Below are 68,499 nucleotides of genomic sequence, written 5' to 3' on the forward strand. Positions count from 1 at the left end.
CATAATCCTGCATAATCACTTTCTTCCTGGCTAAAAGGTTCCTTTGAATTAACATGGATATTTAAGGCCTGGCAAATCCAGTCTTCAAAGGATCCAAAAACAGGCCGAAAGACATGTGGTCTTAAAGGCTCCTTTGGCCATTCTGTCACACAATACTGGACCATTTTTAATTTACTTTTTCCTTTTCTGGGGCCCCTATCATTCCAATTTCTAATCGTTATTCCTAATGGACTTTATGGTGGTATGACTGGTAATTTGCTCCCTTTCTTCTGGTCCCTGGTCTTCGATTTTGTCTGACCCATCTCGGAATTTTACTATGGCAATTCCCACAGCCCTTGGTTACCTTAGTAAGAGTGTCTTGCAGGGGGTTTAGGACCTATCACCCACCCACAAATGCTATAGGAATCGCTTCAGTCCTTCACCGGCCAAGTCCCTCACGGGAGATTGGAACTGCAGTTAGAAGACCTCCACAATCGCTTTGGATCTAAGTTTCGTCTCTGTCACACTCTTACACACACAGGCAACCAAATCCTACCCAGCCAAACAGTATACGCTTTAAATGCTTACGACTCTGTCATCTTCGTTCAGATCTTCACATGCAGAATTACGGGCAAAATATAGTGCTGCAGCTGGCAAGGGAGCTGAAAAAAAAAAAAATCAAAAACTTTGCTTACTTTTATTCAGGTTCAAGATGCCATTAGTCCTGACCTGACTCGAACAACAGCCACCAAATGGTGTGGCGCCTTTCCTAGAACAAATCAGAATTCAGGAACCAAAGCCCTCCCGAACGAGCCTGCAATTGTAATAAATGACTGGGTCCCAAATAGGATTGCAATTGAAGTTTACAATTTATTAAATGAATAGAGGTAAGCAAGTAGCACTGGGTGCGCCGGGAGTCTGCTCCACCAAGACACGCACAAGTTACATCAGGCAGCTGTTTTTTTTGCTCCTAAGCTAATACATATTCATTACTACTTCTACAAAAGGCAGGGTTATTCTAATTAGCTCCCACTGGTGCAGGCGTTATCAGTCTCTGGTGGTCCCTCTGGGGGTCCCTCATGCTGAAAGCTTGTAGTCTTCCTCCCAGGCTTTTCCCTTGTCCTTCTCCTTTGTCCATCTTGGCTGGATGTCAGACACTTGCATAGTGTCCCATGAAGCAGTTGTAATAGTTAGTAGTTATTCTGAAACCCCTTTGTTCTCTTATCCCCTATTGACCCGAATTGCTGGACTATTCCTTTGCAAGATACAAGAACTATACACACTAACAACTCTGGTTTTCTTAGTCTTGTGGTTATACAAGGGTATGTAAGACAGAAGGTCACATTTCATCATATCATGCGGCCCTAGCGTTGTTCCATATTGACACGAATCAGATGAACACATTTCACACTGTTAAGCTCTCTTATCACTGCAAGCATATCTCAATACCACCTTCCTTCCCTCTACAGGATGTAACTGCGCAAAAACAACATTTTTATTCCTACAACCTTGATCCCCTTACTCTGAAATCCTTATTCTCCTTAAACCTAACAACTCTAACCACTACCCTAACCCTTATTAACAACCCCCCAATGCTAATGACACTGACCTTAATTCAAACCCCAAACTGCCCCTAACCCCAGACAACCAACAATGAAACACACACACACAAAGATGGAAACTACAAAAAAGGCAAAACCCTGGATACAGGCCCCAAATCACAAACACGCGACCAAAATGCTACAGAAAAGCCCCAGACGCAGGCTCCAAATGCTACAGCTAGGCCTCAAAAGCTCAAGATGCATCCCAAAGAAAAAATGCAGATCCCAAACGTTACAGAAAAGCCCCCAAACCCAGGCTGCACAAGTCTACAAGCAGACCCCAAACTGCCAACAGAAGCAGGCAGAGACCAAGGCCGCTAAAGTGTACAAGCAGCTCCCAACCCCCCTCAAATACAGGCCCAAAAAGTGCACAAGTAGCTCCCTCCACAGAGACAGGACCCAAAGGTGTACAACCAGTTCCCAACACCCCTGAGACACAGGCCCCAACCCCCCCCCCCCAGACACAGGGCCCTAAATTCTACAAGCAGCTCCCAACCCCTGCAAAAGGCAGGCCCCCTATCCTATACAAGCAGCTCCCAACCCCCCCCCCCCCGAGGGAGGCCCCCAAGTCCCTCCAAACACAGGCCCCTACAGTGTACAGGCAGCTCCCAGCCACCCCCAGATGCTGGCCCCAAAGTTGTACAAACAGCTCCCAAACCTCACAGAAACAGATTCCTACATTGTACAAGCAGTTCCCAACCCCCTAGACACAGGCCCTGACCCCCCACAGACACAGGCCCCAAAGGTGTACAGCCTCCTCAAAATCCCCCCCCAACGCAGGCCCTTACAGTGCACCAGCAACTCCAAACCCCCCACCCAGAGGCAGGCTCCAACCCCCCATGGACGCAAGCCCCAAAGGTGTACAACCAGCTCACAAACCCCCGAGACACAGGCCCCAAGCCCCCCCCCCCAGACACAGGCCCTTACAGTATACAAGCAGCTCCCAACAACCCCCAGATGCAGGCCCCAAAGTTGTACAAACAGCTCCCACCCCTCCCCCAGACGGAGGCCCCAAGCACCCCCCCCAAACACAGGCCCCTACAGTATACAACCTGCACCCAACCCTCTACCCCCGAGGCCAGCCCCAAAGGTGCAGAAGCAGCTCCAAGCCTCCCTCCCAACCCAGGCTCCAACAGTGTACAAGCAGCTCCCCCCCACACCTCAGACCCTCAGCAGATTCTGAGCAGCGCCTACCACAGCACCAGTAAAACAGAGGGGAAGCACTTCAGAGACTTGCCTTAGGGGGACCCTTGCTTAGGGACACTGACTGGGATGACGACCCTCCCGCCTTTCCTCAGCACTCCGGAGAGGATTCAACCCTCTGGGACTGCAAGAAGCAGCCATAAAAGAAAAAAAAAAAGGCAGATCCTCAGGCACCTCACAGGCACAGCCTACCTGCTGCAATACCTCTCTTTCACGAGCTCTTCTTCAGCTCCTCACAGCTTCAATGCGGCCGGGACAGGGCGGACCGGCACCACTCGGCGGCGGCGGGGGAAGTGGGAGGCGCGGGCGGGGGGGCTGGCACCACGCGGCGGCGGCAGGGGGAGGGGGGCGGCGCAGGGCGGGGCAGCCAGAGCAATGCAGGGAGCCATCCCTCCCACCAAACCAGAAACAGTAGTCAAAAACTACACAACCGGGACCCCAAACCACATGGAGCCAGGCTCCCGAACCGTACATGAGCACGAACACACACAAGCCAGAGACTGAGGTCCATGATGGCTACCATCAAGAAAAGCAGACAACATCAAGCTCGAGAGAGATCAGCCTTTCCAAATCCCAGTGAAAGACAAAAACTGCTTCATTACTATACCCTTGCCAACAATACATTTAAGACGCATGATATGGTGCTCAGCAAGCACTGCAGAAGCCAACAACTATGGGAACAAGACCTGGTAATGGATACTATAGTACACAGAAACAACCATACACCATAGAACACATACTGGAACTGCCCTGACTACCACACGCTAGGCTGAAAAGGATGAATCCATGGCCTCTTTACCCAGTTGTTACTGGATCCCTTTCCCATGCTGCCCTGACTTAAAAGCCATCCCCATGCACATACCACGCACATGCCAAGGTACAACCCCACCCAACACACAGACAGGACATTTCAAGACAAACAGCTTTAGGGATGGCTGGAAAGCAGGATTCCTCCTCAAGGCACACGCAGACTGCATGAGATGGAGCTCCAGGCACCTCTTCACCTGAGGCAACACACTGCCATCAGGAACCACCGTGCCAGACAAGCTTTTTCTGCTAGAACACCCTTCTCAGATGCACTGTGGCATTCAAGTGAACTGCTTTCATGCAAATATAAAGACTGATGTTACAACTGATTCAAAGATCGAAGCCGTAATTCCTTTAAGTGGTATATTCCTTATTGCAGCGCTGGATGCACGGGGGATCTCTCCGCCTATCGTGCATACCTAAAGCGGAAAGCAGTCTAGAATTTATACAATCAATCAATATTCTACAAGCACCTATACATATGCATTACCTATCCCCGCCTTCCCTCGCTTCTCATGCTAATTAGCCTTTTGGCACCTTGCGCCTGCGCAGAGCCTTCCAAGAATTGTGGGCAGGGGTCTTTGGGACGTGGGCAGGGGTCTTTGGGAGGAAGACCCCGAGTCTTCCTCACAGTGTACTTTTCACCTTTGGTCAGGAATCTGCTGAATTGGCAGGTTTCTTAATTGCAAGAGCTGGTTGTTGCTAATTCTTCCGTTTGTTGTATCTTTATAATGAATTCCAATGTCCAGTTTCGAGATTTATAGTCCTTACATTCGTTTCTCTGTCTGTCTGCCGCTTCCTTATCATGAGTTCCAGTGTCTTGTTTCGAGATATACCGTCCATGTCTGGGGATTGCCCTTGCCTCCCCAATACCTCCCCAATACCTCCTTAATCAATCCCCCCTTTTCTTTTCCCATGCAAATTCTTTTGCATCAGATACTTTCATTATTTACAGTAACACAACAAAGCAGGCATCTAAACAACATGCACACAAATATTCCTAACACTACTAATGCGATTACAGCAATGAACACTTGTTTCAACCATTGGAAATTGGGCAACCAGGAGGTCAACTTATTCCATATTTCACTAAAACTCCACGAAAGATCATCTTTACTGATCTCATGTAGGACCCTTGTCTGCTTCCATATTTCTTCCAGGTCGGTAGAGATCCTTCCACTCTGATCTACATACACACAACAACTTGTGTTTATTACTGTACAGACTCCCCCTTGAGCGGCCAGTAACAAGTCTAGGGCCATCCGATTTTGTAATACTACCTGTGATAAACTAGATATCTCTTCTTGTTGAGCCTTTATAGCATCCAGAGTTTTGTTTTCTAACTTCTCTATAATTGCAGAAATATTAACTATCGCCTTTTCCAATTCACTCACTCCTAACCATGGGATAAACCATCGAACGAAACTATGAAAAGGGGTGTGTCTCTCTACCAATGGATTGTTAATTTTTCGTCTGATTCTCCGCATATGAGTTCTCAAGTAACCTCGAGGCACTACATCATGTACTGTCATATTGGGGACTACCGCTCCAAGAGTGCAAGTTCCCTTCCAATTCTCAGGCAAGACCTTACGGGCTGTACCGTTGCATAGCCAATACCACCCTTTTCCTTCTGGAACCGGCCAGCTGGTTGAATTTGCCCAGCCGCTAGTCGTACTAATATCAATTGTTCGATTACAAGATGTCTGATTCCCCACATAAGTAGTACCTGTATTTATACAATCCTGTTTTCCCATACCTTTAGGCGGGTTACACCTTTGTACACATACATAGTAAGATTCCAACGGCACGAAGCTACTAACTTCTAGTTCCAAAACTTCTTCATATTTTCGACCCCAAGATGTGTTTTCCCACAAATTAGTCCAAGATAAGTTTGCAGGCAAGGGAATCCCGATTAACGATACACCCTTATTCCCATGCTGTGGCAGATGGGTGCATACCCAACAGTTCGTCTTATGAGTTACTTGAGAAATTGTTTGTATTAAGGTCAGGTGTAAGTTCTCATCCCAAGTTGCCCACCCCGAATCCGAGAACTGCACCCCTGCAATCATTAGGATGTGGAAAACCGTAATTTTGTTGGTCCAATTGGAGTGGTGGTCTATATCCTCACCGGGACCTTCTGCACCCTTGAATTGTGGATCCGAGCTGCTTGCTTCTTAATCTTAATGGCGGTGTGTGTTGTCAGTAATACTTGGTATGGTCCCATCCACTTTCCTTCCATTTTTCCTGTAGGGGTTGTCCTGAAAAAGTCTTTATATATATATAATTCCCGAGCTTAAAGGGGTGGATTGGTTGATCCAACCCTCTAGCCCTGGTCCCTAAAACAAATTTATGTACTTTATTTAATTGTTTCTGAAGTTCAGTTATATAAGCATATAAATATTCTGATCCTAACTGCGTTAGGTCCTCTCCACTAAATAGAAATTGCTATGGCCTTCCATATAAGATTTTGAAGGGACTCAAATTCCCTTTTATTCTAGGTTTAACTCTAATTCCAAGTAATGCTAAAGGGAGGGATTGAGGCCATGACAAATTAGCTTCTTATCCAATTTTAGCTATTTATTGTTTAATTAAATGGTTCATTTTTTCTACCTGTCCACTTGCCTGTGGTCTATAAGGAGTATGCAGTTGCCAATCTATCTTTAGAATCTTACTTATCTGTTCTACCACTTGTGCACAAGAATGTGAAACTCTATCAGAAGACATTGCTACTAGAATCCCAAAGCATGGTATTATTTCATTTAACAAGACTTTAACCACTTCTCTTGCTTTGTTTGTTCGACAGGGAAAGGCTTCAGGCCTTCTTGAAAACGTGTCAGTCAGAACCAGTAAATAATGATACCCCCCTTTTCTAGGGAGTTCTGAAAAATCAATTTGCCACTGTTGCCCCGAATAATTTCCTTTACCGATTATTCCAAATTTTATTCTATTCTTGGTATTGGGGTTATTGTGTAAACAAATGCTACATTGTTGAGTTACTTGTTTTATCATATCGTCCCACTAATGTCTGACTCAGGCTCTTATGCAGTGTGCCAGCTCCCCAGTGCGTTTTATTGTGTTCTGTAAGAACTATGGGCCATGTCAAACTAGAGGGTATTACTATGTGGTTATCTTTTAAATATACTCATCCATCTGGCTTCATTTTACCTTTCAAATCTTCAATTAATTTTAAGTCTTCTTTTGTATAATTTGGATATAGTTTGGATTTTACCATCTGGTATCAAAGACAATGCCTTCACCTCAGTTATTTCAGCTGCCTGCTTAGCCTCTGCCAATCGATTTCCAATTTCAAAATCGGTGTTCCCCTTTTGGTGTCCCTGACAATGCATGATAGCTACCTTTTCTGGTTGTTTTACAGCCTCTAACAATTTTAAAATTTCTTCAGCATACTTTATGTGTTTTCACTGAGCGGTCAGCAATCCATGGTCTTTCCAAATTGCTCCATGAGCATGTACCACGCCGAATGCATATTTAGAATCTGTCCACATATTTACCCTTTTTCCCGCTGCCAGTTCCAATGCTCTCGTGAGAGCAACTATCTCCGCCTTTTGAGCTGATGTTCCAGGGGGTAAAGGCTTAGACTCGATTACCTGCTGAGTAGTTGTTATAGCATATCCAGCTTTACGTTGTCTTTGCGTAACAAAACTGCTCCCATCCGTGAACCAAGTTTCTTCCGCATCTTCCATGGGCTCCTCCTTAAGGTCTGGTCGGCTGGAATACACAGTCTCCATAGTTTCTAAACAATCGTGAATCACAGGTTGTGCCGGAGCATCACTAAGAAAAGAGGCTAGATTCACAATATTAGTTATCACAATTTCCACGTTGTCCTGTTCTACCAATATTGCTTGATATTTCAAAATCATCAATTCTTGTTTAAGTTGTTTAAAGACTTTTTTTGTGCTTCTCCAGTCCAGACTAACTTTGACTGGTTAATCTTTATCAATTCACATAGAGGCTTTACCAATAGTCCATAATTATAAATCCAAAGGCGACACCAACCTGTCATTCCTAAAAAGGTTTGTAGCTCCTTTACCATTTGAGGTTCTGGAGTCTGGCAAATGACTTCCTTATGTTCAGTTCCTAGTTCTCGTTGTCCTTCCGAAATGTCAAATCCCAGATAGGTCACACTTTGTTGAGCCAGCTGGACTTTCTGTCAAGAGACTTGATATCCATTTAAACCCAGAAAATTAAGACGACTTATAGTCCATTGAATATAACTGCCTTTAGTCTCAGTAGCTATTAAGAGATCATGTACATATTGTAACAAAGCACCTTCAGTGTCCGGAGATATCCATGTTTCGAGTTTCCTTGCTAATTGGTTTCCAAAAATAGTGGGGCTATTCTTGAATCCTTGAGGTAGTAATGTCTACATAAGCTGCGTCTTTCTGCCTGAATCGGGATTTTCCCATTCAAAGGCGAATAGGTTTTGGCTTTCTGTGGCTAAGCCTAGGCAGAAGAAGGCGTCTTTTAAATCCAGTACGGTAAACCAGACTTGACTATTCTTTAATTTAGTCAGCAAAGTATAAGGGTTTGCCACTACTGGATGGATATCCTCAGTGATTTTATTTATGGCCCTCAAATCCTGAACTAGCCTATAGCTTTTTCATCTGCCTTTTTAATTGGCAATATGGGTGCATTGTATTCTGATTCGCATTCAATCAATAATCCATACTGTAAAAAATTATTAATTATCTCTTTAATTCCTTTCCTATCTTCTATCTTCAAAGGATATTACTTAACCTTAACGGGTTTCTCTCCTGGCTTTAATTTAATAATTATTAAGGTCACATTTTTAGCTCTTTCAGGGGTTTCAGTAGCCTAAACTCCTGGACATACTTGATCTGTGATCTCTAAAGGTATTTCACTTTTAGGGTCAGTTTGTATTAGTGCCAAGCTTAACACATTTGTTAGTTGTTCTTCTCTTATTCTTAATTCCATTTCCCTTTTTCAAAGACAATTTCTGCTCCTACTTGCTCTAATAAATCTCTACCTAAGAGTGCCCGTGAGGAGTTAGGCATATATAAAAATCTGTGTATGCCCCATTGTTTCCCTAACTTGTACTTCAAAGGTTCACAAAAATAAGCCTTTTCAGATACACCTTGTCCTGGTTTCAGTTAGAACAGAGGTAATTTTCTTCCTAGTAGCTGGTAGAATGCTATGTTTTGGCTTAGGATGAGAAGAGTGTTGATAACACCCTGATGTTTTAATAGTTGCAGAGCAGTGCTTATACCAAGCCAAGGACATCTCAGCTTCTTGCTCTGTCCTGCCAACAGGCAGGCTGGGGGTGCAGTAAGAGCTGGCAAGGGACAGACCCAGGACAGGTGACCCAAACTAGCCAAAGGGGTATTCCATGCCATCTGACGTCATGCTAAACAATATATAGGGGTGGCTAGCCGGGGGAGGGGGCTGGACTGCTCGGGGTTAGGCTGGGCATCGGTCAGCGGGTGGTGAGCAATTGCATTGTGCATCACTTGTTTGTACATATTATTAGTAGTGGTACTATTATCATCATTGTATTATTATTATTATTATTATTATTATTATTATTATTATTATTATTATTATTATTTTGTCTTATTAAACTGTCTTTATCTCAACTCACGGGCTTCACTTTCCATTTCTCTCCCTCGTCCCAGAGAGGGAGGGGGAGGGTGAGCAAACCGCTGTGTGGTGTTTAGCTGCCGGCCGGGTTAAACCACGACACACCTTTTACCCTAACATAATAATTCTGTGAAGGCATTAATGCTTGATTTAGAACTGAATACGTTGCCCCATATCAATAAGAAATTTCACTTCCATTCCTCCCCTAGCTTCATTATAACCAGTGGAGGATCCGCTAGGGTAGATTCCCCAGGTCCCTGTTATTCCTGTTGAAATCAGGGGTCGATTACCCTAGGAAAAGGCTAGTCAATTTGTCCTCCGAAGCCAGGTCCAAACCGTTTTGTTTTATTTATTTATTTATTTATTTTCATTACATTTCAGAGTTGGTCCAAAAATTCCATAGGGCTTTCTTTTAGACCTTGTTGGAAGCATATTCTCAATTCCCAATTCATCCAGGTTTTAGTATTTACTTAACCGTTCATAATTTTCAGGATGATTCGGGTCTTAGTGGGGGTCGGTCAGGGGAATGCAATTGTCCACAGTTCCCTGAGCGGTCCCATCGGCAATCTGAGCTCGCACATGAACTCAGGTTGTTTTAAGAGTTAACTGCTTTTCTGTTTCTGTGACAACTCTCTCGGACCCATCCTGGTACCTTTGCCCTAAAGGGCTAACACCCGTGATTTTAAGATCTCTGCCTCGGGCAGAGGCAGAACTATTAACATTCCTACATCCTCTTTCCCTGCTCATTCAACTTCAAACACCTTTAACACTTTCAACAACCCTTTTAACACTTCCTTTATCTTTCTCCAGCCTGTACTTCTCTAATGCCATCATCAAAGGCTCAGTCAGGGGCCAACTTAATTCCGTACCTTTTCCTACCAAGATGCTGAAACATCAGTATACAACATTTCATCCTGTTCTGCTTCTCAAAAATCAACATTAACTGTAGCAAAATATTATAGTTTAAAGTTCCATTTAGGGGCCACTTTTCTCCACATTCCAGCTTATAAAGCGGCCACCACTGATTACGATATTTTATCAATGTTTTCCTGTTCACACTTCCACCGGCAGATCCTCCAATATCCTTCCAGTGACTTCAAACACATCCTAACACACTTTTCTTTAAAATTTCACTGCTTGTTTGCCCCCCCGTTTTCCAGTTTACACTTTCAGAATACACATGTTACTTACAAAAGCGTATCACAAAACGTATCACTCACAAAAATACGGGCACGCAATATCTTTCAGTAGCGATGTCACAAAACTACTATTACCAGCAATATTGCCAAAATCACAGTAACAATAGTCAGAGTCAAATTCCACATGCGATAAGTCAGAAAAACGAACTGTGTAACACCGTAACGATATCTTTCTTATAACAATGCCACGAACCTACTATTACCACCAGGAAAATAGCCAAAATCGCAGTAACAATAACCAGAGTTAAATACCATACTCCATGAGTCAGAAAACCGAAATAGACAACACAATTCCAGATGGACCTTAAAGCGAGCTCCTTCCTTAAGGTCCCCAAACATATACTTATGGTGCTAACCACAAAGTATATACCAAACACTGCCTCGCAGAAGATCACCTTCTGACTTACAGACAGTTCCAGATGACCGGTCTACCAGAAAACCAAACCAGAATAAAGAATATACTCACTTACAATGATGGGGTCCTTGTCTGCCTCCGCAGTGATCCGGTGAGTCGAGGAGTCCCTCCGGGAAATCCCGGGGGTACCCTAGGGAGTCCTGTTCCCAGCAGGTCCTGCAGTCCGGCAGAGAGGTTGTCCCATCTGGGTCGCCAAATTGATTCAAAGATCGAAGCCGAAATTCCTTTAAGTGGTATATTCTTTATTGCAGCGCTGGATGCACGGGGGATCTCTCCACCTATCGTGCATACCCAAAGCAGAAAGCAGTCTTGAATTTATACAATCAATCTATCAATATTCTACAAGCACCTATACATATGCATTACCTATCCCCGCCTTCCCTCGCTTCTCATGCTAATTAGCCTTTTGGCACCTTGCGCCTGCGCAGAGCCTTCCAAGAATTGTGGGCAGGGGTCTTTGGGACGTGGGCAGGGGTCTTTGGGAGGAAGACCCCGAGTCTTCCTCACAGTGTACTTTTCACCTTTGGTCAGGAATCTGCTGAATTGGCATGTTTCTTAATTGCAAGAGCTGGTTGTTGCTAATTCTTCCGTTTGTTGTATCTTTATAATGAATTCCAATGTCCAGTTTCGGGATTTATAGTCCTTACATTCGTTTCTCTGTCCGCCTGCCGCTTCCTTATCATGAGTTCCAGTGTCTTGTTTCGAGATATACAGTCCTTGTCTGCGGATTGTCCTTGCCTCCCCAATACCTCCCCAATACCTCCTTAATCACAACCCACCTTGCCTGTGGCACCTGATGAACAGAAGAGTAAGCCACCGCAGCGCTTCAAAACCATCCCTGCACGTGCTGCTCCTTGTCGCTCTCTGGCCTTATCTCATATCCTCAGTCGCTTCTGTGGAGAGCCTGCCACGGCACCTGCAAAGCAAGACGGACACCTTTCATAGTCACCTTGTGCTACTTGGTCGTTCTGCTCCAACCCAGCTCATGACCAGCCCCTCTTCTTACACAGCTCTTCAGAGTGCAGTTTGCTCCCTTGAGCCTGTGCGAGACACCTGTGAAAGAAAAAGAAACGCATAGGCCAATGCAGCATCCAAAGACACAGCACAACTAGGTAAGTTACTCTCATCTGCTCCCTTACCTCTGCCGCTTACCAGCCCCCGAGGCAGATGCTTCAATCTACCCTCTTCAAACAGCTACAACACCTCTAAAAGACAAAGAGGGGATGCTTAGAGGAACAGTGAGACCTACAACACAACAACTGCTACATCTGTTCCTCACTCACCTTGCCAGAGGCAGTTCTGGGTGTGACGTCCCAGGTTGTACACTGCATTACCTAACCCTTACCGTAACACTTACTCTAACCCTTCTTACCCTTAACATTACCCAAATCCTTCCCCTTCCCCTTTCCTTTAAACTTACCCTTAATGTTACACTTACCCTTACGCCTACCTTAACACTTACTCTTACCCTTACCCTATCCCTTACCCTTACCCTAACCCTAACACTTACATTTACACTTATCCTTACCCTTACCCTTACTCTTACACTAAACTTAACTCTTACCCTTACACTAACCATAACCCTTACACTTACCCTAACCCTTACCGTTATCTTTAAAATAACCTGTACCCTAACACTTACTCGTACCCTTACCCTAACCATTACACTTACCATTACCCTAACACTTAACGTTACCCATACCCTAACGATATCCTTACCCTTACCCTTATCCTAACCCTTACGCTTACACTTACCCTAACCCTTACTCTAACCCTAACACTTACAATAACCCAAACCCTTACCCTAACATTTACCCGTACCCTTATCCTTACCCTAACCCTAACCATTACCCTTACCCTTATCTTATCCCTTACCCTAACCCATACCCTAACACTTATCCTTACCCTAACCTCTACATTTACCCTTACCCTGAACTTACCCATACCCTAACTCTTACCCTTACCCTAACCCGTACCCTTACCCTTACTATTACACTTATCCGTAACCTTATCCTTACCCTTACCGTTAACCTAAACCTTACTATTACCCTTACCCTAACACTTACACTTACCCTTATCCTAACCCTTATGCTACCCATACTCTAAAACTTATCCTTACCCTAATATTTACCCTAACACTTACCCTTACCCTAATGCTTAACCTAATCCTTACCCTAACCCTTACCCTATCCCTTCTTACCCTTACCCTTAACCTTATCCTTACCCTAACACTTACTCTTATCCTTACCCTAACCCATACGTAACACTTACCGTTACCCTAACAATTGCCCTAACACTTACTCTTATCCTTACCCTAATCATTGCCATAACCCTAACTCTTACCCTTACCATTACCCTATCCCTTAACCTAACCCTTACCTTTACCCTTACCCTAAACCTAAAGCTTACCCTTACCCTAACCCTTTCCCTTACCATTACACTTACCCTTACACTTACCGTTACCAATAACCTTACCCATACCCTTACACTTACCCTTACCATTACCCTTACCCTAACCTTACCCTTACCCTATCCCTTCCCTATCCCTTACCCTAACCCTTAACATTACCCTTACCCTAACTCTTAACCTTACCCATACCCTTCCCCTTCCCCTTATTCTTATCCTTACTCTTACCCTTATTCTTAACCTTACCCTTACCCTTCACCTAAGGGTAATGGTAAGTGTATGGATAAGTGTAATGGTAAGGGTCCTTACCATTACCGTTAGGGTCCTTACCATTACCATAAGGGTCCTTACCCTTACCATTACACTTATCCATACACTTACCATTACCCTTACCCTAACCCTAACACTTACCTTATCCTAATGCTTAAGCAAACCCTTACCGTAACCCTTACCCTAACCCTTCTTATCCTTATCCTTACTCTTACCCTTACTGTAACCCTTACATTTACCCTTACCCATAACCATACACTTATGCTAACCCATACTCTTACCTTTATTCTTACCCTAACCCTAAACAATAAAAGTTAATCTTACCCTTACCCTTTCCTTTACCCTTACCCAAACCTTTACTCTTACCCTTACCCTAAACCTTGCCCTTATCCTCACCTTACCCTTAACCTGACCCTTACTGTAAACATTACACCTACCCTTACCCTAACCCTTATCCTTACTCTTACCGTAACACTTACCTTAACCCTTACCCATAACCATACACTTATTATAATCCATAACCTTACCTTTACCCTTACCCTAACCATAACAGTTACACTAAACCATACCCTAACCCTTACCCTTACCCATACCTTTATCCTTACCCTTATGAATATCCTTACCCTTAATCTTAACCTTACCCTAACCCTTAGCATTACCTTTACCCTTTGCCTTACCCTTACCCTAACCCTTAAACTAACAATTACACTAACCCTTTTTCTAACACTTCCACTTTCCCATACGCATACCCTTACCCTTTCCCTTACCTTTACCCTAAACATTGCTATTACCCTTACCCTAACCCTTCCCCTAACACTTACCATTACCTAAACCCTTACCCATACCCTTACCCTAACGCTTACACTTACACTTATCCTAACCCTTACGCTAATACACACTCTAAAACTTACCCTTACCCTAACCATTACCCTACCACTTACCCTTTTCCTTACCCTTACCCTTGCCCTAACCCTTACCTTACGCTAACACTTAACCTAATCCTTACCATAACCCTTACTCTTAACCTTATCCGTACCCTAACCCTTACATTTACCCTTACCCTAACCCTTACATTTACCCTTACCATAACCCTTACCCTAATGCTTAACCTAATCCTTACCGTAACCTTTACCCTATCCCTTCTTACCCTTACCCTAACCCTTACCCTAATCCTTAACCTTCCATTAGCCTTACCCTTACCCCTACCCTTAAGGTTACCCTACTGTTGCTCTTACCCTTACCCTTAAACTTACCCTAACCCTTACACGTACCCTTACCCTAACCCTTACTCTAACCCATACCCTAATACTTACAATAACCCGAACCCTTACCCTAACATTTACCCTTATCCTTACCCTAACACTTGCCCTAACCCTAACCATTACCTTACCCATACCCTAACACCCTTACCCTAACTCTTACCCTTACTCTTACCTTAAACCTTAACCTCACCCTTACCCTTACCGAAACCTTAACCCTAATCCTTACCCTTACCCATACCCTAATCCTTACCCTTACCCATACCCTAATCCTTACCCTTACCCATACCGTTACCTATACCCTTACCCTTATCATTACCCGAACCCTTACACTTACCGTTACCCTAACCCTTACCCTAAAATTTGCCCTAACACTTAATCTGATCCTTACCCTAATCCTTGCCCTAACCCTAACACTTAACCCTTACCCTTATCCTTACCCTTACCTTATCACTTTCCCTAACCCTTACCTTTACCCTTTACCGTAACCATACCCTTATGCTAACCCATACCCTTATATTTACCCTTACCCTTACTCTTATACTTACCCTAACTTTTACTATTACCCTAACCCTTACCCTTACAATAACGCTTAAAGTAACCCTTACCGTAACCCTTACCCTAAACCTTACACTTACCCTTACCCTAACCCTTACACTTACCCTTACCCTAACCCTTACACTTACCCTTACCCTAACCCTTACACTTACCCTTACCCATACACTTAACGATATCCTTACCCTTTCCCTTACCCTAACCCTTACTATAACCCATACCCTAACACTTACCCTTACCCGAACTTTTACCCTAACACTTACCCTTACCCTAACCCTTACACTTAGCCTTACACTAACCGTTGCCCTTACTCATACCCTTACCCTAAACCTTACCCTTACCCTAACTCTTACCCTTACCCGTACCCTTACACTTAACGTTACACTTACCCTTCCCCTAACACTTAACCTTACACATACACTTAACGATATGCTTACCCTTACTCTAACCCATACCCTAACACTTACCCTTACCCTAACCCTTAACCTAACACTTATCCTTATACTTAACCTAACTCTTGCCCTAACCCAAACCATTACCATTATCCTATCCCTTACCCTAACCCATACCCTAACACTTACATTACCCAAACACTTACCCTAACTCTTACCCTTATCCTTACCCTTGCCAAAACCCTAACCCTTACACTTACCCTTACCAGTACCGTTACCCTTAATGTTACTCTTACCCTTACCCTAAACCTTACTCTTTCCCTTACCGTAACCCTTACTCGTAACCATACACTTATGCTAACCCATACCCTTACCTTTATCCTTACCCTAACCCTTACAATAAAAGTTAGTCTTACCCTTAGCCTTACTCTTTCCCTTACCCTTACCTTACAGTTATCCTAACCCTTACCGTAAACCTTACACTTACCCTTACCCTAAACCTTACCCTTACAATTACCCTTACCGTAACACTTACCTTTACCCTTATCCATAACCATACACTTATGGTAATCCATAACCTTACCTTTACCCTTACACTAACCATAACCCTTACCCTTAACCTTACCCATACCCTTATCCTTACCCTGAATCTTAAGCTTACCCTAACCCTTACCCTTACCGTTACCCTTACCCTAACCCTTACACTTACAATAACGCTTAACCTAACCGTTACCCTAACCCTTACACTAACCGTTGTTACCTTAACCTTAACCTAGCCCCTACCCTTACACTTACCAGAATCCTTAAACTAACCCTTTCCCTTACCCTAACACTTCCATTTACACTTATCCTTACCCTTACCCTTTACCCTTACGCTTACCCTTACAGTAAACCTTACCCTAACTGTTACCCTAACCCTTACCCTTATGCTTGCCCTTACCCTAACACTTACCCTAACCTTTAACCTTATCCTTACCCTATCCCTTACCCTTTCTGCTACACTTACCCCTTACCCTTAATCTAAACCTTACGCTTACCCTTACCCTAACCTTACCCTTACCCTCACCCTAACCCTTACGCTTACCCTAACTGTTAAACTTACACTTAGCCTTACGCTTACCGTTAATGTTACCCTTACCCTTACCCTAACCATTACCCTTACCAATAAGCTTATGCTAATCCATACCATAAGCTAAACCCTTACCCTAAACTTACTCTTACCCGTACTCTTACCTTTACCCTTACCCTAACCTTACTCTTACCCTTACCATTACACTTACCATTATCCTTACCCTAACCCTTATACTAATGCTTAACCAAACCCTTACCCTAACCATTAACCCAACCCTTACCCTAACCTGTACCCATACACTTATGCTAACCCATACCGTTACCTTTACACTTACTCTAACCTTAACCCTTACACTAAACCTTACCCTTACCTTTACCCTTAACCTTACAATTACACTTACTCTTACCTTTACCCTTACCCTTACTCTTACCCTAACCCTAACCTTACTGTAACACTTACCTTTACCCTTACCCTTAGCATAACACTTACACTTACCCTAACCCTTACACTTACCCTTACCCTAACCATTACCCTTACCCTTAACCTAACCCTAACGCTTACACTAATCCTTACCCTTATTGGTACCCTAACCCTTATTCTAAACCTTACCCTTATCCTAACCCTTGCCTTTACCCTTATCCTAACAATTAGCCTTACACTTACCCTTACCCTAACCCTTACTCTTACAATAAACCTTACCCTTAACCTTACCCTTACTCTTATGATTACCATAACCCTAACAATTACCCTTACCCTTAACCTTACCCTAACCCTTACCCTTATCCTTACCTTAACCCTTTCCCTTTCCCTAACACTTACCCTTATCTGGACCCATACCCTTAGGCTAACCCGTATTCTTACCTTTACCCTTAATCTAACCCTTACACTAACCCTTACCCTTATCGCAACCCTAACACTTACTCTAACCCTTACCCTTACCCTAAAAATTAGCCTTACCCTTACCCTAACACTAACTCTTACCCTTACCTTTACTCTAAACCTTACCCTAACACTTACATTTACACTTACCCTAAGCCTTACACTTACCCTTAATCTTACTCTTACTGTAAACTGTACACTTACCCTTACCTGTACTCCTACCAATACCCTTTTGCTAACCCGTACCCTTCCATTTAGCTTTAACCTAACCCTAACCCTTACACTAACCCTTACCCTTTCTGGTACCCTAACCCTAAACCATACCTTTAACCTAACCCTTACCCTTACCCTAACACTTACCCTAACACTAGCCCTTACTCCAAACCTTACCCTAACACTTACATTTACACTTACCATAACCCTTACACTTACACATACCCTTACCCTAACCCTTTCCATTACCATTACACTTACTCTTACCCATACCCTAACACTAACCCTTACCGTTACCCTTACCTTTACCACAAACCTTACCCTAAAACTTATATTTACACTTACCCTAACCCTTACACTTACACATACCCTTACCTGTACCCATACCATTATGCTAACCCATATCCTTACCTTCACCCCTACCGTAAGCCTGTTACACTAACCCTTACCCTTATCCATACTCTTACCCTTACTCTAACCCTGACCCTTACCCTAAACCTTACCCTAACCCTAAACCTTATCCTTAACCTTACCCTTACCCTAACCCTTCCATTTAGCCTACCTCTTACCCATGCCCTAAAGCTTACCCTTACCTTACACTTACCCTTACCCTAACCCATAACCCCTGCAGAGCTTGAACTATGAGTTCAAATGGAAATAGGTAAAAAGTGATAAATTCCAGAACAGAACACTGGAACTTATTTACTTCCTACAAAATTAACAAACCTCATGAGCTCACAGGTTTCAAAGCAAATTAAATAAATGTCTTTCCCTTTTAATAACTAGGTAATTACAGGAAGTGCAATTGACTTCATGCTTGTTTTTACCTTTAAGTCGACACAGGTACCAATCTGGTGAAATAATGAAGAGAAATGGCAAGACAAACCCATATCAAAATGAGGTCAACATTAAATGAAGGAGTTGGAAGAGGTCAGGGAATACTGTTTATCTTCCTAACTTCCCTGGTTGATTTCTCACAGATGCACTGAATGTACATATGCTGTTTTAGAGCATCTAGACAACTATTCTAGCACTGGTCTGGGGTGAAAACAAAGCACTACCCTCATATGGCTAAGTGAGGGAAGAACTGCGTGTGAAGTGGGTTAATGTTAATGAAACTGCTTTCACTCCAGCCAGGCCTTATTTGACTTGATCAGCTTGTCACGAGGGAAACACAGGACAGATTAGCCTTGATGTCTACCTCACAAGTGAGGAAAGGCTAAGGATGCTCTTCCTGAGCAGTCCATCCTGTCAGCTGATCCAAAATTCACATCTGTCCGCTGCTGCGGTCAGCAAACTGCAGGTCTACAGCAGTGCCTGGAAAAGGTCTTGAGAGCACAGAAATGCTCACAGCTGGAAAAGGCGGAGGTGAGGAGGGGAAGGCAAGAAGGAGGGACAAAATCTGAGTGCAGGGCAGTCCCCTATCAAAATGCACTTTCTCAGGCTCATTCCAGATGACAGGACTCTCTCACTGAGGGCATAACTTTAACTATCTCTTATTGAGGACAGCCTCCCTTCTCATACCATTCGCTCTACAGCAGTACTTTTCCACTAAATATTCATTGGTCAAACAACTTTGCCCACCAACCACTAACACCCGGAAACTTCCGTGTCTTAATGACTGAAGAAAAAGCAGTCCCAGATGGCAAAGCGTCTCCTGAATAGTCCCTTCTTTGTTCCTTCTAAACACTTTACATTCCTCCTGGCCTCATGATTAAGAGTCCAATGTTATCGCCAGCCATGGGGCTTGTCTACCCCCATTGCCACAGTCCAACACAACACATAACAGGACTCTTTGCTTTCTCTCTTTCCAAACAAAACTAAATGTAACCCTAAACGAAATACTAAGCCTAGCCGTAATTAGGATCCTAAAGAAAACATGTGTCGCCAGTTTCTCCCATCAAAAAGTGCTCCCAGTGGAAACCTTTGAGTGGACCTGAACTACCTTTGGTAGCCTTTATGCAACCTGACACACAACAGCACTCTGCGTTTTCTCTCTTTCCAAACAACTCTAAATGTAACCCTAACACTAAATATGACCCTAAAAAACATGTATGTCGTCAGTTTCTCCCATCAAAAAGTGCTCCCAATGGAAGCCTTTGTGTGGACCTGAACCCCCTTTGGGAGCCTCTATGCAACCCCTCACACACCACAATTTGCAAATCTAATTGGAGCTTGTCATCACATCTTTTTGTGCAAGCAGCCACTGAGGCATTAAACAAATTGCTGTTTACAAGCAGACGTGCTCACTTAGAAGCATGTGGATTACACAGTACCTCTTTGATTATATGGATAGATTAATTGGGCTATATGGATATATTAATTAATAGATTAATTTGCTAGTTATTGCATGGTGCCAAAGGTGGTTGGCCTAGAACACCAGAGTTTTCAAATATTTCTATTTGAACAACAAGCAATTTGTTAAAATAACAAATACTAGTTGCTGTTTTCAAAACTTAATGAATATATGAAATGTCCAGCAGCTTGAAAAACTGATGTTACTTTTTAATCAAAACATCAACTTTCCTTCAATCCAGAAAATTGCAACAGTTTGCAACCAGCAAGTGGTTTGATTCCAAAGACAATCCAATACCTAATGCTTTGTGAGCACATCTGTTAACTTTGATGACCATTACTGAAGTCCTGAATACAAGTAATTGGAATCTCAGCCATTTTCATATTCCCCACAGGCATAGCAACACCACACTACAAATATTGGACAAGTCATCAAGACTTCATTTAGACCTCAGTCTATACTTGCATTGCTAACCAAGATGAACCGACCTTAAGTAATATACTTTACATAACTGATGTCAAACAGTTCAGTTAAATACAGACTTCACAAAAGTATAGCGAAAACTTAAGCTAATGACCCAGATTCTCTTTTCTCTCAATCAATAAAAAAAATATTGCAACCATGGAATTAAAGTGGGTGCATGGCTGATGCAAGGGAAACCTTTGATTAAGTATGAAAAGCATACCTCCAGCATCCCAGGTTGTAGAGATTATTGAAAAGTTGTGGATAGCTGAGATCAGCATTTCCACCTAGCACGGCCCTGACTTTGTAGAATTCCATACATCCACAACAACTTATGTAACGTCAAGAAAATGTCTTTCAGAGGAATTTTAATCTTAACAAGCCATGAAAATCTTGCAGAATACATGAGCTAATACATAGGGCTTCACACTAATGGAAAATTCCACTGTGAAGGCAGACCAGAAGGTAGTGGTCATGCAAGTCATCCTGGCTCATTGCTGATCCTACCTTACATCTTAAAAGCCTGAGTAGTTTTGGAGATAGTTATGCCTTCTCCTCATTTGGTAGTGGCTTTCTACAAGCACTGAAGTTCTTTTGATGCAGTTACATGTAGAAAAATTGTTACAACAATGGGCAATTGATGGTGTAAGCACATTCTAACTCCTCAGAACTGCATGACTTCTTTAAACAAAACATCGCTTTTAAAAATTAAAAATAATAGGAAAGAACCAGAGGGGGGAAAAAAAAATACGTATTTTACACTGCAATTCAACTTCCTTGCTGCAGTAGGTACCTTTTTTACTGGTATGACTGGCCAGGTTTTTCAGCTGAAAAGAGTATTTTAACACTCAAATTGGTCAGATCAGGCCTATAGGGACCATCGCTTGGTCATATTAAAATATAATTTTCACAGCAATTTGATTGACTAATCACTAGGCAATGTTCTTCTGCTCCTCACAAATGCACTACTACTGCCACTGCCTAGGTCCTTTCAGAGCCAGAGGTAACACTCTCATTGACCTTAATGGAAAGATAACGGACTATTCCTCGAGCTGTTTTACACAAGTGCTTATTTCATCTTCATTTTTGTTCTCTCCAGTGCTACATTCAAGGACATGCTTGACATTCAGTACATGTATATGGTGACTCATTTTCCCTATCATTCCTTCTAATACAGACCAACAGTGCCAGAAGCATGCGAGTAACTTTTGTATTTCCCAAGAACATACAGGTATGGTCAAAGTCTCACTTGGATAAATAGGCAGTACAAGAATCAAGCTAAGTATCAGCTACTTTGTAATCTGTTCACCAGTCATAATCTAATACGCTTCACCAAATGTTGCTTTCAATGACATTTGTACTTTGGAAGTGCTTTACAATGTAGTCCATCAGAACTGCTCTTTTGACAGCTACACCATGAACATGGGAAGATCTACAAGAAAGGAAAAAAAAAACACCAGGTAAACTTTGCAAACACCAAAGTCTGTCAGTCAACTCCTCGAAGTGGACTCACCTGTCATCAAGCGTCATTTCACACCTCCCTACCTCCCCCAACCCTTAGAAATGAGGCAGCAAAGCAGCAATAATAAAAAGCACTGTTCTTCAGGAGGGGAAATGCGGTGAAGAGGAATAACAATACATCCTGAAGTAGTAAGATTTTCAGAACTGACTATTGATTTAGATTCACCAGCTTCTGGGCACTCAGCTAGTTGTATTTTAAGCAGCCTAGATTTCAGAAAGTGCTAGACGCCCAAGTATAAAAGTGGCATCCTGGAAAAGGCCTCAAAGAGAGCCACTAGCAACAGCAAAAGGATTAATTTAATCAGTTTTTGCTTGCTTGCTTTCATACATACCACTAGTATTAACACTCTGCTTGATCCAGTCCACAAAAAACGCGATATTTGTGTATACTCCTGGGTAGCTCTTCCTTCCACAGCCCAAGCCCCAACTAGTGATTCCATGAAGGGTATAAAATCCTGAGTCATCTTCTGAAGGACAAACTAATGGGCCACCAGAATCACCCTGCGCAAGGACAAAGGAATCCTGTTACAATCCAAAAGCACTCCTTATGTTTTTAAAAGATAACTTCAGCTACACAATAGGCTCAAGGTTGCTCATGTGTTTGGGTGTCCCTGTTTTTAAGGGCAGTGAGAGAAATAACCGTTTGTCAAGGGATGTACCTTTTTATACAATATGAATAATTGAAATCCTACTGTTAAGGTGTGTTCCACTGTAAATCACCTACAGCCTGTTTGCAAGAGAACAGCTCCTAGGGAGGTTTCAACATTCCCGTCTTTTCAGAACACATCTGGACATACCCCAGGTATTAGAAAGCAAAGATGATGTGTGCAACTTACTGTGCATGAGTCCTTGCCTTCTTCCAGAGGGAATCCAGCACAGATCATCCTCTGAGTCACTTTACTGGGCAGATTTATGTAATAGGTCTGACATCTGTCAAGCACCAGGATAGGGACTTCCAGCTGACGTAGTTTTTTACTCTTTTCTCTGTCTTTAAAAAAAGAAGAAGAAAAAAAAACATTTTAGAAACCAGCAGAGGTATTAATTAATGATACGATACCTGCCTCACCTGACATCACAAAAAGTGAGAAATATCTCTGGGTCCCTTCAGTTTTTTCTTCCTCCAGAGCAGGACTGCTCTCCACAGTATCTCTCTAGTGCTTTAGACAGCCTGCTTATTTAGGGCTTCCAGAAAGCAGCTTTACTCTTCTCTTTTTCAAATAGCCTAAATCTCTATTATCTGATTGCTTTACTCCTACTCAGATCCACGCATGTCTAGCTGAGCTTACACAAGCAAAAACTTCTTAGCAAATCAGTTCTCCAGGAGACTAAGTATAGATAGAATTAACATTACAACACAGAACGAACCATAAGAGACAGCCACAGCCTGATCAGCCCTCAAAAGGGCAAAGACTACATACCTTCTTCATGTGTCCCCCATCCTGTGACGATGCACACCGTTGAAGGCTGAATCACTTCGTCCTTCGCAGGGAGGCACACTGGCCGCACATAGTGGTTGAATTCTAAGGGCTTGGCCAGTTGCAGTAAAGCAATATCTGAGTCCATCGTGGTTTTGTTAAAGCTTGGATGTATAATATACTGCTTCACTGATCTTTTCTAGGAAAGCAAGGACATTGACATTTGCTGAGTGACTTGAGAATCTGAGTCTTTGGTTTTATAAATCTTCTTTTAAAGCTCTTTTAAAATCTCTTATAAATTTGCACAATGTCTGAGGAGGAAGAAATATTTATAAGAAAGCAGGTAACTTCAGCAGCTGCTTTTATTAAGAAGTCAGGGTTATGCTTCTTGGACATGGATCAGGAAATGTGCAGGAAGCTTCATCCACCAAATGTAGGAAAAGGGTCTTGGAAAAACATTTGTCCAGTCTGAGCAAAGTGGAAAGCTGTGTCCTCATTATTTCTGGGAACTATTACCAAGCCAACTATTACCAAAATTTAGAAACAATACACTCCTCAGACATATTCCAGGATACTGAGCTTTACACTTCATTAATGGTGAAGACAGGTCTATATTGATGCAAGTTCTCTGTCAGTCAAATAAAAAACGTTGTACAAATGCAGATTAAAACCAGCATTCAGGCTGTTAAATTGCTGCATCATGAACAACTTGAAAGATACATTTACATTAAAAATGTATTTTGTAAGATTGATATGCTTTCTGTTATTAAGCAGAACTTATAGTACCTGTCTGTATTCTTGCTCTGTAAGATCATGAAGTCCTGTGACCACCATCCATAGGTCTCTGTACAATTCCCTGCCAAAAAAATATAAATACAATATAAGCCCATTCTCAGGCTGCTATAACAACATTCATAAAACGTGAGAATCTTATAACCTCCCTCACCCAAAACAAATACTAAAGCCCTACATATTCCTGGACCAACACCACCTGAGGACCACACTACCATACAAATCTATGGAAATCTCATGATGAGGCCATAGCATATCTCAAACACATAGTGAACTAACAGAAAGATAAGATTTATAAAGACTTAGAGTGTCTGCTGCAGGACTCAAGGCCTGCATGGTCAATACCATCCAGGGATGGCGCTGGTCCCTATCTTAATGAAAAAAATGGGTAACCTATACATCATAACTACTCATCAAATGATATGAAGAAATGTAACAGGTACATTTCATTTCATTCTCTGTTATCTTAACCAAATCCTTTCAGCTTCTTGAAAACATGTCATAATTCCCGGATAAAATCACATTAAGCCATGTACACAAATTCTGATGCATTGGCAATGTGTGACAGAAAAATCCTCCTTATTGTGGCTCTTAGAGCAGTACTTTCAACACAGTACAACAATGCTCCAGACATAAAATTTTGCAAACTAATATTTAGAAACTTAAAAGACAAAGTCAAAAATTCAAAACAGCATTTCCATTTCAGAGTTCAATAGAAAATATACATGTACATATCTAAATATCTTTGTCATTCTTAGCTTTTGAATGCTTCCTCTCATTTTCAAGTAATTACTACTTTATTTAAAAATTGGTCCAGAATATCTCATTATCAGGGAGGATTTTTATAAAAGATTTTAATGACTCAAGATGTGTCATTTTTAATGACTCAAGATGTATGTGAAGTTTAATTTATGTGAAGTATGTGAAGATTAATTTAAAATCTAAGTGTGATTCATTTGAAATTGGTAGTTCAGTCTATGAGATGAATAATTAAAGTACATTTTATAAAGTGTTTATAAAAAGAGTCTGAAAGTCTCACAGACTGCCCTCTTGGCTTCTGTGCACAAAACCTTCCTTTATGTCCTCTTAAAGTCTATATAAATTTAGTAATTTTAAGACTTTTTGATAGGTTGATTCTACCTAGAGGAAATCATGCTCTGTAAATGACCCGGAGAGAAACTGCCTGAGAATAAGCAATGGATGACAAGATGACAGTGTCTTGTCATCTCTTCTGTAGACTGATCTGAAAGGAAACCAATCCTACAGAATGAGGCTGCTTCCTAAGTAGCCACTGTAAGGCTAATATTTGTGTGTAGAGAAAGAGTCCTGACTGAGTTGCAAGTAGGTAGTAACCGAAACCATGCCAGCCTCCCTAGGCAGGACCACCACACTGCAGAGATGCACTGTGCAATCGCAGATATTCACAGCAAAGGGTTCATCCCAGTGTACTTACTTAGAATTAAAGCAATGAGCAGCTGTGACAACCCATTCTTTGGCAAGGACAGCTCCTCCACAGATATGCTCATTTGAAATTTGTATGCTGACCTGCCAAGGCCATGAGTATGGTACTGCTTCTTCACCTCCAATTATCCTACTGAAGATGAACCTGGGCTGATTTGAAGGCACTCCACAAGTATCATCTGAAACAGAAAAGACCCTATACTCTTTGCAATTATTTTCCAAGATGCAGGGTGTAAAACTGACTGACAGGCTGTAAAACTGACTGACAGGCTGTAAAACTGACAGTGTATTGCGCTAAGTGACTTAAGAAGGAAACAAGCAAAAAATGTCTTCTATTATTCAAAAGCTAAAACATAGAAATGTTACTATTCATCTTTTATTTCCTCAACACATCCTAAGGAAAAAATCTTAGGACAACTCAGAATGCAGCCATTAAATATTTGGAGAAAACACCATTTCAGTCCTAGAGGTACTCCACATTCCCATGAAGAAAACATACCTCAGGTTGACATACCTGTTGTAACCTGTATTTCTTCTACAGTCGTATCCATATCTTCAAAAACTTCTTCACTAGTTGAATTCAGAGTATCTAAATCTAGCAAATGAAAATAACAAATGTGTTAGTGGGTTGTCTTGAATGATACTTTTATTTCAAAATTATTTTTATTTCCCTATTATCATTTTTGTAGAAGGAATAGATTTCTACAGCAGGGGCCTGTGTTATTACATATTCACATGGTACTAAAGTACCATTTAAAATGTACCAAAATACTTTTACACAAAACAAAACCCTGAGGTTTGGGGGAGATCCATTGTTTCTCTTTACCTGCTCAATAAGTCATTTGTTCAATGTCTCAATAGGTTCGTATTATTTTTCACTGAAACTATGTATTATGTGAAAATCTCCTAGAACAAAATCATTCTGAATATCCAGATTCAGTGCAGAGCCCTTTGTGCTGCCCCAGTGAGGCAGTCTCCCAAGTTACTTCTATTACCTGTTACACGAACAAAAGAGATTGTAGCTTTGAATCCTTCAAAGGTCTTTGTTTCATCAGAGTGAAAGACAACAAGCATCAGAGCAGAGGAGCTTAAAACAGGTGCTGGTAGGTCAAATCCACAAGACTTAGCTAAAGATCAGAAAGCAGATGTTCACAGCAGATTAGAAGGTAGTTTTTCATCCTTATCTCTTTCAACAGTCTGTGCATTCCAGCTGCCACATAGGAAGGTTAAAAAATAATAATAAAAAAAGAACTATACACAAGAGAGAAATAGATAACCAGACTGAGGCTGAAGGACAATTCTATTATTCTTGTCAGTCTGTTTAGTAATTATCTCGTAAGAGCAAGGAGAATCATGTATCATTGTGCAAGATACTATCGCAGCACTCACGCTCTTAGGTTGCCATTACATATAGAACACACTGGAAAATTGGTTTCCTTACTGCTGTTTCAGCACTAACATCTGCCAGTGCTAATCTAAGCAACAGCATTAATTAGTGTTGAAAAGATTCGATTGGCACAGGTCTTCCTTTCTTTTGATATAAGCCAGGGGAATCTCTATCAGGGTGGTAAGAATAACATGAATGCACATCTGGAGTGAAGAAAAACTGGACTCTGAAACCCATGGGTTGCTTTCTGTTCCTGATCTGACCAACATAATTACTATAAAAACAAATTATTGTCCTAAATTCTTCTCTTCATTTACATGAATTCAGATTTCATTCCATATAGAACTTAAATACACCAAATAGTTATTAGATGTCTTTTTGCCTCAACAAGTGGAACAGAAGAACCAATACATGTATTTTCATGGTACTCAAACTGGTACCTTCAACATCACCCAAGATTCTAATGTTGAACTTGGTTTTACACTGTAAAACAGAGCTACTGAAAATCATAGGACTGATAGTTCATCCCCAAAATATGTTGAAAATCAAAAGTCAAACCAATTTCCTCCTCTTTTCCCACATCTTCATATACAGTCACAGCATCGTAAGAGCAATCTTCACTCTCTTCTACTTCAAAAGATTTGTATGTAAGCTTTACATTAAAGAAAAAAAATATTGTTAAATTCACAAATTAAAATTCAATTATCTACAAAAACATCTTTAATAATCTCAAAGATTATTTTAGGGTCATTCAGACCTCTAACAAGTGACACGTCATATTAAATTTCATAGAAAAATGTGTCAAAATAAGATGACACATGATAAACCAGAAAATCCTATTTTACTATTAACCTAAAGGAGAAATCAAAACCTATCTGGCTTTTGGGATGGAAAGCAATTTCTCTTAACTGTATCCAGCAGCATTATTCAAGGTTATGTTGCTAGATCTTGTTTGTCCTTAGCAGCACGCTTTCGTGTCTACTAAATGTTACCCGCTTCCATTCTGTAGACACAAGAAGCACTCATATTATACCTTGATTACATGGTCCTCTGGTGCACAAATAATCCATTGACAGTCTGCCAGATTACTGTACTGTTCTGGATAGTGCATGCTTTGTAACACTCCTTCTTCAAAAAGGACGGCTATGGACTCACAGCCAGAATCTGGAAATCCAGAGAAAAAAAAAAAAAAAAAAAAAAGGGAGGCACCTCTTAAATCATTTGGAAAAAAAATAAAAATAAAATCCAGAAAACCTCTCATGGTGCTTTCACACAATTGAGAAAGAAAACAAAAAGAGCAGCAAGCTAACTTCTTCTGTGTTCTCCTCCAGTTTATTTTTTCAGGCAACCGCCCAAGAGCACAGACAGGTATATTACTAGACTTAGACTTACTAGGAAGTATATGTGGTGTAAGAGCTTTATACATCATGGAAAAACCAGTTCCATAATCCTTGCTGTCAGAAACAAATTTCAGCCTTATACTATTGGAGCCAATCAAAATAGGTAATGGAAGATCTCCTCCACAGAATTTTCCTGTAACAAGATATCAGATAGTAATCATAGTTCAAAATATTTAGTCACTCGAGAAAACTTTGAGGTACTATTTTTTGTACCTGGCTATAAAAAAACAAAGATGAAAAGGAAATTGCCTACCCAATCCCCTCTATTCACTACTAATCCATTAGTCCAAATAAAAGAAAATAAAAATATTAAAAGTAGAATTAAAATATTAAAAATTGAAAATCCTTGACACCATCAATTCACATGCTGACACAGCTCCCTAACAGGTTTTCTTCCATTCTTTTCCCCTCATAACCTCTCATCATTTAGTTCAGATCACATGTCACAATGTGTTCATTATGAAAACATGAGTAAAACATCATCAACTGCAATGTCCTCTCTAGGTTTGGTTACCTTTAGAACAAAAGGTTATGCTAACAGATTATTTCAAAGAACAAGAGGACAGTAACTCACCAAGAAGTCTGTTGTCTTTTGAATATACTGATAAAGAATCAAAGTCACAAAATGTTTCTGGTTCTATATCAAAGTGGGAAAAATGAAGCAATATATAATTTCCTTCCGGTACAAGTAGAGTCCATACACACAATCTGGAATGATAGATTTGTTCCTGTTGTCAAAACTACAATGAAAAACAACCACACAGGTACCAGGAAGAGTTTCTGGGCAAGGTTTCCATTTGTCTACTCACTGGTGGTTTTGATAGAACTGTTTGAGACTTCCAGGAAAATGTAATTCTCCTTCACTGTCTGGGAGTTTGCCATCTTGAACACCACAAAATGCTGCATTGCAGATTAAAAACAAAATAGGAAGAATACATTTGCAATTATCTGAGACTATTGTGAGACTCAAGACTGCTCAGCAGTAACTTGTAACTGATGTTGTAACTGTAACTGATGTTGTAACTTGTAACTGATGGCAGAATGATGCTGGGTCTTTCCTGTCTTCCTTCTTTTATTTAAAATTACAGCAAGCCATTTTTAAAGCACAGAATTTGAAGGCAAAAACCAAGCACTGCCAGTGCCCTATCATATTTTACTGTAAAAATGACAGTGCTTGCTTTTTACCTTGAATAAACTATTTGCTAAATTAAGATTTTGGTTGAAGTATTTTTCAGGGACAAAAAATGCATATCACAAGACATAAGTATTCATTGCTGTCCATTTATAATAATGTTCCTAGCTATATTACAGCAGGAAACTTCTGTAACAGTACAACATGGTATTGGAAGAAGCAAAAGATTTTCTGTCGAGATAGCTACTGCTGCAAACTATAACTACTTACAAAAATTGTCTCCTCTTGCCTTTCTTTCTCCTTGCCAAGGTAAGCTAGTAAGACATTTATCAACACTTCATAAAAAAAAAAAAAAAAAAAAAAAAAAAAAGAGTTATGTACTTTAACGATTATCTCACCTAAATTGTCCTAGGAAGACCAGTAAAAAATTTTAAAAAGACAAACACCCAATGCTCATTGGTATAAACAAGTCTATGCAAACTGACTGTGTCATTTGTCATCTGAGAAATTTCTAGATAGTAAAAACTGAAATTCTATGATCTAGTTCACAGGAGTTACTATTATCCTTATGTGAAATTGTATGTAGTTGAACCGTGCCCAAAAAAAACCATAAACATACCAAAATCAAAATAAAACTTCAGTTGTAAAACAAATTATATCATATTTCCTTTTTTAGTTATTTTTGCTTTTGATTTTGTTTTTTATATTTTATTCACAGAAATGGACATCAGACAAGTAGATTCATCATAAACTGCTCAGAAATACTATCAATTTATCTCATACTTCCTGCTTAGAATCTATATTATTATACAGAATCAACCTCACTAACTGGATTTCTTGCATTACTTGAGGCTCTGTTCTATATTTTTCCCATTAATCCTATTTACATTTCAAAAAAAGGTATTGCTTTTCATACGTAGCTGTCTTAAGGGAAATTCCTTTCTGAAGTCACCAGCACATAAGTAGTATCCTACATAAGTTGTTTTTTGTTTGTTTGTTTGTTTTTAATTGAGTCAGAAGATAAAAGTGTATTTTTAAAGTATACATTTTAAAGTGCATTGATGAGTCATGCTATAAATATGTTTCTTCCTTCATGGATTATATATCAGACTATTCAGGGAGCAGGTTGGTTATGCTCTAACACAGATAAAAGATTCTGAAAAAATACTGTACTCACGTGTAGAACTTTTCATTTTCAGGTCTCATAAGGGAGGAAGGGGGTGAAAAAAAGAAGAATATATTAGTGTAGTTTTGTATTCACAACATACATTCTATTTTTAACAGTGTGAAATAGTAAATTTATACAGCTAGCACTGACACAAATTTGAATGCTTCCTGGGGACATATTGCCTACAGTAAATTAGACTTGGAACTAAAACAAAATTGCAAGTTCATGCAATGCTAATTTCAGAATAAACAATTCTAGAGCAACCACTGCTAGAATTAACCACACATTGATAGGCCACTGCTCAATCTGAGCAGCACTCTCTCTCTGTTTTGAGTAGATATGATACATTTCAGGGAAGCAGAATCCAACTGCTTCCACCACATCAGGGACACAGAGACATTGAGCCTGACAGCAGTTACACTCCAGATTCTTTGCACCAGTGCAACAGTGTAAAAGAGTGGCAAGTGAAGCTAGGAAATTTTTATTTTTTTTCCTCATCATTTTTTTTTAAAGCATTGACTAACAAAACCTCTCAAACACACCTCCTCAGTTTTCCAATTCTCCACATACATTTTATTACAATCACCTTTATCTTTTAAAGAACATAGCTCAAACTGGAAGAAAATATTAATTCAGACTCTTAATGCTCTGAGTGACATTAACACCTAGACATGATGTTATTTATATCTCCATCTGCATGACTTTGGAAGTGGTTGATAATTTTCATGCTGCTCCATTGTACAGAGGACATGTAGCCTTTTGGGCAGAGTAAGCAGAAATGCTTCTGAGACCATGACTTTTTCCCATCCAGTCAAATGCCCAATAAACACATTTTAGCTGAGAAAAATGATAAGCAACTTCAAAGAGGTGCATATGGAATTTCAGAGACTTTCAACTGGTTAAATTTCCACTTAAAACCAAAAATACCAGGCTAACTGGCTAGCTGGATAAAAGGATCCTCCTTAAAGGTAATATATGAATAAGTAATACTAAATAAATATATATATATAATCCAGGTAAAAGACAAAGTGGAAGAGAAACAATTGTTTACAATAATCTCAGTTTGGTTTTGGCAATTACCAATCAGTACCATCTACTTAAAGGCATTGTGAAAAGCTATAATACTTTGACAGGAATAATGGGATATTAGTACTCTATCTTGAAAAAGATAAATGAAATGTTGTTATGAGACAGAAAAGTTTTCACAAAGAGAAATTACTGTGGAGACTTAATACCAGCACTCATATTTTCTTGAATCCACGAAAGTACTGCACTGAGGTCTGTGAATATTCCTGGTGATCCTCTTTCATAATATTTCTTCTTCTCATTACCTATCCAGCCACGAGCACATCCCATCCCCCAGGAGACCACACCAGCGAGAATCCACACACCGTGCTTACGTTGGCACAAAAGAGGGCCCCCTGAGTCTCCCTGTAAGAACCCCCAGAACCCATAGCTTAAAGTGCATGCACACCAACCACTGAGCAAGCCTCCAAGAATTTGAGTTGCCTTTTTTTAATCATACTAATAAACCTGCCACAAAACAAAATAGTAGTTTCCATAAAAAAAAAAAAAAAGGCAAAAAAAGAAAAAAAAAAAGACATAGTAGGTAGGATTTTGAAGATGGGGAGAGATTAATTCACTCTGAAGCGCACATCTGCTGTGCTCCAGCATGAAAAAGAGAGTGAAGAACTTTTTTTTTTTTTTTTTTTTACATAAGCAACAATCAATTTTATCTCACTTTCTTCCAAGGCAAAACTTTCTAACTTCCTCCATACTATGTTAGCTGCATTCACTAATCAATGTTTATCAAGTTTTCTAAAGTTAGAAAGCTCTATGCATTACTGCACTGGGATACACTGTGAAATTGCTGTCAGACACTTATCATGCAATTCACACAATAATTAAAATAGAATCATGCAATTAATAGCATTCCTCCATACAGAACTTTTCCAAGAATTCCCACATCAAAAGAAATACACTCCAAATATCACTATGTGCAGTGTATTTATTCATTTATGTGCACAGAGCCTTGAGCATCAGAGAAATACTTGTAAGTAGACAATGCCCTCTGTTCAGCTGACCTGACAGGCATCTTTTCCTCCATCTGGAAATCCAGCACACATTATAGTGTCACCTTGGATGGGCTTCTTTAAAGATGACAATGCTCTTGAACATTCCTTCCTATTCAGAATTGGTAGATTGACTTCATATAAAACTTGAGGGAGTACTCCATCTGAAACACAAAAAAACTGTTCATAAGAAATGTTGAGAGATGAACTTAATGTCACTGCTAATACACAAACAAAAACAATTGGAAACTTGCCCTGGGCCATTTTATGTTTACAAGCATATTTTGATAAACATCCAGTTTTGCATACATAGGCAATTTTACTTGAATAAACTTCAAAGTGTCTCCAACATGAAATACGGGTCCATGTACTCTAGTGATCCATCGAGGTAATTCACAGGTAGACATAAAAGCTAGCAAAGATCCCATTTTGAGATTACAGTTCTTATGACCACATTATCATTTCTTCTGGGCTATCTATAGCCTATGCAAAGAAGCTCTTAGCTTCAGAAATAAGCTAACACTGCATGTTGGGACAGACATAATTTTCAAGTAAATATCTGAAACCAAACAATATGGTAAGAGAATGTTTGCTCATCTGAAAATAACTACCTGCTACACAGATACAAAGTTGCTATACAAGTCCTTGCCCATTGGCAAGAGAAGGATGAGCAAAGGAAGTAAAGACTGACACAGCCAGTGTCAATAAAACTAGAATGTTTAAGAACAATTCCAGTGACTTACTCTCATTTAAACGTCCCCAGCCACAAGTAGTACAGATATATCCTGCTTCAAACTTCTCACCTGGATCAGGAAGACATGCTGGCAAAACTGATGAACCTGCCACACATGGACATGAAGTTTCTTGATAAGTATTTGAAAAAGCATTAACAAAAAAGTACTTTATTTTTTGTCTAGTTCTCTAATTATTTTTGTGGTGTCTGAAATATTAATTAGGTATTTGACAATTTATTCTTGCTTTTTCATCTTCACATTTTCCATATTTAACTATGGTCTTACTGAAGTTGAAGGCTCCATCTAGCTTCAGAAGGGCAATGTCGTAGTTCATCGGCCTTCTGGGGTCAAAGTTTGGGTGCTTAATGACATATTTAACAGGGAGTGTCTGCTCTCCATTCTCCCTGATCCTCAAATCATGCTCTCCTGCAGTGACATTCAAATACTCGAGTATGTTCCTGCAAAAGAGTAAAATAAAAATTCAACTACAGAATATTCAAAATGAAAGTAAAAATGTAGTTGTTTACAAACAGAGAAGTTATTACTACTGATACTTAATACCTTTCATCTTCAGATTTTAAAGCATTTACATTGACATCTACAGTCAATATGCATGCCCAACAGTAGAAATTGAGAAATAAAAGGACCGAGAGAAATACATTTTGCTACACCCCTGACTGTGCTTAAGTGGTTCGCTAAAGAACCAGCTCCTATTCTTGTGTTTAAAAATGTTTGATCACACTGAATTTTCAGAGAATGGAAAATTTAAGTATAGGGAAGTACAAAAAAAAAAAAAAAAAAACACTTCTTTAGCATTCCCTGTAGTGAATCCTGCTTTGGGGTTCCTAGTACTGAATCAAAATGTACAGCAAGGAAACAAAAACAAACAAAAAAAAAAAAACAATCATGATGAACTTGCTATTCTGCTTCAGATTTATTCACCAACTTGATGTATTACTTTTGTGTCAGAAGGCTTTGTGCTGATTCAGGTACTGCCAGTTCTTCTTTAGTTAGTTATAGCTAATTTAACCAAGATGTGGTCACATACTATTTCAGATCAAATGTAAAATTCTAAGTGATCCTTTAGTACAAAGATTCAGTATTAACTGCCAGGGAATTAGAATGTAGAATCTCAAAATCTCTTTGAAGCCACAACAGAATCAGGACTGAAACCTTGTGTTTTGTTTTTGTTTTTTAACTAAGGCTGAATGTCATTAATGTCATCAGCATGCAATAAGTAAGTACTGTGTCCATTCACCATTTAATTTCACCTCTGGTGCTAGATACTACTTCTGGAAAAAAAAATATTGCAATCACCTGATAATTATAATTAGGTTATATCCATAACAGATTTTTACCTACTCTTTACCTACTTGAAAGTCAGTCTTCATCTCACTTTGTATGGCTATTTTATTCTTAGTTTTGAAACGTTCAAAGGTTTTGTTTGTCTTTTTTTTTTTTTCCCTCTCCCTTCTTGTTAAAAGATAGAAAATATTGGTGGAAGAGCAGTACCTGGAAGTAATCTCCAAAGAAAGATGCCACAGCACACACAATGTTTTTCTGCACCTGCAAAATGCTCCTGAAATATCACATCCATACCTTTCTAAGATACAGTGAGCTGCTGTGACCACCCACTGAGCAGAAACAATGGTGCCTCCACAGAAATGCTTCTGCCTTCGTTTCAAGGAAACCTGTATCACATAAAGAAGACTTTGCAGATTCAGATAGCTAAGGTACATGCTGCACTTCAAGCAAAGATGCTTTCACAGTATTCCTACTTTCCTTGAGACTAAGAGATGTTAAACCTTGCTGTTTTCGTTGTCTATGACTTGATACCTCGATAAAAGCATCTTACATATAAAAAATGCCAATTCACTGACTTATTCAGCATGCTGTAAAAGCTACTGGCTAGTCAAGAATTTTTCCTTTGTAGGTCACTGGGAGCACCGCAGAGCCCTTGACATCTATTTCCATAACCTTTATTCAGTTTGTAAGCTTAAATCACCACAAGCATCATGAGGTACCCTATCTTCCAAAGTGCAAATCCATGATGCCTGACAATGTTTATGGGTTTTGGGGTAATCCTATTTCTAAGCAGTTTCACCCATGCATCTTTACATAGACTAATCTAAAGATGCTCTTTCAGAATTAATGATAAACAATACGCAAAGGTTTCTTAGAGAGCAGGACAGATTCATGTCCTCTCAGCCTGCTTCACCGCTTTTCATAAATGCAAGGTGGAGCTCAACAATATGTCATTAATTGTCAGTAAGCACAAAGTATACCAGTCTTCTTTTGTCATTTCTATGAATATGAAGAAAGAAAGGACTTTGTTCTGAAGATAAAACAACATATGCTTGTGCAAACCTGCCATGGATGTGAGCCTCGTTTCACCTGGCTTCCCCCAACAATCCGAGTGAAAAGGTTAAGGTAACTCCATGGATTTGTCTCATGAACTTTCTGCCCACACTTAGGATCTGAGAAATAGAAGGGGAAAAAGAAGGAATGATTTATTTTGGGTTAATGTTTTTCTACTTTTTAGCAGATTGAAATTGGAAGGCATGGCCTGGCACAGAGGCACTAATGTACAACGTGTACATTTTGTACACAAATGTACAATTGTACACTAATGTACATTTGTGTACAATTACACAAATTAGTAAATCTTAATGAAGGAAATGGAACAATTACAATCATTAATTGTGCCAAAAAGAAGTGTGCTCTGGATTGTAAGATACAAGAATGTAAGAGAAGACTCACTGTATTTTGTTTGCAGCTCAAGGGTAACATGCTAAACCAGGACCTTCATTAACTCGCTGCTACTTTGAGAGTACTTAATTTTATTTACTTAGTTATAAATCGCATTTATTTAATTTTATTCATACTGAATCATTAAGGAATCTGACAAAAGCTGCATAAGAATAAAAACTTCTTTGCTTTTCACTGGGTATGAACAAAAGCTTTAGTATTTAGAAAACTCTTAAAGTTAGATGTGAAATTTTGATCCTACCTTTCTGAAGAACGAATGGTACAGCATGAAATTCTGTAATACAAACTATCCCCATCAGGAGTACTGGCAGCTTACCAGGGAGAATGTGCATCTTGGGGTGCTAAGTGATGAAATGAAAACAAGGAGAGTTTTTATAGAGAAAAAGAAGCCCAACTATTACACTATTAGAACAACTAATTGAAGTAGAAGTTACTCATTAATCCAGACATAGAGCACTTAACTGTACAAATATGTTTTCCAAATTTACCAGAGCATGATTCTTTTATAATTCAATACTGGCATTTGCTGTAAAATAGTAGCTGAAATCCCCCCAGAACTTTTTTTTTTTTTAAAGCAAAATGACAGAACCAGAAGTTACCATTGCACACTCTTCTATCAACACTTACCCAGGCTAATTTGCACATAGAACACACCTGAATAAAATATCAGTTGCTATTTGCACTGACAATTTCTACATCTCTTGAACAGGCAATACTTTATACTTCCTGTATATTTTATATTTAGCCAGTTTCAAAGACCTCAGAAACATACCAAGAGATTATCACTTTGTTGACAGTATGCTGTGTTGTATGTGACAAAGATAGCTCCCTGCGTCAAAGCATCATTCTTCCAAAGAACTGGTGTTGTCAACCCATTTTTAAAAGCAATTAAGGAAGACAGGGCTCAGCTTTTTAAAAATAATTTCAGCTTTTTTGCAGTCAGCAGCACCAGTCACTTCGATGGCTAAGCTCCATTTTTAAAAACAATTTAAGTGTGAGTCTCTTAGAAGGATATTTGAATCCTAAATAAAGAACACAGCAGCTAAATTAAGAAATTTCACAAAACAGAAACCGTAAGTTAAATTACCCTGTGAATTCACCACTTAAAACTTTTATCTCATCATTTTTAGAAGGTACTGCCTTAGAAATGACTGAATGAAGTGGTAATTACAATCAAAATATTATCCAAACAATCTTAAATCCATATGAAAAATATAAGCACCAAGAAAGACATTAAAAACATCGAGAGAATCAGCAGAACTAACTCTAGATGACAGAAGCAATAAGTTTCACTTATGCCAGAAAGGGAAAAGGATATTTATACCTGGGAATAAATAAAAATTTATACAAGACAGGGAAAAGGATAGTTGTTGTTCCCCCCCCCCCCCCGCGGCTTAACTGATTGAGATCCTCAGCTTTCCCTGTCTTTGAAAAAAATGATTCAATATTTTCACCTTAAACTATCCCACAAGAAACATATTTTTTACATGAGAGATGCATTAAACTTTGAAGACAGAGAGATACAAGGTGAACAATACATGCATGCTAATATGCATTTCAATTCTGAACAGTTTCATAGACATAACCTATTAAAAAAACTATTTTTTCAAGATGCCAACAGGAAAAAGCAAGATATATCTGCTTTTAACATAATTTACAACAGTAATGAAACAGCTTCTCTTTTTGTAGTTATCATCCGAACGGAGAAGACTTACATTTTTTGACTCTGCTCTGTCTCCCAAAGAAAACTATCTTATACCCAGCCCCAGTCTACTGTGTTCTATTATTTGACCAAAGATTTCACAATGCCTCCTACCCCCAAATCCTGCACCAATAAACATCCCAAAAATCGTTTATGTATTTATTCAGTTCTAGGTTTTCGTTGTTCTTCTCCTCTGTCAGTCAAATGAAGATTTTACCCTGACTGTGCAATTTCATAACAAGCAATTGAATACAAACCCTGTTATGGAAACTGTTGTTTCTTCTGTTATCAATATACAGAGCTTCTTAAGATTGCAGGTTTTTCTACTGGTTACACAGTGATCCCTAATTCTGCATCTTCTGAAACCTGCATCACCGACATCATTCCAAACAGACAGGATGAGCTATAATCAAAAACTTTGAAGGCTGCTTTCTATCATTAGTTCCTTTGTGACAAAACAAGAGTCCCAATCCCCCAAATCAGCTCTGTGTACTGTTGAGCTCTCTGGTTAACCATCACAATGCCATCTCTTGGAATGACGCCATCCAACAGGATGATATTAAAAAAAAAAAAAAAGAAGAAGAAACAATCTCAGCATTTTTAAGTGACACTGTGCAAACATTACCTGTCACATTACTGATGAGAAATAGAAACATCCAGCCCACTGGCAGAGAAACAATCAGCTCATTTCAAATTCATGACAGCGAAGCAACACTTACTGTGCAGCAGCCAAAAAGGTCAGAAAGACAAAGCACAGAATGGCATGTTCTGTACAACCTGCCCTTCGTCTGGGATGACAAAACAGGAGTGCAGCCTTTCTCATCTAACTATTCTTTGTTTTCCTCATTCACTACTGATTTATCTTTCTCCTTCTGAAGCTGTTACTGTGTGCACGGACAGAGGCACCAATGATTTTATCTACTTTTCTCACTGGCTAGCTGCTGATGCTCCTAAAACTTGTGGCTTTGGCAGGCAGCACCACCAGCATCATTCCTGAAAGAACAGGAAAGGTCAGATCTCAGACTTCATCTCCATCCACACATGTGCTCCAAATTCCAGTGCAGAGCTAGCTACATACCCCATTAGCATCCTGTATCTTCAAAGTAAGACCAGTCAAAACCACTAAATCACCTATTTTCCAAAATTACTTTGTGCTTAAAATCTATATTTGATCCCCATTTTAGCAGGTAGATCCAGTCCCTAGCCACAGAATAACAGCACGAATCAATAACATTGTCTGTTCTGTCTCTTCTTTTGCTGTACGTTTGATTTACAAACATTTTATCCTCCATAGGATGCTTAATGCTGTAGAAACGTATATAGCTACTTCTTCCTATCAGGTTATTAAACAAAAAAAGTACAAATAAGTTTAAGACTGGAAGAAGGAAAATAATATAGATAACATTCATCATCAGAACCTTCCAGCATGGTTGCTCAGTTCTTCTGGTCTGGGGGGTGGTTGGGGCTGGTAGGAGAGAATGAATGCTGCTGTTCAGTTAAGGTCAGTGGACCACTGACACGACCAGACTGAAAAATGTAAATACATAAATTTCAGAAATTATTCTAGCCTGACTAGAAAAGTTGTTTCATGTTGTTCCATCCATCTAAGAAGAAAGGTGGAAAATAACAGTGACAACATGAAGTTTAAGAGAAGAGATGAGGAGTGAAGGATGGAGGATGGGGATGGTAACATAAGCAGCAATTGCTCAGCAATTGCTATAAATAGGAGATTTGTTGTTTTGTTTTGAAAACACTGGCTTGTGCTTTTAAGGGTCACCGATCATCTGAACTGTTTGCAAGGTCACTGCCTGAAAACTGGAAAACTTGTCTGATAAAATGAACAATTCTGTATTTTGAAAATATGGTTTAAATATTAAATATTAACCTTCATAAATGTTATCATTTGTGTATTACACTTATGAATCCAGTAGTTCTTAACTGAAAACAGAACCAAATATTTTAATTAAGGTTTAATAGGAAATAAATGTATTTCAACTTTCCAAACTCATTTTTCAGCAATTTTAGTCTACTGTAATTCCAATTACTTGATTCAAATCATGCTTCAGTCTGATGTAACAACAAAATCAAGTTTAACTTTCATTATTCCATTATTGCCTAACATCTTCCCAAAGTAAAAGTAATTTAGATACATATAAAAGACACCACATGTAACCAGCACAAAAAACAGTCACTTCACTTTTAATGAGCATAAAAACGAACCGCACACATGAATGGTTAACTTTTTGTTCACTTTTTTCAGACAAAACCTTCATCTTACTTCAGAGAGCAGTGTATTGAAAAGCTGGAGGAGTTCCCTCCTTGAAATCATCCATTCCTAGAGTCAAAAATATTCGATAACTCATCTACTCACAAACATATTTTCTCCTCTGCCTCTGCAAATTATGTTTCATCTCAGAGCAGAACCATGCTACTCTGCCGTATTTTTATACCTTCAGCTGGGATTTACATGGCTGGGATTTGTGTACTTTTAGACCAGCAGAGATAATTCAATAAATTTGTTTGACCTCCTGCATACTACAAACCACAAAGTTTCACCTCAATATTCCCACATCAATCCTGCAGCTCCTAGTTCAGCTATTTTATGGTTTATGATTATAGCTAAGCTTGGCAAACATTGCTGAAAAGATCAACAAACTAAAATTTTGCTAAATAATGCTCATAATGCTATCAACTCATTTTCCAGAAAGATTTATACCCATGTTTTTTCAGTTAGAACATTTTTAGGAAGACAGATTTTGACTGAAAATTCAGCAAATAAATATTTATTAAAAATGACCAGAGATAAAAGTGTTCAGCAAGGACCATTCTGACCATTCTGAATCTATTAACAAAAACAGCGCTGATGATGGATTGCTACTCTACGAAGAACAAACTGTTAAAAACACACAAGGCAAATTCTTCACAAGTGATAAGTATGTTCCCTTTGTGCTTGTAGGTTCAGTTGCTTTAAACCAACCCAAGTTCAGGCTGCTACCAAAAAGACAGCTGTGCCAATCTTAAAAAAAGCCACTCTTACTACTATTCGCCTTTCACTAGCCCCAGTTATGGTCAGGATGTGAGGAGAGCTGAATATTCTTCTTTTTTTAATGTAGCTGGATTTGATTTTATAGCTGGATTGGCTTCTTGATTAAAGCTGTTACTCAAAAATTGAATGCTTGTGCCAACACAAAGGAGGAGGAATGAATGCATACATTAAACAGATCAGTTCATTCTTTTTGATTGCAACCTCTGCTTTTGATTGCAACCTCCATAATTAAGAATACCTAAACCAACCACGAAACTGAAGCCAGATTGGACTTTAGACATGATATTGTCCTGAAATCAGACTTAGAGTTTTCAGTTCTGTTCTAAGCTTTGCCACGACCTCCTATCCGGTTAGCAAATACATCGGAGATGAACATTCTGTGATATTTAACTCTCAACTACCACACTCTGGGAACTAAAAAGTTCTTTTTCTTAGAGCATGAAGATCCCTGAAAGGACAAAGCATCCTAATGCAGCATAAAAAAAGTTAAAGGGCACAGTCACCCTATATCTCCATAGCTTCAACAGGATAGTTGTTACCACCCCTGCACAGCTTACACCCACACCTCATCCTCCCAAACATTAGTCAGCCCAATATAACAAATTACCTTAGATACAGACTACTTTCTAAGACTTTGTGTTCATCATTTCCTCCCCCATTACCACTGTGCTCCCATTAGAGCACAACTGAAAGGGCCAGTGTTCTTGCTTCACAGAGAGACATTTAGTTATGTTTTATTGCTTCTAATTAACTAAGGCAAGGACTCAGAGGGAGCAGTAAAACAAGTAAGGTTGGCTTTTGACAGTGTTTTTACTTTAACTTGCTACACCCTTCTAAATTCTTAAGTTGACCCGTCAAGGCACAAAACAAACACAATAGCAAGAATGTTCAAAAGACTACTTGGTAGAATAAAAACCCTCAGAAGTGACCCAAAACTTTATTTCCCTGGAACATTTAGTCTTCGTTTCAAACTTCTGGATACACATTAAAATCTATTTGAGTTTCCTGTGCAAAGAAAAAGTGAAACTTCAAAAGAAAATGCATTAAGCTCTTTTTCATTATGCAACGCAAAGCGGAATAGTTGCTATACTAGCCAAAAGTGACTGAAAACCATAAGAAACAACACCTGCTAGCATTTTCCCACTTTTCACAGTAGCTCTGTTATTTCTGCTCTCATAACTCAGCAGTATATGAGTATTATAGATGTACGCTCAGTTACTTGTATCTGTAATGGATAATGCCGTGAAATACTTCTTCCCTCTGTAACTAAGCCTTCTAACTGATGATGATTTTATCATTCAGAGTAAACAAGATCAAAACCAATCAAGATGAATGATGCCAACAAATGCAAAAACACTGCAGACTATAAAAAGCATGACATGTTAAGAAAGAGGCCAAAGCTTTCCTTGGATAAAGTCCAGCCTTAGACCTAGAGCATGACTGATTAATTGGTAAAGGACAAATGAAGAAAGAGAAAGGGAACAAAATTTGGCTTAGCTTAAGTATTTGGCCAGAGTATCTCAAAATGCTTCATAAGAAAAGATCAATACTACACTTTTTTAGCTAAGGGAAGACTGCCATATGTACTAAGGAAATCAGTGCTGGTCAGAAGTACCCTAGTTGCTTAGCTCTCAGACATATAGCATCCCCTCAGAAATGTATTGTTACTAATGAAATACATAGTCCAAGAACAGTGGAAGCTCCTCAGTAAACATAAAACAAATGTAGGAACACTAAAGCATTAGTTTCATGCAACTTTACTACCATATGCTGAGCTAACATACTAGCTTTTACTGTTTTTTGCTTGTTTGTTTTCCTCCTCTGCAGGCACATAGAATTTATACTTAGCACCCTTTCTCATCCAGAAGAACAAAGCCTGAAACGCAATGAACCCGAGCTCATGAGGCCTTGTACCACAGTTATTATGAGCACAAAGGGCATAGGGCATGTCCCCACTCAGCAGGCATCTCAACTACAAGAGATAAATGATTGACACTGAAGAAACAGGCCCTCCATTCCCACCAGCTGTCTCAGTCTGCAGTTTTGCACACATACAACAGAGCGAGGCCTAGAAGGAGAACATCTCTCATTAAATTGCACATCTCTTATTAAATTGATGCATGACAAACACATCATCCAAAATAAAGCCAACAAATAACTTGATTTTCAGAGAACATAGTGAATGCACATTCTAGTGTCTGATTTTAACACTCGGGAAAAGAAGTTACAGCACTACAGTGCTAAGAAATATGCTCAAAATACATGACTGTTCCATCTCAGTCAAACAGCAATTAGATAAGTTCTTTCATATTTTTTCAGAAACATACTAAATATAAATGTCTAGCACATTAGTGTGGATATCCTGCCAGTGTGATGTCTGTACTTCACATCACATCAACACAAGGACATAAAAGGACCACACTCTATGATGCCGTTAAGTCCAATATACTAAGTCTAAAACTCAGTATCATTGTTCAGCTGATTTCATTGAGGGTATCACTGCTTTACCAGTGCAGAGGTGAAACCAAGTCCAAATGATATGGTATTAGAGATGAAAGATTTGTCAAAGTAGCTCAAAATTCCAGGAGCAAGACATCCTGAAGTAATCCCTGTTTTTGCTCCTGAGCAGTTGATGAGCAGATGATGAGACAGCTTCCGCTATTGCATAAAAGTAGCACATAACCACAGTCTTGACCATACGTGGTCTCTGTGGCTTAATAGCTTATTTTCAGGACCCAGTATGCAATACAGTCAGCATAGGAAGAAGCAGAAAGCAGGGTGACAGCCTGCAGGTACTGGTTTAGATTAAGAGGTCCAGCATGAAAAGAAGAGAAAGGCAAAAGAAACATGCCCAGAAAACTTTTTGTGCAGAACGGCAGATTTTTAAACTTTAGGGGTAGTTTTCAGACTGAAATCAGAGCAGGATGGTAGTTTTTTTTATTTATTTTTTTGTTGTTGTTTTGTTGGGGGGAGAGTACAGTAGGTGTGTTGTGGGTTTTTATTCTTTTTTTTTTTTTTCTCGGTGAAAGATGGCAGAAGTTACAGTCCCTACATTTAAATAGGGAAACAGAGGCAGAAAAGCCAGAGAAGAAATCTTTAACAGAGCCAGTAGACAGTTCTGTTTTTATCTCACACTATCACAGTAACACAGGAATACAGGAAGTACAAGGAAGGTCAGTCCAAGCCCAAAGAGCACGTAATTTAGTAGAGATGTGAAAAGTTAATAAGAACAATGATAAGAGAAAATATATTTTTTTTTATTTATAATTAAAGCACAGCCCCTTTCAGAAGCATCTGCACTCCTATTTATTGTTCTAGCTTCCACACGTTAATACATACACAGTAATCTCCATTGAAATTAAAGTAGGAATTGGTGTCTTCTGGCTTCAGCTCTGCCATAAGGTGGCAGAGCAACACCATTTCTGTCACAGGTGTAGTTGAGCTACATCTGACAGTCTGATAGTTGCTGCAATGAAAATATCCGTAGAAAAAAGTTTTTCCTCCTGTACTGCTATTGGTTGTGTAAGACAAACCTCATTTAAATCCAGTGAAATATCTAAAGTCACATCAGACCGATCAAAAGTCTTGTTCATAATCCTCTTATCAGACTTTCAAAGAGTCAGTTCTAAACTGTTTCCATGACAGCAGAGAGAACTTGAAGAAAACCAAGAAGCCTAAAATGCTATCTAATCAAAAGGAAAATTAATAGAAATAACAGTGAAACAATCAACACAGCTCTCCCTACATGATTTTTGTATGGCTTTGCCAGTTTGTATCTTACCCATGCTGACTGCTAGTGACAATCATTTCTGAATTGTTTCTCCCTTTGACAAATCTTAGCAGGATTCATCCTAGTACACATGGATAATCCTAGCATGTGGTTATACACTGATACAGCATTGTCCAAGTTTCCTGGAATTGTTTAAATTTTAGCTAGCTTAAAATTTCCTAACTAGATTAGCATGCTTACTTTCCCACTTCTGTAACTACCCCTCTGCCTCCAAGAGGCAAAGAAGGGGCAAGCTGCTTCTGCCACTACAACCACCTGCAGTACTTTCTGCCATAGGACACTCACTGCTTAGGTATTATCAACCAGCAATGGAACTACTAGTTCTCCCTTTTAGTGAAATAGGCTGTGCATGCTGTGCTGCAGTACATACCACACAGGAGGATTAAAGAGGAGAAGTACAAAAGCCTTCTAATGAAGTCAAGGAGACAGATTCCCTGTCTCTGCAGTAGTAGATGTAGCTATGAGTACAAAAAAAAAAAAAAAAAAAAAAAAAAAAAAAAAGGAAATTAGAAGTCTGTCTTACAAGATATTAAGCATTTTCAGAATTCTGAATATGTAAACACAACAACTGAGGTCTTTGCAAAAAGAATTGTGGAGAGATGAGGCAAGAAGAACCAGCAGCAAGAACTGGTATCTGGGATGAAGTCCAGGTCCCTGCTTTTAAAACAGGCAGAGCTGAGACTTCAGGTCTGTTACACACTGGGTAAATGTCTTCTCACCTTGCCAGAAGGATTCGAGATTTAAGACCATGAAGAGTTAATAATTCAACTAGTGTCTAGCATTTTCATTGTTACAGGCAGTAAAGAATCATGCAAGAAACTACTGGTTACTATTTCCAAGGAGCGTAAATAGAAGAGCAATAATCCAGAAGGCTGGACAACAGAAACTGTATGTACTGCACATAAAGTTAGTCACATAAAACTTAACAATTAAAAAATAGCACATTACGCATCTGGAAAGGTCAAAAAGTCATTTTTAAGTATACAACATTTCACATTAAAAAAATATATATATATGTTTTACCTTACAGAAGGCTGACTATGCACAAGAAATCACATCAGTATTTTTCTGGTGAACTACATCTCCACAGCCAGTCAAACTAAGGACGTTGAAACACTGAACTGATAAAGGACTACATAAGAGAAGTCATTAGCAGTCTATTTATTAGGACAGTTGAGAAGCTCTACAAAACCCAAAATCCATTAAACAAATGCGAATGCCAGCTAACACAATATAAATTCTAACAGAAAAAAAAAATGTTGTCATATCAAAACAGCTACGCTTGCCAAAAGGCCTGCATTTGAGGACAAATACTTTAATTATTTGCAGTGAAGTGGAGGAAGCAAACAGTCTTTCTGGAAGCAACTCTTTACAAGCCAGCATGGAGGTGCGTGTCTATTACATGGAAAAGATAAAGAGGCAGATCAGCAAGGAGTTCACTATGGGTCAGTTCAACCAAGTGGCTATTCAGAAGAACATCTCAGTCTTTTTCTGTTCTCTCCTCATAGATAAACAACACTCGTTTATGCTTCTGCCTTACCTGAAAGCCTGCATCCATCTCTAAACCAATTTCCCATGGAACCTTATGAAACTGCTGATGAAGACAGTAAGCAAAAGCTTCTAAAAGTGATTGAGAAGATGCAGCTGTGAACAACCTTGAAGATCAAGGAATGAAAGGAATGGGAAGCAAAATGTGCAGAAAGACTAACAACAGATACTTTCAGTTAAAAGCAGTAGCAGCCCATTCTTTCACCAGGACTGGGGTCCCAGGTGGGCTTCTTGTTCCATATCAGAGCCCCAGGCAGTTAATTACGTGCAATGCCTGTGTCTTTTTACAAAAACAGATATTAAGTACCTGTTCTAAACTCTCCCACCTGGGTTTCTAAGGCAATCTGTCATAACATAGAAGCCATCCAATGCTTTCATTGGTGGGAAGAAGAACTAACAGATAGATGTCCTGAAAGAGATTTCATGCTTTAAATATTATAATCAAGATGCAAGTCATCATCCTCACTTGTGTTTTAACAGGTCTTGGAGCAAAACATTCAAATGCAAAAACATTCATGGGTGGAAACACCACCTCAGGAGTTAGAAAGGGTATTACTTTAAGTATACTGTGACACTGTATTGACACTGGCTTTCCACTTTGCATGGCTATTCTAGGTGTTGTTTTTGTTTGTTTGTTTGTTTTGTGTTTGTTTTTTTCTGCTCTCCCCACCACAGGTGGCTGAAAGAGATGGCCTTTTCAGGCAAGCTATCTTACCATGGCATTGCATATTCAGCTTCATATCCAGTTTACTCTAAGAGATGTAAGACATAAAAAGGTTAATTACTAAATCTGGATGCCAAGTACCTGTGAAGCTACCATGAGTGAAGGGAGCATCTGTTTCAGATTCCCCATTCAACTTAATTGCCAGCTAAAGTGATCACTGCTGACACACAGGGTAATAACTTCTGACGTTTCCACAAAAGACAAACAAGAAGCACAAAATCCGAGTCTATAACAGAATGATTAAAATGACAAGATTACACTTAATTCTAGAAGAACAAAAAATGTCAAGGACCGATTTCCACACCACCCCCCAATACTTACTTTCTGGTGTTGGGTTTGAAAGGAAAAAAACTAACAAAGTAACAGTAAAGTTCTAGTTGAAAATAAAGTTATTTGATAGGTAGTGGCACCATGTTTAAAGAGAAAGGCACCAACTGCTTCCATGTTTTGCAGCTCTGAATTCTTCCAGTATTTCTCTTCTATGAAGTTGGTTTAATGATCTAAAAACAGTTCAATTTAGACATAGCTAGTTAGTATTTCCTACTAGTGGTTTAACTCTCTCTCCATTCTAATAGTGGAGACTGATCCAAAAGGGTTATCACTTAGCATTTGTAAAAGACAAGTGTTCTTTGCCTCTCTCTAACCAAAGATTTTTATAAAGAAAGCCTTCGCGGAATACTGTTGGAAAGAATATAAAATATTTTCAGCAGCCTACTATTCTAATTTCAAGTAATTTCATACTCTTTGAATATGTATGTATAGATGCTAAGCACCTATTGGTTCTGAAATGCAGAAACTACATGGCACATGAAACAGCAATAAAGTAACTAATTCATCCAGAAACTGACTTACTAGCTTAAGAGCAACACATTCCTGTTAAAAATGAATAGGCTTGGTTTTAAATTGAAGTCAAAGAGTGGAAGTTACATTGCATGTTTTTCTTTCAAAATAAAATATTTAACAGGAAAAACACAGGTGTGACTGATAAAGAAAGATTAATTGTAGCTTAAAACCACACACATGGATTGAAAAGTAGAGGGATCGGCTCTGCTAAGTGGCCATGCAAGTGTATAATTTAGACTGATATTTGTTATCACAGAGGAACTAGAAGTCTTTCATTTGTTTCCAGGAGTCAGAATTTAATATTCTTTCTTAAAGTAACAAACTGGCCAATTTCCCAATGTGTTCAGTGCCTGGAATTAATGAAGTGTTTACCATCAAAAGCATACAATTTTTTAATCTCAATAAGCCTAGCACTATGGCTAGGGTCAGTCAACTGAGTGGGTGGCAAGAGCATAGGTAGAACTTGAGTGGAGGAAGAAACCCGAGAAGCCGAAAAAAGCACCCCCTCAGAAATGGGAGAATAAAAATCCAAACACAGAAGCAACCTACAGGATTGTCATTTGTACAGTATGATATAGAGATGAGTGATGATTGTGAGTCCTAAGCTATCTGTTGTTAAATAACAGATACAGAATTACAGACAAGTGCTCTGACAACAAACAAACAATGTAGTGCGAAATTATTTTATGAGTCCTCCAACACAGCATTAGAAGAGAGGTCTTTCACTTGCAGTTTTGGAAAACATCACATTAACAGTCAGAATAGCATATGTTGTTGACTCACAGTTTACTCTGTGAAGGCTCATCAGATTCAGGAGGATTGTGCTGTTCTGGCCTATATTAGACTTGAATCCTTTTCCTAGTTACTATGCACAAAACTCTGAAAGTATGTGCTGTGTGATTTATGCAACAAAAAGCATCTTGCTGATGAAAATTGGGAGGGCCTGTGTGAAATTGAAAAGGTAAGATGGATTTGACAGATACAGGCAAAGAAAAAGCTAGACTAACAGCTGAATAATTATACTTACTTATTAATTTACAATTTAAAAACTGTGTTGAACAAGATGTCCTTGAGGGAACATGAAGCAAGGAAGTGTACAGTACAGCAAATGGATCTGGAAGTGTCCATTCTTCCTGCTAAGGACCTGCAGTAGATAACAAGATGTCTTGTTCTAGCCTACGCAATTTGTTCAAGATCTGTTAGCTCCTTGAAGTATATGATATATTTTTAAGCCCATTTGAAAAGATATTGCATAGGAGTGGTTAATGTGTGTTTGAGGAACACACTGCTGCCTTTTATGTCATGTAAATAAACTTGCAAAAAAGTTTCTATACCATAAATTGCAAAAAAGATCTCAGCTTCCACAGACTCCGCAGGTTTCCATGCACTGTAAGCAATATTGTAAACTGGCATCTCCTTAGCTGCTGTCCCTTAACTTGGAATGACTACTGTCCTATGAGAGTATATTAAGTGAGAACCTACCTAATGACAGACTTACTCAGACTAAGAGTTAACTTCTGCTCCCTGATTTATCTTCTTGGACAAGAAGCTTTATATACAATGCAAATTACAATCCACATAACAACAGTGTCGATACAGCCACGCCACATACCTATTAAAATGAGAACAAATACTGACAGTTGAATGACGGGAACAGTCTTGATACTATTTCCTTCCACTTCCAAAGGATATATTTCTCTCCACCCTGCAATATGACTGCTTTTGAGAAGACCCTGATTATTTTAAGCATTTGCCTTATGATTCTGAATCTTACTAAGAAAATAGCTATAATAGAGGAAATCATGCCTCCTAACTTCGGATTCTTGAATTCCACCTTAGTTATGTGTCTAAAACAGTAACTATTTGTGTCTCTAGACATCCAGTTCTGAGATAATTTCATCAGAAATGAAGGAACAGATGAAATATGGAACTTCATAAGGATAAAAATTTTCAGGTACATGACACTGTCTTGAATCTGGATTAAGGCTAACATGCTACTTAAAGTTAATAGTGGCTAAGCATTAAATAATTTGCACTGAAGTGCAATTAGTAAATCAGACTTCTGTCAACAAAAAACAGGAGTACAACTACTTTCTGACCCTTCTGGTAAGAGGCCAAACTGCTGTTTCTACAGTACAGATAGAACTGTCCCATATGTCCTTTGTATGCCATACTTTATGAGCCAAGAGCAGTTGAATATTTAATCCTTTTCCTACATCCATAAAAGGTTAATCAAGCAGTGGTTTTTAACTTTTCACTTCCTCAAAGAACCTTATGGAAATTTGATAATGACTTAGGATAAAAGTTCATGCTTTAATTTTCCTTGTGTCCATAGAAAAAACAATCAATAGGTCTTGCTTCTACACCAGGATGTTATCTTTTTTTTTGTTTGTTTGTTTGTAACTACAGAATTGCCATCCTGAAAAAAATAAAAATCAATTAGAATGAAATTAAAAGCTTCTGGTAATAATTGCTACACCTGCAATTAATGAATATAGCTGAATTAAGAGCACACACGTACAGAATAAAAGCCATTCAAAGCTGTCACTGTTCAATATTCCAGACAAACCTATTGTATAATCACTATCACCAATTGTATAACTAGTATTAGTAAGTCATAGTGGTTGCAAAGCAAAGAAAGACAAAGTATGTATCAACTATGCACTGAAGCTCCAGTATAGCATTAGAGAAGACAACAAATATCTAAAAAGCAGCACAGGGTTACATGTAGTTCAGGATGACAGAAGTAGTTCAGTTTGGTTAAGTTAGTTTGGTTAAATAGCCTTTAACTTGCAGTCATCTCCAGACAGAAAGGAAGACAAAGGTGTCTGAAGAAGCTCTGAAGAATGCTCTAGAAAAAGAAAGCAAGAAAACCTAGAGTTTAAAGTACCTGCCAACTTTTGTGTTTAAGTTTACAGTTATAGTATATATTAAAAATTGGGGTAGACAATACATATTAGCTCCTTTGAAGCTGTTTTAAAATTTCTATGGATTTATTCAAATACACAATGAATGACCCCAAACAAATCTCACATATGTCAGCACAGAGATGGAAAAACAGCAAAACACATTTTAATGCAACCCACATTTTTCCTGAGTAGCCCTTCTCTGGTTACTGTTTCACTTCTCTTTTAGTCTACTCAGCAGATTGTGAAATATGTAAAAAAAGGTATTATGAAGAGTTATGCTTCCCAACACTGTACAGAATACTTTCCAGATTCAAGTTACCACTATCAGCCTGTACATCATTTTTGAAAATACATTATGTAATACACAGAAAGGGCAAAATGTTTAACAGCACAAAACATGAGGGATAGCACCTTAAGGTTGTTATTCATTAAGTTTGAGGATTCTGAGCAATTAACATTTTAAACAGAAGCCAAACAGACTAAGCCACCGCATTTAGGTAATACACTAACAATGATACTTTCCTCTACCTCACCAAAAAATGTAGATGCTACAACAGCTGTGGTTGCTTGCAGTTGTTGAAATGGTAATCCACAAGCTACTGCTAAACTACAGAGCTCCTTTAACTTATGTGAAAAAGCACCTACCTATTTAAGCAAAACTGAAATTGATATTACAAGTGAGATGACAGTAACAGTAAAGAGAAAACTACCTGAAGTTCAAAAAGTTTCCATGACCCTGCACCACGTGTTTCGTTATTACCTCATGAAGATTTAATTTTTTACCTTTTGATTATTTTTGGGTTGATTTGGGAGGATGCTGGGAGAGAAAGGAGGTGTTGTTGGATTGCTTTTTTGATTTTTAAGTGCAATTTTCGCCATTAACTTGATTTTCCAAGTCTCTTGTAAGGGAAAGAACATGTTCATATATATGTATAGTAGGACAGAATTTATACATTTTATTTTCTACAAATTACACTAAAACCATGCAAAAATGCAATAAACACTAACAACATTTTAAAGGGATTTGTTTATTTTTGGTTTACAAACAAAGGCACACAATATTTCTGTTTATCTTATAAAAGCTCACAGATTTAGCATTTGTTTCCAAACGTGTGTTCCTATCGCAGAAAAACATTACAGGAAAAAGCAGATTTTTCCTGGTCCCAAATTTAAATACCAGTAACTGTTAAATGACCAAGTTGTTTCTTGTTTCAACTTCTTCTCTTATCTAACCAATTAGAATACCTTCTGTAATCTCCTAGTCAGTACAGTGAATCAAACTTTCTCTATCAAAATAAAGTTCAAGTCTGTTTTTGACCAACATCCATTACCAACATCCACTTGGTAAAGATACCAATAGTCAACAGATAACCACAACCTCCAAAGAGAAAGGTGGATTTCTAAACTGCCAAGTGTTTAAGGACTAGAGGTTAAGTGTCCTTACATTTGAAGCAATTCTTTTCTTCAGTTTCATAGTCAACAGAATAGATTCCTAAGCAGTATGGATCAGAAATAATCAATTAATTGGCTTCATTAGTTCCCAGTATTAACAAATCAACATTAAAAGTATCACGTGTAATGGTGATAAAGAACAAAAATTCTAAGTCAACTGCTTCACAGACATAATTTTCAGAATATGATGCATGCATTTTTGCAAACTTCAGTCACATGCCAACACAGGTAGAGGGACATCACTGGATTGTAGTCACCTCTGAAAAAACATCTGCAGTGCAGGAATGCTTAAGCATACTTTCAGATCTAGTAAGATGTTTGGGGAGGTAAGTTAAAATGTAACATACCTATTGTACTTGTTAAAGGATAACATCTTCAGTCACAGAAGCCATAATTTATTTTCAGCCACAGTCAGGTCACTCACACAAGGTGTGGTCCTAGAACATTTAGGCTTTCCATTGCTAGCCTTACATATATATACACACACAGGTCAATTTAAAAAGGAATTACAGCTGAACTACTAACTACATAATACTTAGCTTCAACAAGGAAGCCATTATCTTTTCAAAATGATATATACCTGCATGAAAGGTGTTCTCTTTAAAGTAAGTTTCCACAAGAATAGCAAAATAAGTTATTTACATACTTAATTCAAATAGGACAAAAAACTACCAAGGGCTAGTAAAATGTAGCTCTTGTGAAATTAAGTTATTATTTGCCTTTCCAAGCAGATTCAAGAACATTCACACACAGTATAAATTGATTTTAATGAAAAAACACTGGGCAAGGGTGCATCAGTAAGAGGAACAGTGCTCTCAAATAGAATTCTGTGCAACCAGAGTTTCAAGGGATCTTTATGTATTGCCTTAAACAGGGACTCAGGCTTTTCTTACAACTTGTTATTTGTCTGAGTTTTACCTACCAAAACAAATTACACAGAAAGAGTTTAAATTATTAGGTTTAAATCTGAAGAAATCTAAGTAATAGATGAAAAACTGTTAACATATTTCAAACTTTGAAGCAAGATGCCTCTTGCTCTGCTTGCCCAGTGAAACAAAAGGGTTTTATTGGGGCAGGGATGAGAGTGTGCTTATGCATTGGTCTATCCATGCATCAAATTTCATAGCTCAGAATAGCTTTTTTTTAAAAAGCTATTAATTCATGAAGTATTTGCTAGCATTACTTAGAATTTAAGAACGGCTATCTATCAATAAAGGCCTACAGTTTGTCCAACTACAGTTACCAGTAATATAAGTAGCAACTAGGCATAATAAATTCTTTTTAAATACATTTACCTTTTGAAGTCGGAAATGTAACAATCAAGTGCTGGCTCTGTATTCCCAACAAAAATCACTAAAAAAAAGAGGATGGTTGATCAATGAATATTTTTCCCCCTCATGGTAATGTTCCCTTGCATCTTTTCAATGATAGGATCAGTTCTGCTTTTGGAAAAGCAAATTGCTCATGCTGCCAAACACAGATTTTAAGCGAAATTTTGGGCTAATTTTGATCACAGAACTGAATCACTGAGTGCATTCTGAAAAATAGATAGGACAAAAGGCTTTTCCATAATGAAGGGAGGGTTTTTTTTCCTTTTAAAATCAAAGTAGTCACCTTTATGACCCTACTTTGAGAAGGGAAGAAGTGGCAAAAGTAAAGAAAGAAATTATAGAAGTCCTCCACTAGTTTTTTCCAGGATATCCACCAGCTTTTATACATTTCTGAAACTCAAAATCCTTTGTAGTTTTAGGATTTCAAATAAATAGGTCAATAAACTAGCAATTATGATGACAATATTTACCTTCCTCAATGTGGTGTAAAAATTAAAAGAAAAAAATAAGTATGTTAAGCAGACTTCAATCAAAACGTTCCAAATTGCACAGTTATGTTGGTCAGTGGTCTAAAACATTCTCTCCCCAGGCCAATGAATTAAAGTTATTTAAATACTTGTCTAATGCCAATTCAGACCGGCACTCGACCATTTTATTTTCTATGTCTTCTGGAAGATATACAACTAACGGTACATATACCATACCACATATTTTGCACTCCAATTTAAGATGAAATTATGCTTTTACAAAATGTGAGATGATTACAGGCTTTGTGTAGTTAGACCACCATATGCATACATGCCCTAATGTTCAGGTCTCTTCTTCAGTATCTCATAGTACTGGAGGCTCTGAAGTACGAGAGGAGCTTGTAACACAGACTAATCACAAAGTACCAGATATTTCTCGCCTTTTGTGATCTTGCAATAAAGATACGCCAGATCAGGATCACAAGAATTGTATTGAATCCATAGCATATATTCCTTAACCTAAGTGGGGAAAAAGAAAACAAAAGAAAACAAAACAAAAGAAAACAAAACAAAACAAAACAAAACATAAAAGCCAAGGTACCAAGAACTACAGGGAAAAGAACATTAAAATAACTTCTAATGTAGAATTTAATTTGTTCATCTATTCATCTCAAGATACTTTATTAAATTTGTATTAAGTTAGTGCATTAAGTAAGCTAGTAAGTTGAAGAACAAGCAGAGAAGGCCTTTTCAGTTGTTTGCTGCTCAAAGAGAAGCATGAAAATTCAGGAATAGAACCAGCCTTGTAGCTAACTACTTATATTACTGCTTCAGAATTTGCTTGGTAAAACCTTTGAATGCCACATTGACTCACCTTAAGACAGACATTCACCCAAAACCAGGCTAATTTCACCCTAGCTCCCTTCCAAGCATTTATAGGTATGTATTTAAAACGATGTATTTGTAGAAGCATCTATTACTGCTGACAAAAAAGTTTATTTTTCCAGCTGCAAAGTTCATAGTCTCCATGGCAATTTTAAACTCGTTCTTTCTCAGAGAACTTCCTTCTTAATCCTTTAAGGATTAGGAAAAAGGAAGTGCTGTTTTAGGGTATCTGTGATTTTTAGCAACTTTCTCATGTAAAAATAGAAGCTCCAAGATGACTTGAAACCAGAATTTGCTCAGATTTCTTAAAAAGAACATGACATCTTTGGTTCAGTAGACCATAACAATTTGTATTTGAAAGGCAGCTCTTCTTAAGAAAATACTCATTGGCCTTATGTCACTGTACAGGCATACTGGGTGTTATTTTGGCAGAATCCTTTGTACAAAGAATGTCAATTGTATTCAGTGCATTTCTGAACTGCATCTAAGTCCAAAACTAGAAGGGGACACCTCTTCAGCTGTGCCCACCATTATCAAAGATCACCATCTTTAAAGAGTATATTTGAGATTTTAAATTTATTTGTATTTTTTTCTTTTTTTTTGAAAAGAGACACATCATAAGAGAATTCAGGAAAAATGTAGTCAAAGTAAACATACAAGCATATTCACTTAGTCCTTTAGATCCCTCACTTTTTTTCAATCTTTTTTTCTATCAGTGTTAATTCTGTCAGTCAAGTCCTAGCTGAGATTCAGAATTAATCTCTGGAAATCCGGGAAACCTTCATTCCCATTAAAAATTGCCTGTAAATGTGTAATTCAGGCCTACAACACATCTAGCTGAAGCCCATAATTTCTCACATAAATTCAGATTACTTTGTTGCTATACCATGTGTATATTACAAGCATGTATTACAGCTGTGTCTCTGAATATGCTGTTGTAAGGTTAACACTGGCAAGTTTGGTCAGAATTCTCACTGAGATTGTGCCATGCCAATCTCTTTTGAAGATGACCTAGTCCACTTTCCTTCAGGTTGTCAGCATAACAGATAAGCAATATTGCAGAACAAGATAAATTGTTCTTTTTTCATTCTTTAAAGAGAAAAATCAAGAAGATTATCAACTGTCTCTATGAATCGCCCAAGAATAAAACAAATGGAACTATGCCATCAAAGTTCTGAATAATTACAACACATTCAAATTGGAGAAATTAAGCCACAGAGAAGAGGCTAAAAGACTTCATCTTACAGCACCAACATCAAAGTTTCCTGTGCTGAGGTGGAAAGTCCATGCCTGTTTACTTGCCTGCTTCCAGCAGTCATGTTCCCAAAAGAAACAATTATTGTTGTATTAAACCACCGTAGTTGAACAAACCATTATTACCCCATATTACTGTGTACCTTTTTGATGTTCCAGAAAGTATACACATCAGAAACCTGGATTCCAGTATACACTAGTGATCAGAGCTATACGCATAAACCCAGACATACTAGGATTACTAATACAGAGAACAAAGCAAGATCTACAAATGAAAGAAGAAAGATGGCACCTGACAAAAGCATTAGGAAATGCTTTAGACAACATGCCTGGAATAGAAGAACTCTGGTGGAACTAAACAAGTGCTATAAAGAACAGTAAATTATAAAATGGAAAAGCAAAACTTGACAAAGACAGAGAAACAAAAATAAGATGCACACTTACTTATTCAAGTGTTTCCAAGCTGCAGGGAGGCCAGACATTTCTCCCTTCAATGCATATTTCTTTGTTCCCATGCAATAGTGTTCCATGTATTCTGCCCAATGTAGTTGTCGAAAATCAAAATTAAAAGTCTGCATAAAATAAAAGCTTTCACTATTAATTGCCAAGGAAGTCAATCATTTCTGATAGATGTAAAAAACTAACTACCCTTCTAAGAAAATAACTACCCTTCTATCAGATTAATTTCATTGCAATGACAAATATTTTTGTCCTTAATCATAAGAATGATTCACATTTAGATCCATCTATGACCCAACCACCAGCTTCTCATACAATCAATCTCCTGCAAATTTCAACCATTCCATGCCTTATTTTTCCTCTTCAGTAATATTCTTCCCTCAGCTTCCAAGTGCACTAGTTTCACATTTCATCTCTCCGTAAAGAACTCCACTCTAGAAGTAATGATTTTCTATTGTTTTCATCCAGCCAGGAAATAATTCTCACATGCTATAGAATAAGCACACTGCTCTGTACCATGTTCACTGATAGAGATGCAGTTCTTTTAACTGTGCTTATAGTTGTACCACTATGTTTTAAAAAGAGTCATAAGAATATCTACTGCGGAAGTTACTATGGTAACTTCACAACTTCAGTTTCTCACTGATGCCCATTACCTCCATCTCAAACGATACTATAGTATTGCAGCCAGTTAAGTCCCAGTAGAGACAATAAAACCTCTAGCTCACAGTTTCTGAACAAAGTACTTAAACATTGCTCTGTTAGAACCTGTCTAATTGGACTGTTCTATGAAATTGCAAGCTAATACAACAGCTTGTTTACTGTTTCTGCAAGTTTCACTCCTCTGTTGTTCCCAATCCCTCCTGGGTTACATGTTCCCACTAAATTTCTAGCAGAGCTCAGAGTGATCAGATTTGACATGTTAAAAGAGCAGTAAAAAATAATTCACTGAGCAGAGATGGGAAATCTGATGCTTAACTACTAAAAATACTGTATTTAATGACATTTGAACAAGCTGATAGTGAAATGTCACCGAACAGGGCAAGTCAGAAATTGACTACAGCTTATGCTATAAAATGTAGTTAGCAACAATAAATACATAGTTCTACTGTGTTTCAGAAAATAACATACCTAATTCTGGAAAAACTATCAAAATCTGGGAGGGGAGGGGATGGAACAACGGGAAGAATAAGATATTTCTTCAAAGAAGTTTCATTCACTCTTACTCAGGTCCTCTGTTCAACAATAGTTTTTTATACTTTTCAATGAAAGTATACTGTTTACTTATTTTTGGTTTGTGAGACAGAGACTATGTCAAGGGTGCTTCATGTTAAGTTTTAAGAAGCTTTAACTGAAGTGATCTCTTTATACCTCCCTGCCCTCATCAGCTCTACCTCCTCTGTAGCTTTCTAAGAAGCAGTAGCAGAAAATGAATTGCTGGAGAAACACGTGAGTTACAGCTTCAATGTTTCATGCTACTTTCTGTTACAGAATCACAGAATGGTTGAGGTTGGAAGGGACTTCTGAAGATCAGCTAGTCCAACCCCCCTGCCAAGCAGGATCACCTAAAGCACATTGTGCAGGATGGCATCCAGGTGGGTTTTGAGTATCTCCAGAGAAGGAGACTCTACAACCTCTCTGGGCAACCTGTTCCACTGCTCTGTAACCCTCACAATAAAGAAGTGCCCTGTCATATTCAGGTGGTACTCCCTGTGCTTGTTCTTCCAGAGTAATTGGAAAGACCTGCTGGGTGTATATTTTCAATGGCTTTAAGATTTTAAATGTACTGATCTGCTTTTGAGAAGAGATGGTTCTGCTGTGATAAGTCCTGTGCAAAGTTACAGGCAAGAACTATGCCTTATATTAGACAATTAATAAGCTTTGCTATGCAACTAAGTACATATAGCAAGCTACTGACAACACTGCCAAACTTGTACAGGGAGAATTATCACCACTATTTATATAGAGGCACTATACTACAAAAGTCTACTTAAGTAGTTAAAAATATTAAATCCTCATTATGTCATTCGATTCTTATTGTACTTATTCCATCTACAAAGTCCGGAAGAATTACATGCATTACTTCTTCCTTCATTTTCCTGAACTCTTACGCAGAGAATTGTTAATTTCAACAATGTTTCACTAGATGCAAAAGCAATGAAAACTCCATCTCACTAAAAGCTTTATCTGCTTCCACGAGTACAGTGTACCAGAACAATTTCATATTGCATAAAGATTTCAATAGGTTACGTTTCCAAAAAAGTCCAAACCCTTCAACAGAAGGGACCTTAGTGGTTTTTTTGTTGTTGTTTGTTTTTGTTTTGTTTTGCTTTGCTTTTGTTTTTGTTTGTTTGTTTTTGTTTTTTAATAATAATGAGCATAATCCTCTAGTTCTAAAGGGTTATAAAACCAGATTCCAGACCTCAGTTACTACCCATAGATGGAATCCATTGCTGTAAGCTATTTACAGCTGATGTGCACATATGCAAATTTCAGATCCAGTTATATAATATATTTTAAAAAATGGAAAACCTTACCTTAGGATTAAATTTGATCATGGCTTGGGGCAGGAAGGAGATTTTGAGTATTTTATTTCATTACTGTGTCCTTGATGTATATGAAATGTAGGTGTTAACAAATATAAGTGTAGTATTTGAATGTAGCCTGAACTGTTTTTGCTTTTTGTCAATGTTTAGTTTCATTTTCGACTTGGAAGAAACTCTTTCTGTATATATGGCCCATGTAACCTTAGTCTTGTCTGAGATGCAAAGAAATTGCTACTTTCTTTGCATCATGTGGCTTCTTTGATTGCACTGGAATTGCACCAGAGATTGTCTAAAATTTAGGGAGTGTTTTGTTTTCTTACATTGGGCCGCTGAACTTATGGAAAATTTAAACTACTTCCAGTCTGGAAGCCAGCAAAATTATTAACCCATATGGTAACATTCAGATTGAGATCACCGACATGATCTCATCCTGCATGTAACTTTTGATGTTTGCATGTTAGCAAGAAAGCTGGGGAGTGGAAGAAGAGGTTTCTTAGGTTCCTCATCAGAAACAGTTGTGTTTTTTGTTTGTTTGTTTGTTTTTGTTTTGTTTTGTTTTGTTTTGTTGTTTTGTATTGTTTTGTTTTGTTTTTGTTTTTGTTTTTTTTTTCTCTTGCTGAGGATTTCTCAGGGGAGAACCGTTCACCTTTTCTGGTAAAGGACATGAGCCACAAAAGCCTAATGTGAATAAAGAAAAGCCTGTTCAGAATCCATCAGCTCATCATTATATCCCTTGGCACAACTTGTCCCTGATAATCAACCTAACGTTCATCAGCCATGACACCTAGTTCCAAGAGTGTTTATTGTGTCTGATTAGTCAGAAGAAAGGGAATTTGTGAGTACAGGACAAAGACTAAATTCAAGTGCCTTGTTTTTCTATTCACATTCAACTGCTGTGCTGGCCAGGACTCTTACTTCGCATGTCAGTCACAACTTGGGTTCTCATGTTGATGGCAAGATGAATGTGTCGGTGTGCCCTGGCCAAAAGGGCCAGCTGTCTCCTCAGGTGCATCAGGCCTGGTGTAGCTAGCTGGTTGAGGGAAGGGATTTTCCCCATCTGCTGTGGTGCAGTCTCATCTCAAGCACTGTGTGTGGCTCTGTGTGCTACAATACAAGGGCATAAAACTATTAGTGTCCAAAGGAGGGCTATGAAAATGGTGAAGGGTTTGGAGGGCGAGATGTATGAGGAGTGGGTGAGGGCTGGGTTCGTTCAGCCCAGAGCAGAGCAGGCTGAGGGGAGACCTGATGGTGGCCTGCAGCTCCCTCGTGAGGAGAGCGGAGGAGGAGGCACTGAGCTCTGCTCTCTGGGGACACCGACAGGACCCGAGGGAATGGCATGGAGCTGGGACGGGGGGGGGTCAGGCTGGGTTTTAGGGAAAGGTTCTTCACAAGGGGGGTCAGTCACTGGAACAGGTTCCCCTGGGGCAGTTGGCATGGCACCGAGCCTGCCAGAGGTCAAGAAGCATTTGGACGATTTTGTCAGACATAGGGTTTGGTTTTGGGTTGGTTCTGTGTAGAGCCAGGGGTTGGACTTGGAGGTTCTTTTGGGCTCCTTCTAACTCAGGATATTCTATGATTCTAAGAGACAAGGGTAGGTTTATAGATCATGGCTACTTTTAAAAGACCTATTTGAACCCCTCAGCTTGGTAGCATGCTTCATGTTTAGAGCCTTATTTCTTGGAAGTCATAAATTAACCAGGATCAGTTGACAAGCAGGATAATAGTCGGTTGCTAACTGAAACAGCATCTTCCTTTCTGCTATATCATCTTCCCCTGATTTGAGACCACTTTGCTGATGGTTTAACCTCTTCTCTCATTCTTCAGCCACTTTTCCTAGCTATCATTGGGGTCATGTTAGTTCCAAGGGTTTTCCCTGTTAGTTGTCCTGAGATTTTAAGTCACAATTCCTCCATTCACAAAGCACAGTATCTGGTTTCTGTATTAGCTATTCATTGCTGCATTTGCAGTCTGAGCCATCATCTTGGTTCCTTGCCTCTCTTTAATACTATTTCTAGCATTAGAAACTTTGGAAATGTAAGGATTAGGTGGTATTTGTATCTGACTGTCCAGGCTCCCTTGTTACAGGGAGACATTGGATGTTTCTTGTGGGTTGTTCTTGTCAGTCATGAAAATCATAATTGAGGCCAATTAAGTATTGCATAACTGTATGCTATCCAGGTATTAAGGGCCTATCTAATATACCTAATATATTTAAACTGCTCTACTGTCGTCTTATCCCGTCTGTATTGGTGGTGCCCATCACCTGTGAAAGTGAAGTGCCCCAACCTGTCAGAGCTGTACTGGTTTTCAACTGAGTGGTGTCTGTTGTGGAGAAGAATCTGGTGCTTGAAGGAGAACTTCCTTCAGCTGGCACTTAGTACAGCTCCACTGTCCTCAGGCTGACATGCTAATCCTTGGTTTTAATGTCTGAAAAACTGCTAAAGCATAGCTGGTAGCTATTACAGATTAATCCTTTTCTCATCTGTTTTTTTTCTTCAGTTAAATTTTACTTACATTATCTTTACTGGAACAGTGGTGAAACTGAGGCCATAGCATACCAATATCTGCTACCTCTGTTTCCTGTCCAGTGTGGATCAGACTAATTTGGTGTGTCCTCTGTGCTCCCTTTCCCACCCCTTAGCCCCCCCCAAAAAAGTAAAGGTAGTTTAAAACCTGTTGGTGCTGTCTGCAAGTAATTAATGGTATCTCACTGAGATGAGCAGCAATGCATTTGTTAAGTGGCAACTCAAGCCATGTACCCCTGTCGCTGAAATATTGGGAGACTTTGCAGAAAACTTTACAAAATGGTTCTCCAGCCATTTGGTAAAGAAATTGATAGCATTAGGACTGCCAGGAGGAGGTCCCATTGCAATACATTTAAACTTCAGCGGGTAACAAAAATAAATAATTTGAGTCCTTATTAACTTATTGCTATGGCTATAGGGTGGATGAAGTTCCAGGGTGTTATATCCAAATTAGTCCATCTGCTTCTAGAAAAGTCAGAGGGTGGATCACTACTGGTTAGTGGGCAACTTCTGAAGTTCTGTCCCTTTACTCCAAGCTCCTGAAGTCAGCACAAAGTGGGTCTGAATCCTATGCTCACCCTGGCACACTTGGATAAACCAAAGGCCTGAAACTTAGTTGCTGGACCATACCCTTGCTGCTCTTTAAGAGGCACAGTCTTCAGTATCATTAAGCACACCCCTCCTGCTGTTGTGGCTACATCATTTGTGCATGTTCCTGAACTAGTTCCAAAACCAGCTCAGAGCAGCGTGATGCTAATTGCTTAGAGGAGGCTACAATGCAGGCTTTTATCAGTCTCTTGGGTGGGCTGCAGCATTTGGGCCAGGAACTTCTCTTGTACTTCCAGTGACAGCCTCATACAGTTTGTCAAATTGCAGGAAGCTCAATTTACCTTTGTAGTTTTGTGTTTTCTTGTGCAGCAGTAGGAACAAGAGACTTAGATGCTAAATCCCAGAGGCATCCTGTTTCCCCATGTCTAGTGATGTGCTATAACCAAGTGAGCTCTTAGACATGCATCAGGCATAGTAACATTCAGAGGCTGGCAGAATGAGTGCAGGAAGGTATCACAGTCTGAAATGGTATTTCAGATTCTGCATGCATCTGTAGGTAATACAGAGGTGCTATAATCATTTGCTGCCTTTATCCTTTTTATGTCATAATAAGGAAAAGCCATGTGAAGGAACCACTAAAATGAAATTCCAGTGATGCTAAGTGCTGAGTCATCAGAGCCACAGCTTACAGCACAACTTCTCAATGTCATGTGACATTTCTCCAAAATGCCTCTTTGTTGAGGAGTAATTACTGCTAGTCCAGAAAGGGCTATCAATCCTTCTCTCCAACATTAATAGGATACAAGGGTGACAAGCTCCCTGTAGTCTTTCTTGCTCTGTTTGTGTCTTGTCCCAGGCAAAAACACCAGTGCTGGTGCTCTGGGCATTATAACAGCTTGTTTGGAAACATCTGCAAGTGGAATTAGGACCTGCAGAAAGATCACTCTCTTGCTCAAGTGGACAAGAAATACAAGTATTACAGAGACCAAGTGGAGAAAATTCATGTTTGCCCCTGTTTTTGGACAACCTCATAGAAATCCAATGCCTCCTTTCTTTATGAAGGAATTCTCGCTCTCCTTTTCGTCTGTTTTACTGTAGCCTAATACAAGGCATTAATTTGAAAAGAAATAGCTTGGAATGTTTTGGAAAACTGTTAAGACAACCTTTGAAAGGGATTTCACCCTTATGTGACTTCACTCTTATTTTCAGTGACTTCACTCTTATTTTCACTTGCACTTTTTCATTCCTATACTATAAATGACCATGGATACCTAGAAAGATCTTTGGGTCAGGCTGATGTTCTGTAGCAGTATTCAAAAGCAGAATTAATTTCCTCTTGTCTTTATTTCTCAAAGATTTACGTGCTTTACACTCGATGTTAGATACACATAGATATGTGTAGATCTGAGTGGCTGTTCTTACAGATCCCGTTACTGTGGAATGTGCAGGGGCTCTGCCTAGTGCTTTTCTCCACATACAGGTCAAGGCTGACAAAGTGGGAGCAGTTCAGTCAGAAGAAAGTTCCCAGGCTGCCAACACAATGTTTTGTTCCTTACAACAGGAAAGCAGGACACAGTTCCCTAGGGTGCAGTGTCCAATATGCTTCATTATGGGAAACAGTTATCCATAATAAAACAGTATTTTGTTTAAATGAATCATTAGGACAAATAGTCTCATTTAAGTGACTAAACACCTCTTTTCATTTTGTTTATGGGGAGAGAGGTTTGGGCATGGTCTTTGTAGCTGTACAGGGAAAGACTCTTTAAAGGCTGCCTGTGTGGGATGCTACTGCTACATGGCTTGAGAGTATTGATGCTCTCAGATGAGTTCAGAGTCCCCATTGTGTTAGGCATTGTTTTAGTAGGGCTAGGAATTGAGATCTTGCTGCAGAGCAGATAGCAGTGTTGTGAGAACTGTTATGTCAGTCCCACTGCACAGACAGCAGTCCCAGAAGACTGAAGTTATTGAAGACATGATGACATAGGTAGAAAGAACTTGGGTTTTCTATAACTAAAATTCCCATTGAGATCTATGTAGATTCTGCTTGAAAGCTTTAATGCTTTAATTTGTTATCATAGCCCAAGGGTCTTTTGCCCATCCTCCCATCTGTTCCTTCATTACCCCTATCAGTAAGCCCACAAGTCTGTTGCTGAGCTAGAAACTGAATGCAGACCTGATGTAATTCCAGGATTAGGCATTAGTTTTGAAAAGTTAGTATCTGAGCACATGGTACTGTAATATTCATTCTTCAGTTGAAGCAATCATCAGTGACTGCTAATGATGATATAACATCTGTAGATGAATTGGGGAATTTTCTACCAAATGAAAAAAAAGTTGTTTGTTTTTTTTTCCTGTTTTTGTTTGTTTGTTTTTGTTTTGTCTTGTTTCATTTTGTTTTTGTTTGTTTGTTTGTTTTGTTTGGCTGTTTGTTTGTTTGTTTGTTTTTGTTTTTCCAGATTATTATAAGGGTGATTTTTAGGCCAAATTGAAAAAGTCATGTCATGATCATTTATAGACTTCCTAGGATCAATTTCTGGATTTTATTTCTTCAGAATCACATTTGGGTTATTCTGATGGTGCCCACCCAGATACTCCTCGCTTAGACAAATGTGTTTATTTTGGTCTTAGGCTACTGATTCTTTGCTGCTGAAATTAATTGCAGCTGATCTGCCTTCTCTCTGAAACCATTTGCCTGCCTTTGCTGCATCACTCTAGTGGAGGAAATATGTAAACTTATGAGACTTGATTGTTTTATTACGCATCTGCAACATTTTTGTACTTACTGTTTATTTTTCTTTGCCCAACATGAGGAAAGAGCACGGAGTCCTTAATTCTTGCTTGATGGGAAAAGCTGCATTCCTTTCTTTTGGCTTCATGTACCTATTCTGCTTTGCATTTTTTTTGAGTACATCAACTAAGCAATCATTTTAAGATCCTTCCAGTTACCATAAAATTAAGCTATGTCTCTTTCCTAGCCCTCTTCTTTTGACTAGTGGTCCTGTAGCTTGTCATATGTTCATTCTAATCAGTTGAGAAATGGGTGGAGTAGAAGGCAGCAAGTGTGCTGAGTTTACACCTCTCCTTTTGACAACTCCTTTGCTCTGCCTTCTGTGTCCTTTGACAAAACTAATGCTTAAAATACCACCTTCCAACCAACAGTAAATAAAGACCAAAAGATATTGTTATTCTTCGCTACCTGAGTGTTTCAAGGAGGGGAGATTTCACAAAGTATTTCTACTTTGCTTCCCATGTGATTTTTTTTTCCCATGGTGAGTCTTAGATCAGCTGATACTGGGTAACTTTGAGGCCATAAAATACAGTCTGGTGAGCACAATGTACACTGCTCGACTTCCAGCTCATATTTTTGCCCTCCCCGCTGTAACACACACATCTTATTCTTTGCCAAGCAACGAACAGTTTGCACTTAAGATAAAAATAAGTGAAATTGCAATGGCAGAATGCCAAAACTTGCTGTTTCTGCTTTTTTGTGTAATAACACAGTGCACAGTCATGTTCTGAAGTCTGATGGGAACAATGGTATAGCTCTGTGCAGGAGAAATTCATGTTGTTAAGTGATAAAGAAGAGAAAGAAATTGCTTATATAAACCCAGAACAAAATTAAAGGGGATGCAGATGCTTTTTTATCATAAGATCAAAGCATTTAAATGCTCAGTTAGAATAGCCTTTGTCATTCACTTAATACACTTACTCTCAGATTCATCCTCAATGTCATCTCTGCCTGCTCCTTTAAAGTGACTTATGAACTACAAGGTACCTTTTATTTAAAATGTTTCTGGAAAAATGACTGTCACTGAGCCTTTCAAAACCTACAGTTACTTCTAGCTGCACCTGGATTACCTTGGTAGCATCATTGCTGAAATGTAGAAAGCTGTGTGGTCAGAAGCTCCCCGAGGGTCCACATTTTTGATTGGAGACATTCAGGAGTCCTCTTAGCAGTGTTTCATGCATCCTGGGAATCTTAACTTGCAAAAATGGGAAACAATCTGCATGACAAAGCTGTTGCTCCATTCAGAGTGCTGGGCAGAGCTGTTACATGGTCGCAGTGGAGGTGCACCTTGTGCAGTAGTGTTGCTGCTAGTGCTCCCCTAGAAAATTGTCTCCTTCCATGTGGTAAGTGGACTTTGCTTTTCAATTGAGGCCTAAATTTAGTAAGTGAAGATGTGCAAAGGCCAGTCCCGAGGAAGCAACTGAATTTGGTGAAAGGAAGATTTCTATAAATGAGTGTTGCAACTGCATTTTAATCCCATTTTAAGTACGTGTGAATAGATACGCAGAAGGTCTGCATCCACCATGGAGTTTTGTGGAACCGCAAAAAAATAAAAATAAAATTGTAAAATCATCCACCTTCTGTCCAAAAGTGTCTAAGTGTCTTCAATTATTACTTCTGGATTTTACGGGAAAGAACAAATTACTTATTTCTCCCTGGAGAACTGGCACAAGCCTGCTGAGAAGTGATATTGAGTTTGTCAGGGTCTGGCCTCTGTCATAGAGCTGAAGGCTGTACTATACAGAGATGGGAAACTATCTTCAGACCTCTCCGAATAGCTGAGCTGGGTTCACAGAGTAAGTTAGACTTAAAGGGATCTGGGGAGGTCTACAGAGCCTTCCTAACATGCTAGTTCAGGTTATTCAGGGGCATCAGTTTCACAGTCTTTCTGGGCTGTGGGATGATCACATCTTTGTTTCGGGTTATTTCTACCAGCCTTTAGTTTTTGGATCAAGTCACATATAAATTTCAAGGTTCAAACGTTTTTTGAAAAAAACTTGAGAGGATTGTCTGATAAGTTTTCAGCTGAAAATTAAAGTGTTTAAGAAATAATAGTGAAAAACAGCATATCTGTATGGGTGACCCATTCAGTGATAAACTGGAGCTGTTGATACAGCGGTGCACTAAGGGTTAAGAAGAAGGTTACTCAAGGGCATAGAGTGGTAACCTAAGGCAGAATAAGAGGGAGTGGGAACCAATAAGAAGAAGATGCTAGGCTCAAACGGGCCTATAGAGGGCTACGTGTGATCAAAAGGAATGCACCAATCAGAAGTCTGTAGCCATGCTTGCTAGCCATGTGCAGCACCTGTAGCTGGGTCAGAAGCTGTATAGTATCTGGATTGGAACAATAAAAGATCTCTAGTTTTCGACTATCTGGAGTCCGTGTCCTCATTCCCTTCATATCTGAACAGAAAAAAATATGGCTTTGGTTTCTTCTCCCCCAACCAAAGCACTTTTCCAAGATTATCAAATGTTTTGACCAAACTAACAAAGTTAGAATTCTTCAGCAAAAGTTTAATCATTGTATTAGAAAACACTCACTATAATCCTTTCCAGTGTTCGTAGTCATGAGAATTTTGCTATGTGAAGTAGCAGTAAATATTTTATCCTAGATGACAGAACCAAAGCACTGCCTTAAAACTCCACTGATTTACCAATCCACCTTTCAACATCTTTCTATTCAATAGGATATGTTCAGAAAAATTCTTTAGGGCATCTAGCAATTCCATGTGGTGATGTACTTTCTCAAGTTTGACTTCTAGCTTGTTTTTCTTTGAAGTTATACCTTTTATTTTTATACTTAAGTGTGACCACATTGCTGTCACTTAGAACTTCAGACACTTTCATGAGATTTCTACTCTTGATGACAAAGAGGCAGCTGTCAAAGCATGACTTTGGGAAGTGTGGGTTTAATGAAGTTCTTTAGTCTGTCTGATATCCTACCGCTTTTTCACCTCTGGCTTTGTACATTAAGAAACTTCAGTGGTAATAGTGACAAAAGCAGTTATACCTTCTTTTGTAGAGATGAACCAGACCAGTCTTCCTGGCGTGCTCTCCCCTGGGTGTTACAGTAACTCTCACATGTGTCACTCGCCTGTCTGGTGGTACTCTCCTTGGGGGCGCCAGGGCCCCACCACACAGAGTGGCTTTTGTGCAGGGTGAGGAATAGACAGCTGCTCAGCTGGCAGCCAGCACAAGCAGT

At 39.0% G+C, this 68,499-nt stretch overlaps 1 protein-coding gene and 1 long non-coding RNA gene across 2 annotated transcripts in view; both read right to left on the reverse strand.

Moving 5' to 3' along the window:
• Positions 1 to 3,091, reverse strand: part of LOC311213169 — a 6,959-nt gene extending 3,868 nt beyond the window's left edge. The window contains exons 1-2 of the long non-coding RNA XR_014618735.1: positions 2,976 to 3,091; positions 568 to 641 (exon numbers count right to left, since the gene is read on the reverse strand). This is a non-coding gene — a long non-coding RNA (uncharacterized lncRNA). The remainder of the gene's footprint in view (positions 1 to 567; positions 642 to 2,975) is intronic.
• Positions 3,092 to 21,934: 18,843 nt separating this feature from the next.
• OVCH2 (ovochymase 2) lies at positions 21,935 to 53,841 on the reverse strand. The gene is made up of 22 exons (XM_084292962.1): positions 53,789 to 53,841; positions 36,721 to 36,820; positions 36,078 to 36,187; positions 35,310 to 35,401; positions 33,996 to 34,168; positions 33,720 to 33,815; positions 32,989 to 33,140; positions 32,140 to 32,335; positions 30,914 to 30,937; positions 29,414 to 29,504; positions 29,179 to 29,312; positions 28,597 to 28,737; positions 28,238 to 28,368; positions 27,763 to 27,856; positions 26,813 to 26,944; positions 26,332 to 26,412; positions 25,810 to 25,996; positions 24,351 to 24,420; positions 23,564 to 23,763; positions 22,986 to 23,133; positions 22,482 to 22,650; positions 21,935 to 22,060 (listed from the first exon to the last, which is right to left on the reverse strand). The coding sequence occupies exons 2-22, from the start codon at positions 36,809 to 36,811 to the stop codon at positions 22,038 to 22,040; spliced, it is 2,535 nt and encodes an 844-aa protein (XP_084149088.1). The 5' UTR covers positions 36,812 to 36,820; positions 53,789 to 53,841; the 3' UTR covers positions 21,935 to 22,037.
• Between the last annotated feature and the right edge of the window lie 14,658 nt (positions 53,842 to 68,499).

This window comes from Netta rufina, assembly GCF_964035555.1.
Source record: "Netta rufina genome assembly, chromosome: 10".
Classification (NCBI taxonomy): domain Eukaryota; kingdom Metazoa; phylum Chordata; class Aves; order Anseriformes; family Anatidae; genus Netta; species Netta rufina.

Bases quoted from the DNA above. Each gene is read 5' to 3' on its own strand.
- OVCH2 (XM_084292962.1), bottom strand. From the start codon at position 36,811: ATGCACATTCTCCCTGGTAAGCTGCCAGTACTCCTGATGGGGATAGTT. The intron at 29,313-29,413 runs GTGAGTAGACAA...CTATCATTCCAG, and splicing joins CAGTTCTATCAAAACCACCA to ATTGTGTGTATGGACTCTAC. The intron at 27,857-28,237 runs GTATAATATGAG...TTTAATGTAAAG, and splicing joins CAGAGGACCATGTAATCAAG to CTTACATACAAATCTTTTGA.